At 36.2% G+C, this 72,089-nt stretch overlaps 4 protein-coding genes across 5 annotated transcripts; 2 read left to right on the top strand and 2 right to left on the bottom strand.

Annotated features, from left to right (window-relative positions):
• Positions 1–11,455: 11,455 nt before the first annotated feature.
• Positions 11,456–14,270, top strand: LOC136208822 (uncharacterized). The gene is made up of 4 exons (XM_066000072.1): positions 11,456–11,695; positions 13,623–13,665; positions 13,749–13,840; positions 13,917–14,270. Exons 1-4 carry the CDS (start codon positions 11,621–11,623, stop codon positions 14,013–14,015), a joined length of 309 nt encoding a protein of 102 aa, XP_065856144.1. The 5' UTR covers positions 11,456–11,620; the 3' UTR covers positions 14,016–14,270.
• A 241-nt stretch (positions 14,271–14,511) lies between these two features.
• Positions 14,512–19,263, bottom strand: LOC136208821 (glycerol-3-phosphate dehydrogenase [NAD(+)] GPDHC1, cytosolic). Its single transcript, XM_066000071.1, has 4 exons — positions 17,885–19,263; positions 17,538–17,759; positions 15,073–15,320; positions 14,512–14,984 (listed from the first exon to the last, which is right to left on the bottom strand). Exons 1-4 carry the CDS (start codon positions 18,537–18,539, stop codon positions 14,721–14,723), a joined length of 1,389 nt encoding a protein of 462 aa, XP_065856143.1. The 5' UTR covers positions 18,540–19,263; the 3' UTR covers positions 14,512–14,720.
• A 25,027-nt stretch (positions 19,264–44,290) lies between these two features.
• LOC136209762 (S-formylglutathione hydrolase) lies at positions 44,291–47,970 on the top strand. Its single transcript, XM_066001344.1, has 7 exons — positions 44,291–44,557; positions 44,849–44,966; positions 45,824–45,871; positions 46,725–46,921; positions 47,150–47,248; positions 47,329–47,394; positions 47,648–47,970. The coding sequence occupies exons 1-7, from the start codon at positions 44,411–44,413 to the stop codon at positions 47,825–47,827; spliced, it is 855 nt and encodes a 284-aa protein (XP_065857416.1). The 5' UTR covers positions 44,291–44,410; the 3' UTR covers positions 47,828–47,970.
• A 5,412-nt stretch (positions 47,971–53,382) lies between these two features.
• Positions 53,383–65,023, bottom strand: LOC136208469 (chromatin-remodeling ATPase INO80). Of its 2 annotated transcripts, none has more exons than XM_065999380.1 (23): positions 64,761–65,023; positions 64,474–64,561; positions 63,863–64,250; positions 63,316–63,748; positions 63,006–63,206; positions 62,755–62,865; positions 61,535–61,950; positions 61,349–61,457; positions 61,171–61,251; positions 60,924–61,096; positions 60,182–60,307; positions 59,167–59,328; positions 59,033–59,090; positions 57,355–57,585; positions 57,010–57,156; positions 56,292–56,846; positions 55,926–56,183; positions 55,718–55,825; positions 55,527–55,621; positions 55,270–55,426; positions 54,893–55,090; positions 54,563–54,715; positions 53,383–54,267 (listed from the first exon to the last, which is right to left on the bottom strand). In XM_065999380.1, the coding sequence occupies exons 2-23, from the start codon at positions 64,553–64,555 to the stop codon at positions 54,001–54,003; spliced, it is 4,509 nt and encodes a 1,502-aa protein (XP_065855452.1). In that variant the 5' UTR covers positions 64,556–64,561; positions 64,761–65,023; the 3' UTR covers positions 53,383–54,000. The 2 variants fall into 2 exon arrangements, with proteins under 2 accessions (XP_065855452.1, XP_065855451.1); XM_065999379.1 differs by having other exon boundaries at positions 64,778–65,023.
• Positions 65,024–72,089: the final 7,066 nt, after the last annotated feature.

The raw sequence follows: 72,089 nt of genomic DNA, 5'->3' as shown, positions 1-72,089 counted from the left end.
GTTCTAAGTATGTTGAGTGCTGCTGATGTCAGGATTCCTCGCGCTATTTTGGATGATGGTGTTCCCGTCTTTGATGGCATAAATACAAGCACACGTAAGCTGAAGTTCTTCTCTAAACGCCTAACTAAAGCTGCCATTGAAGACACTTTCATTCCTCCTCCTGCTGATGGTGGTAAAACGGGGGAGAAAATACAAGCTCAAAGATCCCAACATTCAGAAGAAGAAGCTTCAGGTAGTCAGCAAAGATAGAAGGGAAAGGGTAAAGCTAAAGAGCATGAAGCCCAACTCAACTACAAAAAGAAATAGCTTTAACTTTACTAGGATTGACTAGAGTAGACTCTGTTAAAACTTGTAGTCTTTCCCTTGTGTACTTTTGTTGTGCTGACCCTGAATACAAAACTTTGATGCATCTATCTTTTTAAATTAACCAATCTTATGTGATGCTTACTTATGTTTTGTATTGAATAGTTAATCGCATCTTCACTAAATCAACTGTGCTACTTGTCTACATTGCTTTATGATTGCATGCTGTGTTGATCAAAATGTTGACCGCTTTTACATGTCTTCTTAAACACATTGAACAAAGAAATACTCAGCGCTCTCTGATATCTAAATCTTCCGCATAAACTGAGTTAAATAGAATATGTTCCATGAGCTGACCTAACTCTGAAAACTAACCTTAGACTTACTTGATTAAAACTTGAAATGTTTAAAGTAAATCTAAGTCAGCCGCTCAACCCTTACGGGGGAGTATACTGAGTAAGATAAGGTCAACTATCATGGGGGAGCTCAACAACACTGAGTTCTTGACTGAATATTTTTGCCGACATCAAAATGGGGGAGTTTGTTGAAACACCTCTCCATATGATTTTGATTTGACAAAATTATTTAAGTAATCGATAAAAAATATATTCTAACACATTAAATTTAAATGCTTTGATTTATTAAACTAATGTGTTTGTTCAATGTTGAGTTTAATTGTTTATAAGACATTAAGATTAAAAAGCCCAAAGGCCCATAAGTGGAAGTCAAGCTCAAGTCAACACATCAAGACCATTCGGCCCAAGTGTTCAAAACGTAGCCGTTTCAAGCAAAATGACGACTCAGCATAAAGAACGATCGAGAAGCCTTCTCCCAAATGCTTCAAGACGAAGCTGTTGAGTTGGACGACAATACAATCTGGACAGCGGTAGACAAGAACCAACTTCCAGACAAAGTAATTCTACTTTGGGTAAAGTTCAGAAGGCGCAGGAAGCTGTCTCGTGGACTTTGCCTTAAATGTCGAAACATTCTGTTTCAAGGACGAAAAGCTGCTGTGGACAGAAGATGCATGAATCCCATTGGCCAATGACGCTGAGCACGCCCAGAGTGACAACGACAGGAAGCCATTTCCCTCCAATGGTTATTTCAAAATTCGAAATGACCAGATGCCTCAAGTGTCACTATATAAAGGCCATCCATTTGCTTCAATCGATGCAGATCTTTAATTAGTCGAAATGCTGACCAAATTCATACTTGAAGTTTCTGTGAGAAAAGCAAAGCAAATACCTTACACCAATTTCCAATCTTTGTGTAAAAGTCTATAGTGATTTCAATCATCTAAAGTGTCTTAGCAATTGTTGTTTAGGACAAACACTTTATCATTTCTAGAAGAATAGAAAGGAGAGGCTGAGTACTCGGTTACAGTACTTAGCGGTAGATATAGGAGTGAGTAGAGGTATAGAGGAAGGTACTCTTGTTATACTCAGCTTCTATTTGTAAAAGGTTTTGTGCTCTACCTATAAAGAGCTCAGTAGAGAATTCAAAAAGCTCGGAACGAGTTCCGAGGACTGGACGTAGGCGGAGAGGCCGAACCAGGATAAGTCTGCTGAGTAATATCTTTCTAACCCTTAAACTCCTTTAATATATTTTGCTTGCTATAAAACTGACTAAGTAAAAAACTCACGCTGAGTTAAGTTTACTAAGAAGCTGAGTTCAAGAATAGACTCTAAGTGTTATTTCCTGACTCAAGTAAAGAAGCAGACTTAGTCACAAGTTGACTAAGCTTGTGTCTTGAAACTGCTTAGTGACGCTGTGTAAACCTTTTCATAAGAAAAGAAGTCAGCCTTAATGGACAAAATTTTAAATAGTTCCTATCCCCCCCCCTTGGAACTAACTTGTCACGTTATAAGGGACCAACATACCTAGCCTCCCTCAAGAAGGGAAAAGACGGCGCTTCAACATCTGGTATGTTTTATATTGAAATAAATACAATTTCGCAGTCTGAATCTTGGGTACTTGATACCGGATGTGGATCTCATATTTGTACGAATATACAGGAACTAAATCGGACTAAGGAATTGAAGAAAGGAAGCATAAACTTGCGAGTAGGAAATGGAGCAAGAGTTGCCGCCCTCGCTGTTGGAGATTATGCTTTGAGTTTGCCCTCTGGGCTTGTAATAGAATTAGGGAACTGTTTGTATGTTCCAGAAATATCCAGAAACATTATTTCTATTAGCCGTCTTGTTGACGACGGTTTTCATATTTCAATAAAAGACAAACATTGCGAGTTTTATAGAGATGAGATTTTCTATTTTTCAGGAATATCACAAAATGAGATTTATGTGCTAGATGACAAATTTTTTGTATTCGCGATTGATACCAAAAGACATAAGCTAGATAATTCGACTTACTTGTGGCATTGTCGTTTAGGCCATATAAACAAAAGACGCATGCTTAAGCTACATCAAGATGGGCTTATAGATTCAATTGATTCTGAATCATTGGAAACATGCGAAGCATGTTTAAAAGGTAAAATGACAAAGACACCCTTTAGCAATAAAGGTGAGCGTGTATCAGAAACTCTAGGATTAATACATTCAGATGTATGCGGTCCTATATCAGTCCAAGCAAGAGGAGGATTCAGATACTTCATAAGCTTCATAGACGACCATACCAGATATGGTTATATTTACTTGATGAAGCACAAATCCGAAGCTTTTGAGAAATTCAAATGCTTCAAGAATGAAGTAGAAAATCAATTAGGAAAGAAAATAAAGATACTTCGATCCGATCGAGGTGGTGAATATCTTTCAGATGATTTTCTGAATTATCTAACTGAATGTGGGATATGCTCACAATGGACACCTCCCTATACACCACAACACAATGGTGTATCTGAGAGGAGGAACCGTACCTTACTAGATATGGTACGATCTATGATGAGCATAACGTTACTTCCAAAGACATTCTGGGGCTATGCCTTAGAAACTGCCCTCTTCACCCTAAATCGAGTACCAACTAAATCCGCTAGTTCCACACCATATGAATTGTTCGTTGGTAGGAAACCCACGTTTTCATTCATGAGAGTATGGGGTTGTTCAGCATTTGTCAAACGCGTAGCGTCAGACAAACTAGATTCTAAATCTGATAAATGTTTCTTCATTGGATACCCTAAGGAAACTATGGGGTATTACTTCTATCATCCAGATGATAAGAAAGTAATAGTATCCAAGCACGCAACCTTCTTGGAGAAAGAGTTTCTCGAAGAAACAGAAAAAGGAAGCATGATTGAACTTGATGAAGTTCAAGAAGAAGAAACACCGACTGAAACAACAGAGGCGGTTGAGGAACCCGAAGCAGTCCCATTGGATGAGACTCAAGTGCCACCTACTCGTAGATCACAAAGAGTTCGTGAACTCCCAGTTAGATATGGTTTTCTATTGGGAGATGATGATGAGGTTCCCGTGTTAGATGATGAACCCGAAAACTACGAAGAGGCTCTTACCAGTCCAGATTCTAAAGCATGGCTCGAGGCCATGGATTCTGAAATGGATTCCATGTATACCAACCAAGTGTGGACTTTGGTTGATCCACCCGAAGGGATAAAACCCATTGGGTGCAGGTGGATCTTCAAGAAGAAGACTGACATGGATGGAAAGGTTAGCACCTACAAAGCTAGGTTAGTAGCGAAAGGATATCGTCAGAAACAAGGAATTGATTATGATGAAACTTTCTCTCCTGTGGCTATGTCCAAATCAATCAGAATAATGCTCGCTATTGTCGCTCACTACAATTACGAGATTTGGCAAATGGATGTGAAAACAGCTTTCCTAAACGGAAACCTGCTTGAGGATGTATATATGATGCAGCCTGAAGGTTTCATATCAAATGATGCAAACAAGGTTTGCAAACTACAGAGATCCATTTATGGACTCAAGCAAGGATCGAGAAGCTGGAACAAGCGTTTTGACAAAACCATAAAATAATTTGGTTTCGAACAAAATTGCGAAGAAGCTTGCATTTACAAGAAAGCAAGTGGGAGCTCAGTTGCATTTCTAATATTATATGTGGACGATATATTATTGATGGGAAATGATATAGCTCTACTATAGTCGGTGAAAGTATGGTTATCAGGTAACTTCTCCATGAAAGACCTTGGTGAAGCAGCTTATATACTTGGTATAAAGATCTACAGAGATAGATCAAGAAGACTGCTTGGACTTTCACAGGCTACATACATTGAAAAGGTGCTAAAGCGGTTTAGCATGCTTGAATCGAAACGAGGTAACTTACCCATGGTACATGGAGTAAAGTTAAGCAATCATCAATGTCCTAAAACCGAAGATGATAAGAAACGCATGGATGTAATCCCGTACGCCAGCGCAATCGGTTCGATTATGTATGTTATGCTTTGCACTAGACCTGACGTAGCGTTCGCGTTAAGTATAACGAGTCGTTATCAAGGTAATACGGGAGACGAGCATTGGAATGCCATCAAGAACATTCTTAAGTACTTGAGAAGGACTAAAGACATGTTCCTAGTGTACGGAGAAGGGGATCTGAAAATAGAAGGATTTTCAGATGCCAGTCATCTCATAGATGAGAATGATTTTAGATCCCAATCAGGATACCTGTTTATTTTGAATAGGGGCGCGGTCAGTTGGAAGAGTTCCAAGTAGGGAAGCGTAGCTTTCTCTATGACCGAGTCAGAGTACATCGCTGCTGCGGAAGCAGCAAATGAAGTGGTTTGGATTAAGAAGTTCATTACAGAACTTGGTATGGTGCCTGACATTGTAAATCCCATTACTCTGTACTGTGATAACAATGGAGCCATTGCACAAGCAAAGGAACCACGGTCTCATAATGCATCCAAGCATTACTTGAAGTGATACCGCATTGTAAGAGAGATTGTGGCAAGAGGAGATGTGAGAATAGAAAGAGTACCTACTGAGGACAACGTTGCAGATCTGTTGACAAAGCCCTTGGCCCAGAAAGTACATGATCGTCATCTAAGTTCTACTGGGATAAGTTGTAGAAATAATTGGCTTTAGTCCAAATGGGAGTATGTTGGGGTTTAGTGTCCTATAGACAATTGTTCTAGGATATAAACTTAATATAAATGAAGTATTCTTTATATCATTTGTTTTAATAAGATATGGTTTCATAACTATATAAAGGCAACCTCTTTTAAGAACTAAATAAAAGGAAATCCCTAAGTTTGTTTAAAGTGATTATAAAGTGTTCATACAAGCATGAAGTGAGACAAAACTTTATAATAAACTAATAAACTTAAAATCACCCCAAGTCAAGTAATATGTTTAGAAATAGGATTGACATATCACTGCTGAGACTTGCATGTAACAATGTCTTCTGTCGAGACAGAGAGCTGATCTCACAAGCTTCAGATATGCGGATGTCTGGACAGTTACATGGATCCAATGAAAGGGAGTTCATTAGGATTGGAAACCCGACTTGAGATAACAGGATGGGTAGATTTATCCTTGTCACATGTTCATCTCATTGGTGTTAATAGGTATAAATAATCCTCAGACTCAAAGGAATGTTAATTAGTGATTCTGGATTATAGAATGTGATGCTTTGATCCTGTTGTAACACGATCCATAACAGAGATGACTCTGGGGTGTGAACGGCAGACGTTGGGTATCACAGGAAGTAATTGCAGGATAGTTATACATTGGATTGAGCATTTGTCACTCCCGATAAATGGGAGATACGTCCAAGGATCGCTTGTGGAAGACTTGACTCTAAATCATTGCAAGGTGATAGCTTAAGACTTGAAATGCAGATTTCACTTAACCTATCTAATTGGAGTTAACTCGGCCTGTACAAGTAAAATGAACGTCTCACTATATGTGACTTGACATTATCCATAGTCATAAGATTCAGTTCAAGGATGTAGTTGGTGAAGGATCGAATTATACTGTAACTAATATGGAAAGGTCAACGACAGAATCAACCTGTCTTCTTATAGCTCTGGGGGAATGTTTCAGATTTGCTAATCACATTTCGCGTACTTATTCCGTTATGCAAAGATTAAATATAATTCCATGAAAATTAATTTAATAGTTGCATACGGCTAGAAGCAATAAGAACATAATGGGTCACACATAAGACTTGGAGCCCAAAAGAGAAACAGATGTTAATTAATTGATGGAAGCCCAACTGAGTCCACTAAGGCCCAGTATATAGGGGGGCGAAATTTATGTATAAAATACATAAAGAAATTAATTTGATTTTAAGCAATCCTAATTAGATTATGATTGTAAATTAAATTAATTAAAGGATAAATAAGTTAGGAGGTTTAATGAGATTAAATTACTCCTATTATTATCCTACCAATAAGTTATTATTATTATTATATTTAGATATAATTATAAATAATAACTAATAAGAATTTTATTCCGAATTAAATTCTTATTCAGTAAACCTAATTCTATCTAACTAGGGTTTAGATACATGAGAGTATATATACCCCTTATATGTAAATTTCGGCCAAGCCCTAGTCTACCGAAGAGAGAGAATTTCGACCCCCTTGTTGAGGATGAGATCATTCACCGCTTCCTTCCGATTCGATCGATTTTCATCTCTTTCTCTTATTCCTTGATCTTGTGTTGATTAATTAGAGGCAATCTATTCTTGATTGCTTATACACGGTTGAGTTCTAACTTGATTTTGATTTGTGTTTTTGTCTTGTGCTCGGGAACTCGGAGTAAGAGTTGTGGGCACATCGATTGCAACGGTAGATAGAACTTCGAAAGGTATTTCCTTCTATCTCTCTTTATATGAAATAACAATTAACGGATCTTGGGTTAATGGAAAAAGGTTAAAAATTTTATATTTCCGCTGCCAAACGTTAGCCTATTTTCCTTCACAGTTAGTCGGAAGAAACTAAATGATGACGATTGGTTTACGGTGGCTTTTATGTGGAGTTGGATTCGAGAGAAGTATGAGTTTTATCGTCTTATTGGTGTAGTTGTACCTTTTATGGTTATTTTTGCTCTATGTAGTCCTTTTATTTCCTTTATGGATGTTGTATTAAGCATTAGCCTGTACTTGTGTAAAGTTTTATCCCTTGCTATTTTCATGATGTACTTGTATTTTATCATCTAATGAAAGGGTAAATTTCATCAATGGTGTACAACCTTTGCCTCGTTTCACACTTTGGTGTACAACCTTTAATTTGTCTCACTAATATGTATGAACTTATAGGTGACTTCCCACTTTGGTGTACAACAGGTAAAAATAACCGATTAACTCGAAGTCAACGCACCACATCAGCATTTTCATCATATTCATTAATAAAAGTGGGACCCACAAAATGTAAAAAAAAATTAATTTTATTTATTTCTCTTTTTTACCCTTATACATCAATCTCTTCATCTTCTTCCCTCTATTTCATTTTCTCTCTCCAAATTTCTCACTCTAACTCCTCCCCCTCTAATTTCTCTCACTTTAAATCCGTGACTCTAATGCATTTAATATTAACATGAACATAATTTATACAACATTAGTAAATGTTGGAACAAAAAATAGCAGATAGGCATCTAAACGTAATACATTTTAAATAGAATTAAAATTATAAAATGTAATTAGATAAAAAAAAGAAGTTCTTCATCTTCATCCTCAAAATGGCGAATGGTAAAGATGGAGGGATAAAAGGATAAAGAAGCGTGAAAAAATGGCAGCTTTACACACTCTCACTGTTTTTCCTCTTCAATTTTCTCTAAAACCCTTATTCTTCTTCTTCAACTTGCTGTAATTCCTCAATTAAACCCTCAATTTCTCTAACCATTCATCCCCCCCCCCCTCTCTCTCTTAATTGCACCCCACTATTTCATTGCCTGTTGGTGGGTTTTTCTAGGCTCGTCTCAGATAAAATCCTTTTTCTCACTCCATTTCCAATTTCTTGAGGTTTAGTAATGGATCTTTAGGGGTTGTCGTAGCTTTAAAAAATGCTTTATCTAAGGGATTTTTGGAGAAGATAGGAGGAAAATTCTAATTACATCAAGTGCTTTGGCAAATGGATATTATTTGTATAAATTATACAATGCACACAAGGCGTAGGCTTGCTGATTTTGAGAGAGAACTTCATAATGAATTGAAAACATGATGAACTCATCAAGGCTCAAAAGCATGCCCATTTCGAGAATATCCAAAGAATAGCTGAAGGAAGGTTTTTGTAGTACATCGAACGATAGAGAGAGAGAGGGAGAGGGAAGGGAGTTAGAGAGAGAAAGAAAAAGATAATGAGATGAGTGAGGTTGATTTTAGAGAGAGAAATGCAGAGTTGGATTGGAAATAAGAAAATGGGAAAGGAGGAAGAAGGGTATAAAAGTAATTTTATATTAGGTGAGTCAATATTTGATTTTTTAACCGGTCAAACATGTCATTTTTACCTGCCGTATACCAAGGTGGGAGGTCACCTATAAGTTCGTACATATTAGTGAGACAAGTTGAAGGTTGCACACTAAAGTGTGAAATAGGACAAAGGTTGTACACCATTGATGAAATTTACCCTCTAATGAAATGATTAAGCATCTTTATCAAAAAAAAAAGTCACTTAAATATTATATAAATAAATTTTAAACCAACATTTTTATAAAACTTATTTTTATCTGTCAATGGAATAGTTACGCGTAATACTAAACCGATATAGTTAGTTCAGACCGAAGATACCGTTAAACACGTTACATTGTCATAAATTTACTGGTACTAATTTTATATTCCAAACTTTTGTACTGATCTATATTCGAACTTTTATACTAATTTTATAGATTCTAATTGAGAATTGTCGATATTAGTCCTATTTTAACTTACAAATTAAAGTTGCTTAAAATATTTTATTAATAGGATTTAAAATGATCAAATATTTTTATTGGTCTATTTTGGTATCTGAGATAGTAATTTTAAACCGAAGTAGAGCTCGTTTGTTTTATCTACTGAATGTTGTTTTTCCAAAAAGCAAGGATTCCCTACTTTTATAAAAAAAAACCTCTCATTTTCAAAGTGAAAAGACTAACAGGAGGTCAAAAAGCAGTAACCAAACACCTTCGTAGTTATTTTAGACCGATTATACCTTTAAACTCGTTACGCTGCTAAAAGCCCATTAATACCAATTTTATCTTCAAACTCTTAAAGAGAAACTAATATTAAATATTACCTCTTGTAGATTATCGTAAATTTTCATATTGCACCAAGCATTGCACCTTTAACTCGTTTAGAAAAAGTTTTTTTTTTCTCTAATACATGGTCTCCATTATTCTCTCTTGGATCTCCATTTGCTTTCATTTCCCTTTTTTTTTTTAATATGAAATCATCCCCCGAGTAGAACTAAGAGTCTGTTTGCTTCAGTTGTTCATGTTTGCTGGCAGTAGATATTATTTATTTTTTCTACAAAAAGCAGCTTTATTAGTAATATATAATTTTTTTTGGTTTGTAAGGGTATCCACCACGACAGCAATCACGCAAATGGTTTGCACCTCTTTGAGTGGGACAACTGGCCACGAAAATTCTTTCCATTCCCAAAGTGATGTCAAATATGAATTTAAGAGAGGAGGAGCCTTTACCACTCTACCACAACCCGTGGTTTAGCAATATTTAATTATAAGATACTATCAATTGAACAAATTTATTGTTATAAATTTCAAAATCATTTTGGGCTTGATTAGATCAAGGGTAGGGAAGGGTAAATAAAAAAAAGGTAGAGAATGGTAGGGAAAGGTAAAGAAGGGGAATGATGGGTAATTTCTAATCCTTCAAAACCCACCGAATTGGTGGGTTGAAAATTAGATGGAATTTCTTAAAAGAAAACCTTCAAAATCCCTCCACTACCCTTCTAATTTTTTGTGTTCTAAACGTGAGTTTGTAAAAACCAATGTTATCAGAACCGAACCGGACATCAAACCGGATTGGTGACTGGGTCACAGATCACTTGGTCGGATCGGATGGCTCGGATTGGTCGAACCGGATGATGTAATAAATAAATAATATTTATATATATTAAATATATATAATTATTTTAAAATTATTTTTATAAATTATATATATTCCAAACAAATTATAAACAACTTTTGGTTTGTTATTTTTTGTCAACTTGAAACTTAAATATATAACGGATAAATAGAATTTAGAATAACTTGAAATATGTAAACATATTCTATGACATGCGATCTTTTTAACGGTATATTATAAACTCAAAACGGACAAGTGGTGAATGAGAAATTGACGATTAAAGTGAACCACTTGAAATGCTTTAAAAGAAGATAAAAAATAAACTAAACATTCTTATCACACCTAGGAAAGAAATGAGAATGTTAACTAGTTTAAAAGTAAATGGTCTTCACAAGCCTTTAAGTAATTACTAAGGGAAATGATTTCTCACGAGCAGGGGGTGCAGTCGTTCCACCATTGGGTTAGAGGCGCACCCGCACGACGTGGGCGATGCGAATGCCACACCGAAATGAGCTCTCTTAGTCCGGCCTCATTTTGCTAGATTTTATCTCTTTTTCTTTTTCTTAAATTTTTTCCTCTTAATTTTTTTTAAGTAACAACCGGTGTGAACCGGGTTGGCCGGTTCCCGGTTTGACCACCGGTCGAATCGGTCCAGTGCCGGTTCACACCGGTTTTTAGAGCGTTGATCAAACCAGTCAAGCTTGGATCGAACTGCTAATCGGTTCCCGATCGAACCGGTCCGATCGACCGGTCCGGTCCGAACTTGATAACATTGGTAAAAACGCTTACTAACCCTTCCCCTCCCAAACAAAGGTTACTAACTCTTCCCTCATTAATCCCTCTAAAACCTCCATCCAATCAAACCCAAACGGGTCGTTTGGTATTCTATTGGGATATGGATAAATGTTGGGATATGGATAAGGATAAATGATTGGGATAAAGATAAAAATATGATAGTCGAGAATTATTATTCAATGTTTGGTATGTGGGATAAGGATGAGGATAAAATAATACATTTTTACATTTTACTATTTTAACCTTATTTAAACTACGTAACATTAATTTGAGGGATAAGATGGACTTTTCCATCCTATTAAAATCACTGTAGCTTATCCCACCTCCTTATACCACCTCCTCCTCCTCCTGTGTATAGGATTTGAGGGATAAGAAGCTTATCCCTAGTACGTCTCACTCTTCTATCTCCCAAACAAACACGGATAACTTATCCAGAAAAAGATATTGAATATCATTTTGACTTTCCTTTGAAATTCACTGAAATCTGGCATTTGAAGGTGGTTTCAGTTCGTGGACAGAAAGCTTGGGTCTTTCCTGTTTAGGGCACAAATTAAATTTAGATTAGAATTCGTAAGAAAAAGAAAGGCGCAGAATGGCGGTATCAGAGACTCAGAAAGACCTTGGAGAAGTTCTCAAGCCCTTCTACCAAAGAGCTTCTGAAGCTGAGGTTTGATTTTATCTGCCAATTTAATCTCTTTTAAATTGTTGCTAATGTATGCATAGAAAAATGTTATACCGTTGTATTAGTGTGTGTGCATATGCATTGTTTTGGGATTCTTTTGACCAGGGTTTTAAGTAGTTCATGTGCGAATTGCATGTATGTGGCTGTGGGCGTTACCCTTGTTCTCTTTTATGTTGAAATACAGAAAATCAAAGCCTACATGTACTAAAATCCATTCTTGAAAGTGTATTGGACATGGATTTGGGTTCCAAAATACTGAGGTTTAGCTGAATTTGGGTTCCTTTAGGCTTTGTACTGAGGAAGATTGCGTGTTCGACTGCATCATCATCAGTTTAAACTATCTTTTAATTATTGGGATGTAGAAAGGACAGAAATAAAAACCCTTCTAGTGTAATCTCATCCCATTTATTATTCTCCATGGGAGAAAAACTCCATAGTCAATCTACTTGACACAATATCGAATTTGTTTCGGGTATTGTGGTGCACAAGCTTACTATCAATTTCCATGTCCCAAAATTTCATGGTTCACAACTTCACATTATAAATTCCTGAGATGTTTTGAAAATATGGAAATCTTTCTTACAAATGCAAATAAGCGTAACTACATTTTTCATGTTGTCTTTTAGTCTTGCTAAACTTAGTTTCTCATGTTTGTCTTTTAATCTTGCTAAACTTAGTTGAGGCATCTCTGCTACTCTCACCTTTTCCTATCACTTTCATTCTTGCGTAGTTTTTTTTTGTCTTTGCTATCATCATCATATCTTTTGCAGACTGGTTAATCTAATGTTTTTCTCCCAATATATACTGAATCTCATACTTATGTTGGGTTTATAGGACTAAAGATCATTACAAACCTTCTTGTAATTACAAGTTTCCCCTTATTTTTATACATTTCCAATATATATATATGTGTGTGTGTGTGTTTTAGAGGTTGGTGTGTTCTTTTTTTGGAACAGAATAGGTTCTTATCACAACTCTTGATTACCCTTGCTTTTCCTTTGCTTCGAGGTGCCTATCTTTGAAGCTCATGGTGATTCGTGAGAGATTATCAAACTCCCTTAATGCTGCTCCTAAACAATATAACTACTATATAATAAAACTCCTACATAAGATCCAAACCCTAGTATCCACAACATTATTCCCCTCTTCGATTAAGAGCTTGTCTGCAAGCTTGAATTGGCGAAGGGGGTTCATCTTCATCATCCTCCAGGATCCTCGTGTTCCAGTCTATAAGACCAAAATTGCATTCCTTCTCTCATATAGAATGCAGCCAATACTTTGTCGTCTGTCCATTGGTTGATGAAAAATTGTTCAGACATGTGTAACCATTGTAAGGTATCCTTAATTCCAGTATAGGAAGGAAATTCCATCCTGCTGTATTTGGGGATTATTTTGCAACAAAACGATAGGCTGTGGCCGATGTGTTATTGACTGGTTGGTGGCTGTTTTGGTTGCAGACCCTTCATGTATCCTTTGTATATAGAAATCATTACCCCTCTATGTGCTGAATTTCCGTAAGGACAACTCTGAAGGACAAGTTCATTTGTTGGAGAGTAGCTTGCCAGGATCACTATCCTCTATATATATATATATATATATATATGTCATCGACTTTTCTATTGGCTTGTTAGTACTTTTATATTATTATAACCTTTCATTTTAGGATTACCTGTTGGATCTATACCTTTATATTTCTGTCCCGTTTATCTACTTTTACTTTGGAATTATTTGTTTGATGACCATGATGCTCTGGTAATATTTTTCAAATTATTACTGTCAAATATATGGTTTCTCGAGGAATATCTGTTAAGCTATAATTCTGTTTGTTGAAATCCTTAGCATTGATGAGCAGCCATATGTATATTTTGTGTGTGCTTTTCTGCATGTGCTAATTACCATTTTTATATTAAAGGATCGTTTGTCAAGAATTGAAGCTGCACTTGCAAGTGATAAAGGTAGGCACTGCACGAAATATCTATTATTTACTTGGTGGTTCAAGAGAAGGATTCCTGCTTATGCTAATTTGAAACACATTCAGATACTAAAAACGTGGAGCTTTTGGAAACAATAATTGAACTTCAATCACGGCTAGAAGGTGCAAATGTGGAACTAGCTTTACAACAAGAAAAGGTAGGCATCTTTTTGTTTAAACACTGATCCATATCGGTTTGAGCTACATTACCTATATACCTTCAATTCTGATCAGGCAAAGAGGCTTTCTACTGAAAATGCCAAGCTCCAGTATCGTGTTGTGCATCTTGTGCGGGCAGTTCGTGAAGGTGATACCAAACGGGAGAAGCTGTGACAGATAAGGTTCACCTAGAATTATCATCTAAGAACATAGTTCAGTTACATTCTTGCAATTTATGTTGAAGCTTACTTACTGAAAGCAAGTTCAATTACTGAAAGTTGCTGAAATACTCCCTATAGTACAAAATTTATCAGAGAATAATTGTAGTTTACCTAGTAAGTTTGGAATTACTGTATTGCAGTATATGCGTAAAAGGATTTTGTCTGCTTACATCTATGATAATCAACGGTTTTGGGGGTTTTTTGCGTCGAGGGTGGGTAGTTATATAATTTCAAGAGGTGTTTAAGAATCAAGCGCACAAACGAAGTTGCAGTACAACGATAATGAGCAAATAGCATCATATTGTCATTGACCATATTTTTCTACTAACAGATCTGATGTTGCTGTGAACTTATGCTCAATACATGTTTGTCAGAATTCATTGACACTCTTGTGGTGAAAGCATAATGTTTTTAGACGAAACAAATTATTATTAAAGCAAAGATGAAAGGACAAGTGAATATAGGATGATTTCCATTATAATTTGTTGATACAAAAAACAATTTGTTTTATGTATTTGAGCATGAATAGTTCGATTGATAATAAGCAATCTAAAGTGGTGATCTCATGGTCATGGCTGACCAAGAAGAGATGGCCTGTGGAAAGCATGAGTCTATGCAATCTCGATGCGTAGAATAGTTCGATTGTTAAGCATCACGGTCATGGCTGACCAAGAAGAGAAGGCCTGTAGAAAGCATGAGTCTGTGCAATCTCGATGCGTTCACGGGGATCGTTCAGAGTTTCATCCCTCAATGCTTGCAAAATAGCTGCTGTTGAATGTTCCCTTGAAATAAGTATTTTATAGAGTGTTTTCAAGATAGGGCAGAGCTCAACAGGTGCTACTGGTTTCTTCTCATTTGGATGTAATATGCTCAAACTTGCTTGACTTAGGAGCTCATAGAACGCTTTTACTGCTGAAACACCCTGTCATAAAAAAAAAAAAAAAAAACTCATCATGCTTTCTTTGATTACTAATCCATTAATTCATCATTACACAACTCAAAAACAATACCTGAATCATTCCTTTTCCGCTGATGCTATCACCCATATCCCTATTCAATTCCCCTTTCGCTAACATTTGGCCATACCATGAGTTACGACCTTTTAACAAGGTTACGTAAGTGTCAGCCAGCAGAGGCCCTGCAAGCTTCTCAGGTTCTTCTGCCAATAAATGAGTAATGAATATCATCTCCGACGTACAATGTGCGAAATACACCGACTTGCTTGTAGCACTCTCGTTAGTAAGGGCTGCCACCATTCCTGAGAAAACCAGATTCCAAATGAGTATATATGCAGATTCACTCTCAGGGAATATTTTGATTGTAAGAATGCAGCAGCCATTCGGGGTTTTAGTGCTGGCTTTCAATGCTGGGGGTTTTAAATGCAGGGTTTTTAGTTCTGGCTTTCAATGCTGGGGGTTTTAGTGCTGGATTTTAGCTTTGGGTTTCAACTTCGACCTTGAACTCTTCCAAAAGGAGAAGGCGAAACAACCCAAAACAATGTCAATTGAGGCAGCACCAAGGGTGGTAATTTGTATATAATTTGATGTTATAATATTTTCTTGATGAATTATTTCCTTTATTATGGAAGTTTTGTGAATGTTGGTGATCATACTTCATTCGGGTAGTTCCAATGTTAATCGTGCATGGAAATACCAACATTCACAAAAATTTTTCAAAATAATACGGTGTGCTAGTGTTTGTTTTGCAAGATGTTGTCAACAAAGCGATCATGAAGTTGTGTTCATTGACAATTGTTGAGAATGCGATCAAGCGGCTATTGAAAAGTGGGTCGCTCGTGATGTCCGTTGGAGTTTAATTCGATGCTTGGGCATTCAGTTCAATCGTGGCTGATAAATTTTCGTATGAGGATTTGTTGTTGGACCAAGTGGGTATTCAGGTTTGTCATCGGTGTTCCAAACCCCTTTCTCCCCTATCGCTGAGGGCAGCGATACCTCAAGTGGGGGATGGGGAATGGACCCGTAAGGGCCAGGGATATAAGTATAATATAAGTATAATCCCTATGTGGACCGTGAATATAAGTATATAATCGTATAAGATATGGAATACTCGGATAAATGATATTAGAAACACTAGAAGAAATTTTTCACATTTTTCAAACTTTTGATGAATTTTCTTTTTTGTTTCTGTTATTGTGGAAGTGTAATCTTTCAAGTGCAGTGGCTAGAGTTCTTCGTCAGTTGAAGGTTTGGCAAGTCGCGGAATGGTGGTTGTAATTGAGTCAAGTTTTCAAAGGGTAAAGGTCGAAGAACTCGAAGCAAGCGGAGTTTAGTGGGGATAATGAAGCGGGGGTCGATTATTGTTGAACCTTGATTGTTGTTCGGGGTGAAGTGAATTACTCCTTTCGAATCCATCAACGAGGTCGTTGATAATCCAAGTGGGGGAGAGTGTCACGGGCGGAGATTTGGCCGTAGGCAAATCTCAGCCCGTGGCTTGGACCAAGGTGTTAATATGGGCACAACAAAGGCATCGCAGAAGGTTTGCGGCAGAATTGGGGAAAATCTGGCCATCGGCGGGGAATTGCGGCAGCGGCAGGAAGATCGGGCCCGTGGAGAATGTCCATGCCAATTCTCCCAAATGGGGCAACTTTCCCCGCATGATCCAAAGGCTATAGGCTTAATATATTATATAAGGGATCTCCATAAAAGATTAGAACAAACGGAAACCTCTAGACGTACCTTTGGAATATTTGTGGTGTATGGGGCTTATGTATGTCTGGCGGCAGCAGGACCCGAGTTGGTATAAGACACACTATAGGGGGGGGACAGGGTCTCAGGCGTCGGATCTCCGCCAACCCCTGGGCCAGTTGTCGGGACTGGTTTAAGTGATCCACCCTAGTCCACTAGGAACTAGGAGAGTCGGGCATCCGGCCTTCGGGAAGGGAGGCGGATGTCTCCGTTCGGGTGGAATCCCGCCGGACACTTTGGGTGGGCCCATAGTGTGAGTTGTTTCTATGTCGAGGTTTAACCACAATAAACCCCCCGGGACGGATTACGGATATATGAATTGACGGGATGCCTTCGGTTAAAAGGGGATAGACCCCTTTCGGATGGTGTTGGCTGGCCGAGACTCGGGGAAACCTCGGCGCCACACGGGGCATTGGCTAGACCTTCGGACGTGCCCCGTGACAAGTGGTATTACATTTCCAGGACGAGATGCTATCAGGACAAAAATATCATCTACGGCCTCTATAATCTGGTCTGTTTACCTAGTTCAAAACAAACACAAAAAAAACTTCCCTAAGAACTATGCCAATCTGAAACAAACACTAAATGCTGCAACTTGTGTTGTAACATAGTAAATACTAACATAGTTCTGTCTTGACAGTCGTCGATGTAAAACTTTTCAAACGAAACAGACATATTGCAGAAGAACACTGTGCATACAAATATAATCTTCCATCAACCACGAAATTGTATCCATTTTCTTACCCGAACCAGAAAGAAACGACACTTACCAGCTCCGATGGCATAAACATTCTTCAGGCCACCCATGACTTCATGAGTGATAAGATCACTATTATCCCATACAATGAAATGTGGTTGCCTGAGAAATTTTGCAACATGCTTTCTCCACTTTTCGGCTCCGCATATTCGAGCATTAGCATACTCTTTGTTATAAATTTCTGATGCAATATTTGGTCCACCAAGATAAAGTATATTCTCCATGCTTACACCAGCTGATTGACATAAACAGTAAAAAGATTAGAAGCAAGGAACAACTTCTCTGGACTAGGAAAACGATGATTAGAAATAGTACCAAGTGCAAAAACAACATTCAAATTCCATAAATCTAAGTACTTACTTGCTCTAATAATCATCTGTGTTGGAGTAATTATATGGGGAACAGGTTCAAATGCAGCCTCTATACCCTTTGCTAAAGAAATGATGATAGGCATGGTGATCCTCTCCTTCCAATACTTACTAATCTCTTCGAACACCTCTCGAGTTTCTGTCGAAGGCACGCCATTCACCACAATATCTGCATCCCAAACAGCCTCTTGCAGATTAGTCACAACCTTCAAAGGACACAGTGGTGTTTCAATCATGTTTAAGCAAAACCCATCTTTCAAAATCTCGTCTGCAAAAAGAGTCCGGTCACCTAGCCTTGCCTCCACGTACTTCAAATACGCGCATCGACGGATCAACCTCCTTAACACATCCTCCCTTGAATTGATCACTTCAAAGAGATGTTCTGCTGTGGCTCTATCAACAGCTCTTCCAGGCCTCCTCCATATCCGAATTTGGAACTTCTCGCGAAACTGGCCGTAACTATCCTGAAGCAAAGCAGCGAAAACACTTCCCCAAGCACCTGCCCCAACACCAGCAATCCTCAAAGGATCACCATCAGCCTTGCCGAGAAGACGCCGAAGCTCATCAAGCTTCTCTTCCAGACCATTACTATTCTGAATTGACCATCCATTCTGATGAACATTCGTAGCTTCAATACTTCCTACCATATTTCTCCACTAAATGAACTTACCAATAACAAATCAACCCCAAATACTTCAGCCCTATTAATAACTTAGAAATCCCTCAACCCAACTCTGATTTTGATGTGGGTATTGCTGACTTAGTCTAAACTCCTGAAAACCTTCCCTTGAAATGACAAGTTTCTGCCTCTCAAGTTGGCCACTAAATATTAAAAATGCAATCTTTATTGGCAGATCTTCTTACCAACACCAAAACTAATAATCAAAGTGTACCCTAAATTAAGGGTAAGAAGAAAATGTGAAGAAAAGTAAAAAAAAAAATTGAAAGAAGGAAGCCCTGTAGTCTTGTTTAGTCCGCCTGAGTTTGTTCATCTACCCAACTATAAACTTAATAAAAAGGAACAAGTCAAAAGGGAAGGACCGACCTTAATCGTTAACCACAAAGACTCAGTCTTGTATTGGGCATTCAATCAAGCTCTCCTTCAATTCCAGTCAACTTGGAATTCTGAAACTTTTAGAGAGAGAATGCACAGAAAGTGCATGAAAAGGTGAGGTCAGAGAAGGAAGGAAGCAGGAAACAAGTTTAGAGAGAGAGAGAGGGGGGCATTGATTGGTAGAATTAGATAAGTTGGGTGAAATTTGTAAAGAGTTGGAATGCATTAAAGATGCCAACTTCCCCAACGGTCATTAAATATGTTTGTGTTTGACATTACCTTCACTCTGCCTACTACCTTTTATTATGGTTATGGGCATGGGAATGCACTTCTATTCTATGGAATTTTCAGGATCTTTTTACATGATCTTCATTTGAAAATAATAATTGGAGGAGAAATGATTGTAATTGTTTAATTTGCTTACCTGATAAAATCTAGTTAGGTAGGAAATTTTGTTTTTTTATGTTGAAATTATAAAAAAAATTCCTCTTTCTTATGGGTTTTCCAAATTGTGATGGATTGAGAATGTTTTCATAATTTAAGAAGTTTTAAACCCTTAAAACTCTTTTTGGTTCAACTTTGCTATACTAGTATAATTATTCAGAGTCAGTATTAGCAATCAGACTTATAATGGTTAAATCCATAATTTAGTTTTTGAATTTTTAGGGTTTTAAAAATTGAGTTATTGATCATTTATTTTTTTAAATTAAACTCTTGAAATTTTAATAGTTTTAATGATTAAGTTCCTCGTCTTTAATTTTCACAAGCATTGAGTCATTGCTAATGGCTTCCTTAACTAAATTGTTGGTGAATAACTCAATACATGTGAAAATTAAAGATCATGTTTGGTTTATGGAATAGAGTAAGAATAGAATACCTATTCCTAGAGATTTGGTTATATTTTTTTTTTCTTCTTCGGATTTATATTCCATGATTGATGGAATAGGAAACCTTCATTTAAGTTAGGAATAACTATTCCAATAACTAATATTTTCTTTGATTTCAAAATTACCCTTCTCATATCTATTGATCATTTCTTTCACATTTCATGTGAAAACGGTGAAAATGCAAAAACGAAAAAAACACGAAAAATATGGGGAAAATGAAAAAATGCAAAAAACGTGAAAACTGTAAAAACGTGAAAATTGTAAAAATACGAAAAACATAAAAAAAAAACCATGAAAAAAACAAAAAATGGTAAAAACATGAAAAACAGTAAAATTACGAAAATTTGAAAAAATGTGAAAAATTGATAGTAATAGTTAAAATTCACATTTCGCATTTTCACTTTTTTTGTGTGTGTTTTTTTTGTGTTCTATACGGGTTTTTTCATTTTTGCCATTTTTCACATTTATTCGTTTTTGCCATTTTTCACATTTCCCTCAAATAATACATATATTTAATATATGAAGAATTGATAGTAATAATTAAAATTGGATAAATTACACTCATGCCCATTAAACTTTATCTATTTTAACATTGTGGCCACTGAACTTTAATTATTAACGGTATGGTCACTCAACTTTAATTAACTCCTCAAAATGACCGTTATACTAAATGTGCCATATAAGAACATCTTAAATTAGCTAATCTATAATAAATCTCTCTAAATCGTTTTTGTTATTATAAGAAAAAATCATACTTAAACCCCTGGAATTTTAGGGACTAAGCTCATGGTTTTAATTTTCACATGCATTGATCATTCACTAACAGTTTAGTTAACGTGGCTATTAATGATAGGCTCAATGAGTGTGAAAATTAAAAATCGGGAGTTTAATTTTTAAGACTATTAAAGTTAAGGAGCTTAACTTGAAAAAATAAATGATTAAAGGTCCAATCCTTAAAATCGTAAATATTCACAGACTTAATTATGAATTTACAAAAGAAATTAACATGAAGGGTTTTTGCAGTTTTTCTTTTTGAAAAAGAATACGATATATTAAGCATCGGATAATAAGACATTACACATAAAAGGAGGCAGATAATCCATCCACACACCATAATCAGACTGAGAACCCGCAGCCCGAGCTAACACATGGACAGCCAAATTCGCTGATCGACAAACAAAAATAATAGAGCAATTACTAATTTTTCTGATAAGGGCCTGACAATCACCAATTATAAGATCTAGACTCGAATTGCCGCTAGTTTCTCGCCCTAAGGCATATACTAGAACTTGTGAATCTGACTCCATAATGACATCTCTCCATACATTATTTTTTAGCCAACTCAACGCTTCTCTGCAGGACAACGCTTCAATTAACCGTGGATCAAGAGGACACTGAAGGATGCCGTTAGAAGCCAAATTAATTACATTCCCTTACCTTATTTAATTATGTGTAATTCATTATAAAATTTAATAAGGGATAACGTATAAAATAGTCACAATATTTTGAAAAAGAGTCAATTTAATATCATCAACAAAACAATACAATTTTATTCTCTTTTGTTCAATGAAACAACAAAATTCCTTATTAATATAAATTGATACATCAGATGATAAAACGACACAATTGTCTTTCGACAAATGTTAGAATTAAAATTATGTGATTTTATACGTGGATGCTAAATTGACCATTCTCCAAAAACCTTAAGAATATATTTGATACTTCATTCTTTTAATAATATTGTGTAATTATTTTATTAAATCAATTATCTTATTTGATTTAATTTAAAAATAATATAATTATATATATTTAATAATATTTAAACATTATTATTTTTTTAAAAAAAAATTATATACGGGTACAAAGCTAGTTAATTACATTATTCAGGAATAAGCAAGATTTAGAAGAAACCAAATTCCTGAAAAATAAGAGAGATGATCTCTTCCATCACACCCGCAAATGGGAGAAGAATTATGCAAAAAAGCATCCGAGAACTCTGATTTTTTATTTACACATCCGAGAACTCTGATCTTTATTTTCTGTCATATTAAACCATTATTTGTGAATTTGATTAATTGTGAATATCTAATACAGCTAAAAAAGTGTTATAATTTCATCTGTGTTTAACATTTTTCTTATAGTTTGAAATAAAGTTTTTACAGTTTTTCTATAGCCATATTACACATTTTAAAAATGGTTTCGAAATATTAAAAGTAAAAATTTCTAACGCAAGCAAAATGGATAATACTTTGTTAATCGAGTTTTATATTCAAAACTAACTTTTATAGTCATCAGGGGCTTAACGTGATAGAAATTAAAGATCAAGAACTTAATACACCAAAAAAAGACCAGGAGCGTCGCAATGTTTTTGCTTAACATAATATATATGGTATTTTGCCAAAATACCAAAAATCAATAATTTTATTCCAAAAATGTAAAACACACTCATATACAAAATACTATAGAATCAAAACTAACTTTTTAAAATGTGGTACTGAAATATCAAACGTTACATAAGTGCTTAGTAACCAAATCAATCTCATATTGATTCAAAAAATAATCAATCTCATATTCCTTCCATACTAGAATTCTATCTACATACAAACTCTCGATAACAATCACACGATCTTTGTATTCAGACAACAACCACATTTTTCAACGTAATTCGACTTCAAAATACATGGACTGAAGAAAACGGATTCATCAACTTCAACATCATTGGAATTCAAATTCCATAGAAATGCACATTCATAAACTGCTCAAAAGAAAATAAAGATAACCTATAAATTGATCAAACAAAAAAAAATCGAAATCTTATTCCACCTAACAACAACAACAAATGTCAGTTCGATTTTATTTCCAACTAAAGACAAGAAACTTTACGCGCACGTGTTCAGAAAAACATCATACAATAATAAAACATGTAAACAATACAACTGATTTCAAAACAACTCATATAAAAATGAATGTGCATCCTCCAAAGCTCATGAATAAACATTTAAAAAACATTAATAACAAGATTGCTCTAATGCTCAAATGAATACAAACAACTATAACAACGATTTCATCTACTTGGAAATTTAATGGAAGTGTATGAAATCAAGTGAACGTCCATAAAACTGATTACAATTCATTTGAAATGGAGTAAAACAATTACTAAAACATAAAAATCAATGTTTGATAAAGTTTCACATTAATCAACTTAAAGTGGATGAAATTGATTGAAATTAAACAAAACGAATTGAAACTCATACCAAACTGAATCAAAACAATGAACAAAAATTATAAACAATATCCTAACAAGTTTCGTATGAGTTTAAAAATTGTTGGTCCCTTGTGAGGTTAGATTAGTTCCAAAGGGGGATGAATGAAACTATTGGTTAATTTTACCATTTTATAAAATTTCTCATTTGGCGTTTAAATGGCTTAGCATAGAGGCAAACTTCGGAGTCAGAGACAAGTTCAGTTTACTGAATTAATCAGTCTACTAAGTTTGATTCTGCTTCTGATGAATGCGCTCAGAGGACAACTTATTTAGCAGAGCTTCTGACTTCTCAAGATTAATAGTTTAGTAGGCGCTTAGTAGTCAGAGCTTATATGTGAGATAAATAAGTTAGAGCAAGCAATATAATCAGAGGTGATAAAGGAAGAGTTAAGAAATACGTTACTCGGCAGATTTATACTGGTTCGGCCTCTCGCTTATGTTCGGTCCTCAAAATACCTTATTTTGAGCTTTAATCCGCTAAAACACTCTTTAACGGGTAGAGCACAAACCTTTATACAATAGATATAGCTTCTGTAAAGTATCTTCTTTTACACTCACACTCAACTATCTATCTATCTAGTTATTTGCCTATAATAGAAGCAAACAACATAGCTTCTGATTTACAAATAGAAAATGGGTTCTAATATAGAACTTAGTTGAAGAACTATCTCTCTATTGGATTTACACATATATTAAAATAAATATGTATTACAAAGATTGCTTTAGATTTTCACTTGAAGGATTTTCTCTTTTCAGCGTTATGATCGTCAGTTGCGAAATGAGCATAGACTTGGCTTTTATAGTGAAGCTTTTGAGAATGAATCCGTTTGAATTTCAAACGAGCTGTTTGGAGGGAACCGACTTCGGTCACCGTCAGCTTCTGACTTTAATACCAGCAGTCCAAAGGGTCGTATCCTTTCTTCTTAATAAAGGTCACATGATCTTCGGATTGCCGTTGAGACAACGAATGTAGCGCATGGAAGATCCGCGGAGTAAAGGCTACGCCTAATCCATTTGCCAGATAAGTATCTGATAAGTGCATAATTCGACAATAAATAATCCCGCTTTTGTACTTTATAATTGTCATGTATTGTTATTTTTGCAGGTTTTATTGTTTGTTTTTGGTATTTTCATCTCTACAGGCCAATGATGACTAAAGGGATATAAATTGGGCTTAATTTGGGCCAAGCTGATGTCGGGTCGTGATCCGGAGCTGATTGGGCAAATATTAGTCCGAGTCAGAGTTAGTCTTGCACAAGACTAAGGCAGTTACGGGCTGACAGTTTCCTGGTTCGAATAGGATTGCTTTCCTGATCCGGATTGGACAATTTGAGAACAAGATTTTCAGCTAAAGCACGAAATTGTAGGAGACAAATGAGGAGGCAATTAATTTCAAATTTGAAGAAGGATTCTAGAGCTAATTTGAAGGGATTTTAATTCCTTATTTTGAGGAGCCGTAATAGACTTAAAAACATCAGATTTTCCAAGTCGAGGATATCAGTTTTTTTTACATATTATTTTCCAGCAGAAAAACACATACGTTCATGGCTATTGATAGCTAACTTTTTAATTTCGCTTAAGGGATAGTTCAAGGGATTCTTCTCCGTTATCGTGAGATCGTTGTATTTCACTTTTCTCCATTTATTAAGTCGTTTATTTGTTCATTGTGTTCAGGGAATTATCCTCAATTGATTATTTGTTCCATGAATGATTACTGCAGGTTGTTTGTCGAATTGAATAATCATAAAGCTGATTCGGTTTATTAGAGTTTCACCTAAGACAACCGAACTAAGTAGCTATTGACTGTTGAACCAAGCTAGTTTCGTGTTTGGAAGAACAGACCCAAGTTTGACAAACCTGAGTTCGTATTCCGCGTGACATTAACACGAATCAAGCTAGGTTTATCTAAGTCAAATGAACAGATAAGTTAGTTTATAATCGCCGACGCTGAGAGACGATTAACTAAGATCAGGTTCTTCTATTTCTTAAGCTGTCAATAAATTAAATCTTAGGCGCTGAGATAGGATTGTCTATTGATTAGGAACAAGCTATTTGTCATGCTTAGCTAGTTCATTATTAAGGAAGAACATTCAAACTGACCCGGCAGAAACATGAGAATATAACCTTATCTGTCAATGATCGTTAATGTATGAATTATCCTGCGGTTCCCCTTGACCGAATTCATCAAAATATTATTCACAAACCTTCTTTAATTTCTGTTTTGTTCTTTTTATGATTTTTGACTTGTTACATTTAAATTTAATAAACTTCACAATTCCAAACCCCCCATTTAATTATTTCGTTAGGTCGTAAGAGATTTGAGTCAATATTATTCCCTTGGGTTCGACCTCTACTTGCTCTATTACAAATTTATTCGTTTAGGGAAAGTTGGGATTATTTTTGGTGGATTCGGCATCCATCAAATTTTGGCGACGTTGCCGGGGAATAATCTAATTTGATTTAATTTCTTTTATGACCAGGTCCAACAATTCAGAACAACTTCTCTTTGAATCAGAGATAGAATTACTGGCTCGGAGGTTTCGCAAGGAAGTAATGTTACAGAAATTACAAAGTGCCATAACTTCGAGTTCTAGTGACGAAGAAGAAATATCCAGCGAAGAAAGTGAACAATCTGAAGAGGAAACAATGGCAGAAAGAACTCTAAGACAACTTCAGGCGCAAGAGGTCAATAATCAGCCCCTATGCATCACATATCCCAACTTGGATGTGTCGTTTGAGTTGAAATCCGGGTTGATTCATTTGTTGCCCAAGTTTCATGGCATGGAGAGTGAAAGTCCTCATAAACATCTTAAGCAATTCCATGTGGTGTGCTCCAGCATGAGACCGCAAGGAGTAACGGAAGAACAAGTGAAGTTGAGAGCGTTTCCATTCTCACTAGAAGATGCAGCCAAGGATTGGCTTTTAAATTTGCCATCAGGAACAATCACTACATGGAACCAGATGGTACAATCGTTCCTGGACAAATATTTTTCAGCCTCCCGAGCGGCATTAATTCGGAGAGAAATCAGTGGAATCAAGCAAAAAGATGTGGAGTCACTTCATGAGTATTGGGAGAGGTTCAAGAAGTTATGTGAAAATTGTCCTCAACACGGGATAGCTGAAAATTCTCTGATCCAATATTTCTATGAAGGGATTTTTAGCATGGAAAGAAAAATGGTGGACGCAGCAAGCGGAGGATGTTTCCTCGATAAAACACCAACCGCGGCTAAGGAGTTGATCAGGGTAATTGCAGCAACTTCTCAACAGTTTGGGAAAGTTCGGGAAGGTCCCAAGTGTTGAAACACCTTTCCACATAATTTTGATTTGACAAAATTGTTTAAGTATAATTGAAATACATATTCTAAAACACACTAAGTTTAAATGCTTTGATTTATTCTACTAATGTGTTTGTTCAATGTTGAGTTAAAATTGTTTATAAGACACAAGAATTAAAAGGCCCAAGCCCAATACGGAAGTCAAGGCCCAAGTCAAACAACTCAGTACAACTCGGCCCGCGTTTGTCAAGACGTTGCCGTTTTGAACAAAACGCAACTCAGCAAAAGAAGGATCTAGAAGACCTTCGGGAACAACTTCAAGATGAAGCTGCTGAGTAGTCTCGACAAAGCATACAAGACAGCAGCTGGCAAATGAAAACTTCCAGACAAAGTATTTCTACTTTGGGTAAAGTTCAGATGACACAGTGTGCTGTCCAGTTGACTTTACCATAAAAGGAGAGACAGTCTGCTGAGCTGACCGAGGACAGAAGATACACAATTCTGATTGGCCGAGAGCTCTGAGCAAGTCAGGATGATAACGACAGGTAGCCGTTTCCCTCCAACGGTTATTTCGAAATTCGAAATGACCGATGCCCAGACGTCTCTATAAATAGTGCCATCAGAAGCTTCACTCAATACAGAACTTGATCAAGCCATTACGCTGACCAAATTTCTACACAAGTTCTGCAAGCAAAGAAGCAAAGCAAATCTTACACTACAATTCTTATATCTGTGTAAAAGTCTAGAGTGATTGTTTCAATCGTCTAAAGTGTCTTAGCAAATCTTTGTATAGGACAAAACACTTATCATTTCTAGAGATAGAAAGGAGAGACTGAGTACTCGGTTTTAGTACTCAGCGAGAGATTAGGATTGAGTAGAGGTATAAAGGAAGGTACTATTGTCATACTCAGTTGCTAAGATTGTAAAAGGTTTGAGGCTCTACCTTTAAAGAGCTCAGTAGAGGATTCGAAATCTCGGAACGTGTTCCGGGGATAGGACGTAGACTTAGAAGAAGCCGAACCTGGATAAATCTGCTGAGTGAAGTATTTCTTACCTTTAACTCCTTATATATATTGCTTGCTTAAAATAACCAAAAACTGACCAAGTAAAGAGGTCAAGTAGAGTTGTGCGCGCTGAACATCTGAGCTCAGGAATCGACTCTAAGTGCTATCTCCTGACTCAAGCTAAGAAACTGACCTAGTCACCAGTTGACTAAGCTAGTGTCTTGCTGTTTACTCAGCGCCGCTGTCAAAACCTTTTTCCTTAGAAAAAGAAGTCTGCCCTAATTGCGAAAAAGTTTAAATAGTTCCTAACCCCCCCCCCCCCCTTGGAACTATACTTGCAACCTTACAAGGGACCAACACCAAGAAGGCATATGAGGTAAGCAGTTCTAACATTGAAGAGAAATTGAATAAACTGACTAGTCTTGTGCAGAACTTAGCTCTGGGAAAGGCGGCTCAGGTGAAGAAGTGTGGGATTTGTACTGCCACTGAACACGCCACTGATGAATGCCCTGTTCTGTATGAAGAAAATTCAGAACAAGCCAATGCACTTAATGGGTACTAAGGGCAAAATCAAAAAACGTACGATCCGTACTCTAATACGTACAACCCAGGGTGGCGTGATAATCCAAACCTCAGCTACGGACCAAGGCAGCAAAATTATCAATCACGGCCTCACCAATCCACCCAAAACGCAGGTATGCCTTTAACTGATGTTGTCCATAATCTTGCAACTAATGTGCAGGAACTCCAGAAACAGATGACTCAAATAGCTACAACTCTTAGTGAGATTCAATCTCAAGGTAAAATTCCCTCTCAACCGGTGGACAATCCAAAGCAAAACGTGAGCGCAATCACCCTTCGTAACGGAAGAGAAATAGAGCAACCCGTTTTAAACAAGCCGGCCAACAAGAAGAGCGTCGTCTGATAGGGGTCAAAAACCCCTATCTTTGGGTACGGTTTTAGGACGGTTTTTAGAGTTATTTGGCTAATAAGCGAGAAATTCTCGCATTTAAATGCTTTTGTGTGAGTTAGTTAGGAATTAAGAACATTCTATTTACTTTTCGTCGTTTAGGCTCGTTTTGTAATCAATTTAGGCAAATACGGCCGAAATAGCATGCGTATTAGAATTCCGTTATCTTTTGAAGCTAATTGGTCCGTCAAAAGTCACACCAAACGAAGCGTTTGCTCAAAATAAGCGGTTGACGGATCAATTTGGCTTTTGGACTAATGTTTTCCGGAGTTTTTATGCATGTGCAGGTGTGAAGTCGGACGAAAAAGGCCGCGGAACTCATCGAGCTTGGATCGAGCGCGCTTCGGGCGAAAACGCTCGGCGAGCAGGGCCCCACGGGCTATGCCTGCTCGCCGAGCAGTCCGTCCTTAAGATCGAGTCGCCGGCTGCAGAGTAAACAGGTTCCCTGAAAGGGATTTTTGTATCTCCTTTTATCTTTCCATGTTTGTACTCTTTGATACAGTTGCCGAACTTGACTTATTGTATCTTGTGACAATTACCTTCGCCTTTAATAATAATTTAGCTCTTGTTTTGTTCTATGTTTATTGTCTAATTCTTGTCTTACGCTTTATTCAATTGGTTTAACTCATTCAAAAGCCCCAAAATCTAGTAGGCACATATTGCGAGCTGAATCTGACCTAGTCAGAGCCTATGAGATTGACAACCTCTTAGTTGATTAAGCGCCAATTTACTGAGCCTTAGACCTAGTTTCGGCCTTAGGGAATCACGCGCTAGGAACCTCAGGAGGGTAAGTAGGGTTAATCGCCTTGAATACAAGTGACTTAGATTAGGTCTTTATTCAATAGACTTGATAATCTATCTTTATTATTATCGTTCATACTATGTTCCTTCGAATAGTTTCATTAATGAAAGATCAATTAGGGGTAGAGTAACTTAGTTAGGCTTAGAATAACTTAGTTAGAATTAGATAACTTAGTTAGAATTAGATAACTTAGCTAGGATTATCATAATTCAACCTAGGAGGAGATTAATTAAACAAACCAAACTCAAAACCCCCTAAGCCTAGATAACATCCGAGATCGAGTAGCTTGATACTTGCAGAAATAAATCCTGTGGACGATAACCTGGACTTAAACCAGAAATTTATTACTTGATAACGACGGGGTACACTTATCCCTTAGTGAGGATTCTCCGGAATCCGCACCAAGTTTTTGGCGCCGTTGCCGGGGATTTATTTCTTCTGCAATATCGAACCAAAGGTCGACTTGTTAGTTTAGGCATTCTTTGTGAATACTTTCCTTGTTAATATCATTTATATTTGTATACATATATATACTTGTTAATACACTATTACTTAAAATTGGATCGTTCTTCCAGCAATTATGGACAACAGAGCATCAAACCCATCCATGAACGATCTTAACACAAAAATGGACTTCCTGGTGGCTTCATACAACCAAAATAACCAACCAAGGATACCATTCTGCGAGAGATGCAGCCAGAATCACCCCGGTAGGGTATGCCACATCAACTATTACGTACCCAGAGGTGAGAATGTAAGTTATTTGGGTAATCATCAAAGGTATAATTCTGAACCCTCAACTTACAACTACTACGATCAAGAGCATACACGATATCCACCGGCGCCCTACATGGCACCCATGGATACCCTTCCATGTCCTCATTCTAACTCTGATTTTTATGGCAGGCAGACAGGGTACTCAGAAGGAATAATGACTCTCCTAAAAGAGATATCCGTCCGACTGGCAGCCAACGAGGAGGCTTGCAGGACCCTGAGTAACCAGCTCGCCACAATCAGACAAGAAGAAAGGGAATGCCACGAGGCGTTCCTCTTGCAAGAAGAGGCGGTTCAAGCCATCGCCCTAAGGAGCGGCAAGGAAGTGGACACACTCGTGGCCTCTCCATCGTAAATATCTCCGTCACCTCAGGTAAGTAGGGAACCGGAAGTGGTAAGCAACCCCGGTCCCGCATCTGAAACTCCAGCTTCTGAAAAAGCTGTAGAAAAAGCGGTTAGGCCTTATGCACCAAAACTGCCATTCCCTCAGAAGCAGAAAAAGGCCAACCTAGATAAGAAATTTGCCCGGTTCTCGGAAATCCTTAGTAGATTAGAAATAAACATTCCATTAATGGAAGCACTAGAGGAGATGCCGAACTATGCAAAATTTCTTAAAGATATGTTGTCGAAAAAGAAAAAGTTTGGGGAAAATGAGATAGTGGCTTTAACAGAACAATGCTCGGCCATAATCACCCATAAATTACCCCCCAAGCTTAAAGATCAAGGGAGCTTTACCATCCCATGTAGGATAGGCAACATGCACATAGATAGGGCATTATGCGATTTAGGAGCAAGTATTAATCTTATGCCTCTATCAATTTTCAGGAAATTGGGGCTCGGAGAACCTAAACCAACAAACATGACACTGCAGCTAGCGGATAGGTCAATTACACGGCCTAGAGGTATAGTTGAAGATGTGCTGGTGAAGGTGGACAAACTGATCTTCCCGGTCGATTTTGTGGTCCTCGACATGGAAGAAGATGACTCCGTCCCCATTCTCCTTGGGAGACCGTTTCTTGCAACCGGTAGGACACTAATAGATGTCCATGGAGGTAAATTGGTCCTAAGGGTGCAGGACGAAGAGGTAACATTTAACGTTTATGAGTCCATGAAATTTCCTCAAGAACGCTCCAAAAGTTGTAACTTTGTGGATGCACTTATAGATGAATGTGTTGAGGAAGTTGACCTTGATGTAAGAAATGCCTCTTTAGAACTCGGTCTAGGTGGTGAGGAATGTGAAAACTCAAGTGAGCCATTTGAAGATCTCCCACCTGAAAAATGTTATTGGGTTAAGGGTAGAAAAGAGGACCTTGATCGTGAGATCAAACCTAAACCTAAAACCTCGTTAGAGGAACCTCCAAAATTGGAGCTTAAACCCTTACCCAACAACCTGAAATATGTTTTTCTTCAACCTCCCTCAGATTTACCCGTTATTATTTCTTCTTTGTTGACAGTTGAACAGGAAGAAAAATTGGTGGAGGTGCTGATGGAACATAAAGGGGCCTTTGGATGGTCAATCCACGACATCAAAGGTATCGACCCCAAAATCTGCACGCATAGAATTTTTCTTGAGGAGGAGATCAAGCCATCTGCCCAACCTCAACGACGGCTCAACCCTAACATGAAAGAGGTGGTAAAAGTCGAGGTTATAAAACTCCTCGACGCAGGTATCATCTTTCCAATTTCTGATAGCCAATGGGTAAGTCCGGTTCAATGCATGCCCAAAAAAGGGGGAACAACGTTAATGGAAAATGACAAAGGGGAATTAATCCCAACTAGAAAGGTTACGGGTTGGCGTGTATGCATAGATTATAGGAAATTAAACGAGGCCACCCGTAAAGACCACTTTCCCTTACCATTTATTGATCAAATGTTGGAACGTTTGGCAGGGCATGAATTTTTCTGTACTTTAGATGGGCTATCTGGCTATATGCAAATTCCTGTGGACCCTTTGGATCAAGAGAAAACAACATTCACTTGCCCCTATGGGACTTTTGCATATAGACGGATGCCTTTCGGATTATGTAATGCCCCTGCCACGTTCCAACGTTGTATGATGGCTATGTTTTCTGACATGGTCGAGGAGTTCCTAGAAATTTTCATGGATGATTTTAATGTTGTAGGACCTACTTTCGACCAATGTCTTGAAAACTTGGACCGAGTCTTAGAACATTGTGAAGACAAGAACTTGGCACTTAATTGGGAAAAGTGGCAGTTCATGGTCCAAAACTGTATAGTATTGGGACACAAGGTGTCGGGGAAGGGGATCGAGGTCGATCCGGCAAAAATTGAGGTGATTGAAAAACTGCCACCTCCTACTAATGTGAAATTGGTTAGGAGCTTTCTAGAACATGCGGGGTTTTATAGACGGTTTATAAAAGACTTTTCAAAAATCACTAAACCCCTCACTCAATTATTACTGAAAGATGCTGATTTTAATTTAAAAGAAGAATGTATGTTTGCATTTAAATTACTGAAAAAGAAATTAATTGAAGCACCCATTATGGTAAGCCCGGATTGGTCCCTTCCCTTTGAGTTGATGTGTGATGCCAGTGATCTGGCCGTAGGAGCCTGTCTTGGGCAGAGGGTAGATAAACTGTTCCGCCCAATCTTCTATGCTAGCAAAATCTTAAATGATGCACAGCAGAATTATTCAATAACCGAAAAGGAATTGCTAGCCGTAGTGTTTGCCTTTGATAAGTTTAGATCCTATTTGGTGTTATCTAAGGTAATTGTTTTTACTGACCATGCAGCCCTGAGATATCTGATGAGCAAACAGGATGCAAAACCTAGGCTGATCCGTTGGATCTTACTACTCCAAGAATTTGACATCGAGATCAGAGACAAGAAAGGGGTGGAAAACGTAATAGCAGACCACCTATCCAGGTTAGAGTCAGATCAACAAACCTTAGAACATGAGACAATCAAGGAGGTATTTCCAGACGAAACATTGTATTCAGTACGATCTCTCCCCTGGTTTGCAGACATCGCAAATTACAAAGTCGGTAACATTCTTCCCCCTGATTTAGATGCAAGCAAGAAACGTAAGTTCATGTTTGAAAACAAACAATATTTTTGGGAAGAACCATATTTATTTCGATTCTGCACTGATGGCATAATTAGGAGATGTATACCTGAAGAGGAGGTAGATTCAGTGATTAATATGTGTCATTCTAGGGAACCAGGTGGCCACTTCGGGCCAGATAGGACAGTGGCAAAAATCCTCCAAAGTGGGTTTTGGTGGCCACAAATGCATAAAGATGTTAATAGTTATATTAAATATTGTGATGCATGTCAGAGAGTAGGAAATATCTCTAGGAGAAATGAGATGCTTCAACAAGGTATACTCGTGTGTGAGCTATTTGATGTTTGGGGCATAGACTTCATGGGACCTTTTCCCATGTCACACAACAACCAATATATTCTTGTGGCGGTTCATTATGTTTCCAAATGGGTAGAAGCAGAAGCTCTACCCACAAATGATGCTCGAGTAGTGATGAGATTTCTGAGAAAGAATATTTTTACCAGATTCGGGACCCCCCGGACCATAATCAGTGATGGGGGATCCCATTTTTGCAATAAGCAATTTGACATGTTGCTCCAAAAGTATGGCGTAGCTCATAGGGTTGCAACACCTTACCACCCTCAGACGAGTGGCCAGGTAGAAGTGTCAAATAGGGAATGAAAACGTATTCTTGAGAAAACAGTAGGGAATGCTAGAAAAGACTGGAGCCTTAAGCTGGATGATGCTCTTTGGGCATATCGGACAGCTTTCAAGACTCCAATAGGAATGTCCCCCTATCGTTTAGTTTTCGGAAAATCTTGTCATTTACCGGTTGAACTAGAGCATAAGGCTTATTGGGCGCTGAAATATTTGAATTTTGACCCAAAACTTTCAGGTGAACTACGACTAACTCAGCTGCACAAACTGGATGAGCTCCGGTACAACTCTTACGAAAATGCCAAGCTGTACAAAGAACGAACCAAAAGGGTGCATGATAGGAAAGTACAAAAGAAAACCTTTGAAGTAGGTGACCAAGTACTCCTATACAACTCCCGACTGAGATTTTTCCCGGGCAAACTCAAAAGTAGATGGCACAGACCATTCTCGGTCATCAACGCACACCCCTCCGGAATGGTTGAAATCAAAGGGAGGGATGGAGCCACCCAAAAGGTAAATGGGCACCGCCTAAAGCTTTATCTTGGCAAGAACGATTCGGACGTGCAAGTTCTGCGCCTACAGACAAGCACAGAATGGGCGGCCGATCAGCAATATTGGAACTTATTGCATATTTTTAGTGTGAGGAGGAGGGGTAGACAAACTTACAAAAAATTTTAAATTTTTGTTGCGTCGTGTCTAGTTTAGGTTTGCGTTTTGGTGTTTTATTTTTGCTTTATTTATGTTTTTGCATGTTTAGGACCTAAAACCGTGAACCTCCTTCGAATCTAAACTTCGTTATTTGTCTTTGAGGGCTGAGAACCGAATCTAAAATTGCATGACAACTAGTTTAGGCGTAGGACACAATTCTTATATCTATAAAAGCATGAGCTACAGTTTGCATTTAGACCCTACTTTTGATGAAATGCTAAAATCATTACTTAGGTAGATAATTTAAGAATTGAAGGCATGTGATATTAAACTTGAATTTGGGGAAAACTAGTAAACACAAAATTGAAACCCAAAGAATTGTGAGCTGAATTTGAGCCTAAGAGCGAACATCAAAAAGCTCTTTTTCTTGACATTTTTGTGTGAATGCTTTGACTTGTGGAAGATCACAGATTTTGCACCTAATACTGTGTTGAACCTACATGCAATGATTTGAGATGGTAAGCGATGAATCAGCCTCATTAGAATTAACCCTTTTCTTTACCTTGTTTTTCTTTTTCATCCACTCTAGGAAACCCCTTTGAGCCGACATTTTTGTAGTTTGTAGATTTTTCTTTCATTCTAACCCGTTTTTGCGAACCACAATTTGGTTCGCCTCTTAACCTTTGTTTTTGCAAAGCTCGACTTGAGCCTTTGTTTTCTTCTAGCGCTTTGTCTTTGTTTATGGCATTACAGTAGCAAGCCAAAAGACTAAAAAGTGAATAAGCATCACTATCCCAAAAAGAAAAAAAGGGGGGAAAAGAAAGAGAAAAACAGAAAAAGAAAAAGAAAAGAAAAGAAAAGAGACGAACAAAAAGGAAGAACTCCATTCCCCAGTTTTTAGAAAAATCAAAAACGTCTCAAAGAAAACACCCCAAACGAAAATAATAAGGGATGAATAAAAAGCTCAGTCACTTCATATTTGCTAAAGCCATTTAAACTTTGTTTTTGTAGCGCTAGAACATTTAACCTTTGTTGTACCTTTAACCCTCTAACCACATTACAACCCCAATTAGAGGCTGTTTTTGATATCATCGGAGTCATATAGCATAGTAGAGGAACTCGGATGAACGTGCAAAATCAACGTAATCCTAAGCAAGAACATAAGCCGAGAGTAAACACCTTAGCCACCAAAAATTATGTGAATGAGTGAACTACCTATGGTGAGGTGTTTTACTTAGCGATCCCCTCAAGCTCGTTTAATTGAACATGTGTCCTTTTTGCTTAAAACTATGACCTATTGTAATTGAAATGCGGCTTTTGGATATCGTGTCTCTACTTTGTATTTCCGAATGCATGTAATTACAGATGCTCGAAATTGTGTCAAGCACATAGTCAAACTGGGAAGTTTTCTAGCTTGCTTGTGATGGCGGGTTTAGTTTTTTTAGTTTACTTGGGGACAAGTAAAGTTTTAAGTGCGAGGAGGTTTGATAGGGGTCAAAAACCCCTATCTTTAGGTACGGTTTTAGGACGGTTTTTAGAGTTATTTGGCTAATAAGCGAGAAATTCTCGCATTTAAATGCTCTTGTGTGAGTTAGTTAGGAATTGAGAACATTCTATTTACTTTTCGTCGTTTAGGCTCGTTTTGTAATCAATTTAGGCAAATACGGCCGAAATAGCATGCGTATTAGAATTCTGTTATCTTTTGAAGCTAATTGGTCCGTCAAAAGGCGCACCAAACGAAGCGTTTGCTCAAAATAAGCGGTTGACGGATCAATTTGGCTTTTGGACTAATGTTTTCCGGAGTTTTTATGCATGTGCAGGTGTGAAGTCGAATGAAAAAGGCCGCGGAACTCATCGAGCTTGGATCGAGCGCGCTTCGGGCGAAAACGCTCGGCGAGCAGGGCCCCACGAGCCATTTCTGCTCGCCGAGCAGGCCACCAGGCGCCTGCTCGGCGAGCAGGGGGCTGCTCGGCGCGAGCAGCCCTGCTCGCCGAGCAGCCTTTCCTGCTCGGCGAGCAGCCCTGCGGGAATTGGTCAAAAAGACCAATTCCGCCCCCACGAAGCCACGTTCGGCCCCACGTCTTCCTACACCAACTAGGACACGAAAATAGGTCAAAACGAGGCCCGAGACGCGTCTATAAATAGGAATTTTCAATTGTAAATTAAACATCTTTCGTTTTTGTAAATTATTTTAGCTTTCCCCTTGTAATTCCTGTTCATCTTCTCCACCTTCCTCAACCTCCATTGAAGCTCCTTCAAAGCTTTCTACCGAGGAATTATCAAGGTCCGTCCTTAAGATCGAGTCACCGGCTGCAGAGTAAACAGGTTCCCTGAAAGGGATTTTTGTATCTCCTTTTATCTTTCCATGTTTGTACTCTTTGATACAGTTGCCGAACTTGACTTATTGTATCTTGTGACAATTACCTTCGCCTTTAATAATAATTTAGCTCTTGTTTTGTTCTATGTTTATTGTCTAATTCTTGTCTTACGCTTTATTCAATTGGTTTAACTCATTCAAAAGCCCCAAAATCTAGTAGGCACATATTGCGAGCTGAATCTGACCTAGTCAGAGCCTAGGAGATTGACAACCTCTTAGTTGATTAAGCACCAATTTATTGAGCCTTAGACCTAGTTTCGGCCTTAGGGAATCACGCGCTAGGAACCTCAGGAGGGTAAGTAGGGTTAATCGCCTTAAATACAAGTGACTTAGATTAGGTCTTTATTCAATAGACTTGATAATCTATCTTTATTATTATCATTCATACCATGTTCCTTCAAATAGTTTCATTAATGAAAGATCAATTAGGGGTAGAGTAACTTAGTTAGGCTTAGAATAACTTAGTTAGAATTAGATAACTTAGTTAGAATTAGATAACTTAGCTAGGATTAGCATAATTCAACCTAGGAGTAGATTAATTAAACAAACCAAACTCAAAACGCCCTAAGCCTAGATAACATCCGAGATCGAGTAGCTTGATACTTGCAAAAATAAATCCTGTGGACGATAACCTAGACTTAAACCAGAAATTTATTACTTGATAACGACGGGGTACACTTATCCCTTAGTGAGGATTCTCCGGAATCCGCATCATCATCGAGGAAGATAAAATCCTTGAAGAAGAAGTGCAAAAGCGAGATAAACTCCCTCCTTTAGTTACTCCAGCACCTTACCCGAATCGGTTTGACAAATCGAAGAAGGAAAAGGAAGAGAAGGACATCTTTGAGGTATCTCGCAAGGTCGAGGTAAATATTCCATTAATTGATATGGTTAAACAAGTTCCTCGATATGCTAAGTTCCTTAAAGATTTGTGCATTAATAAAACTAAGAGAGTTGGGTATGAAAAGATCACCATGGGTGCCAATGTGTCGGCTGTACTTCAAAGAAAAATGCCCCAAAAAAGTAAGGATAGAGGTATGTTTGCTGTTTCATATCAGATTGGGAATACTAGTATTAAACGGGCGATGTGTGACTTAGGAGCGTCTATAAATGTCATGCCTAAGTCTGTTTATTCCTCTTTAAATGCTGGTCCTCTTGAAGAAACTGGCGTCGTTATTCAACTGGCTAACAAATCTATTGTTTACCCCGAGGGGGTGTTGGAAGATGTTTTGGTGCAGGTTGATGGATTAATTTTTCCAGCTGACTTCTTTGTTATTGACATGGAAGATGATGATCGTTCCTCGGAGGCATCAGAAATCTTGTTAGGAAAACCATTCCTAACGACCGCCAGGACCAAGATAGATGTTCATGAAGGAACGCTGACTATGGAATTCGATGGTAAAACAGTTAAATTTAATGTTTATAATGCCATGGAATTTCCTAACGAAGCGCATTCCGTTTATGGTATAGATGTTATCAGACCAATAACAGAACATGCTTTTAAGTCCTATAGGGAAGATGAATTACATGTGGTTGTTGAAGAAAGCATCGAAATCGAAAGTGTCAGGAAGCTGCAAGTACAGGAGCTTGAAGAGCTACAGAATGAAGCTAATGAGAGCTCAAGGATTTACAAATTGAAGAACAAGAAATTCCATGACGACAAAATGATAGTTCAGATGCAATTTCAAATAGGACAGAAAGTGCTCCTATCCCATTCACGTTTTTCAGGGAAATTAAAATCATGTTGGATCGGACCTTTCTTGGTATCTAATATCTTTCCTTATGGTGCAGTGGAAATTCAGCTTTTGGAGAACGAGAAAGTGTAGAAAGTAAATGGCCATCGTCTCACGCCATTTTATGAGAATATCCCGATTGAAAGTGGTGAAGTTATAGAGCTACAAGTTCCTGGAGACTAGTCTTAGTGCTCGGATGTGTCTAGCCGAAGACGTTAACTAAAGGCGCTACTGGGAGGCAGCCCAGAGTTAGTCTTGCTCAAGACTAACACGTATCCTTTGTTCTTGTTTCTTTTGTTACTTTTATTTTTATTAATTTTGGACTAACTAACTTAAATGTCATCTTCTTCTTCAGTGGGCTGTCTTTCCTGGGATAATTTCTTTTTGCAGGTTAAAAATGGTGATTTGAGATATATGGGCTAAGAGGTGGTTTAAATGTTAATAAGGAAAAGGAGGCCCAACATTGAGTAAACAATGGTCAAAAGGGTCAATGGGTCACTTAACCCTTATGACTTAACCAAACTAAAAGGAGACCCCCCCCCCCACTACCTTCATTCACCGCCACCTTCCTTTTCATCTCCCACCTTCACCAATTTACGCCATTCAACTTCCATCCACCTCACTCCCACTTTCTGATTCCATTTAACATCATCACCTCCACTTTCCATTTCTTTAAATTTTCCAATTTAATATCCTACAAGTCTACCTACACCAACCCTTTGATTTAATTTGATTTCTTTTTGATTCCTCATTCAACATCACAACCACTTTCTTTCTTCCAACTCCCTCACTTCCACTCCCTGATTTAATTTGATCAAAACCACCACTCACACTCCTTTCCTTTTAATTCGACCTCACCATCACCACCTTTCTTTCATTTCCTTCACTCAAAAAAATTTACCGCCGCTCCAACTACCATCGTCGACCTCAAATGGAGGAGCAGCCGCCGCCTCTGTCGATAGTGCCACCGTCCCTTCCACAACCACTCGGGGTCCCTTTGCCCCTAAAAAGGGTAGTAAGCTTCTCGACCACTCGTTTATTTATTTTTTTTATCTTTTCATTGGTTATTGAGGTTGTTGCCCTTGCCCCTAGTTGATTAAATTCCGCACCGAGGATGGTGCGAGGAGAAAAGAGGGGGAGGGATGATATGTTAGAAGTGCTTTCATGTGAATATGGTTGTTGCATTCTATAGATGTTTTGCTGTCCATTTTGTTAGTAGTTTTGTGTATGTTTAACACACATTCTGTAGGCTGGAAATTTGTGCAACTATTGGTATAAGTCTAGAATAGTGTGAGGTAATTGCCTCGGAAAAAAAGAGGAATATGATTGAACTAGTGTGAGGTGGCTGCTCTTTGTTTTGTTTCATTGAGATTTTACTATTGCTAGCTCATTATCTTCCAAATAGTTGATAAAGTTGCTTGTAGTTTTAGTACTGAGTCCCCTAAAGTGTTATCGAGTCTTGCGAGTACCTTTCTGAACAGTTAGAGTCAAGTAACTGCTTTGCCTACACGCTGACAAACTGAATTGTTTCCAACATTGCATGAAAAATCGTTTTAATAAGTTGACTTAGAAGCAGCAACGCCACTTTACACCCCATTTCTGGTAAGCATTTGAGCCTAATGGAAAGAGCAAACACATTACGCATTTGCTCTATTTTCTTTTCTGAGTGCGTCCGCATAGTATGTTAGTTCTAGAACTTGCCATGACATAAGTTTCAAGACCCGATTGATGAATTCGAACTGTTAAAATGATAAGGGCATTAGGTTTCTTTTGTTGTCAACCTTTCCACACTTTTGAACCCTGAAAAAGAAAAATTTACCAAAATTTAACCAGCCTTTAGACTGCCAATTTGAGCATTTTTCCCCATTTTTGATACCTTGTTTATTCCTTTGGCCAAGGATAAGTTTTAAGCCTTCAAAGTCCAGTTGAAGTTTGTACAAAGTGTTGGGTCGTTTGATTTTGTGTTTCGTGTCATATTTTGAACCACAAGCTCTTTAAAGAAGAGACAACAAACTGTTGTGCTCTATAATTACTTATTGTGGTTATGAAAAAAAGAAAAAAAGAAAAAAATAGAAAATAGAGGCAGAAAAAAAAAAGAAACAGAGAAAAAGAAAAAAAAGAGAAGAAAATAAAAGAATAAATAGGTTACAAACATTTGCTTGTCCTAGTTCGTTTACTGTCTTAGTTTCTTTTGTTTATGTTCTCATTAGTTTTCATGAATATCTCAGATTGTTTTCTAGATATTCATATGAGATTATGAGTTTTTCGTCTTATGTGTTAACCTCGTACTTGTAAATATGCAGTTTTACTTTCGTTTTGGCCTAGTTTGGAGTAGTTTGCACTATTTTACTACTCTCGGATCCCCTAAAGTTTTTTTTCCCTCTCACTTTTCCAACCCATGAGCCTAAACTACGTTACACCCTTGTTAAGTCCCTTTGATTTTCTGTTTGAATTCATACTATGTGGTGGAAGTTCGATTGATTGGCAAGCCTATGGTAACTACATTCTATGATTGTGACTTGAGTGAATCCTCTAAAATGAATTATAAGCCTAAACACAAGAGTGCATAGAGTGATCACGTGAGGGTGTTGTTGCTTCTAGTTTCTTGTTTTACACATTACGTGCAGTGTTGTTGAGATGTTTTTGGGAGTTAGAAGTATTCTAAAAATTGAAAGATTCTTGACTTGGATGATTGGTAGTCAATGTCTTTATAACGCTTAGGGGAATTAGGAACGAATGACAAAACAACCTAAGAGTATGCGGAGCTAATGCCATGATCTGGTATGCTTGAGGGCAAGCATTGGGCAAGTGTGAGGTGTTTGATAAGTGCATAATTCGACAATAAATAATCCCGCTTTTGTACTTTATAATTGTCATGTATTGTTATTTTTGCGGGTTTTATTGTTTGTTTTTGGTATTTTCATCTCTACAGGCCAATGATGACTAAAGGGATATAAATTGGGCTTAATTTGGGCCAAGCTAATATCGGGTCGTGATCCGGAGCTGATTGGGCAAATATTGGTCTGAGTCAGAGTTAGTCTTGCACAAGACTAAGGCAGTTACGGGCTGACAGTTTCCTGGTTCGAATAGGATTGCTTTCCTGATCCGGATTGGACAATTTGAGAACAAGATTTTCAGCTAAAGCACGAAATTGTAGGAGACAAATGAGGAGGCAATTAATTTCAAATTTGAAGAAGGATTCTAGAGCTAATTTGAAGGGATTTTAATTCCTTATTTTGAGGAGCCGTAATAGACTTAAAAACATCAAATTTTCCAAGTCGAGGATATCAGTTTTTTTTACATATTATTTTCCAGCAGAAAAACACATACGTTCATGGCTATTGATAGCTAACTTTTTAATTTCGCTTAAGGGATAGTTCAAGGGATTCTTCTCCGTTATCGTGAGATCATTGTATTTCACTTTTCTCCATTTATTAAGTCGTTTATTTGTTCATTGTGTTCAGAGAATTATCCTCAATTGATTATTTGTTCCATGAATGATTACTGTAGGTTGTTTGTCGAATTGAATAATCATAAAGCTGATTCGGTTTATTAGAGTTTCACCTATGACAACCGAACTAAGTAGCTATTGACTGTTGAACCAAGCTAGTTTCGTGTTTGGAAGAATGGATCCAAGTTTGACAAACCTGAGTTCGTATTCCGCGTGACATTAACACGAATCAAGCTAGGTTTATCTAAGTCAAATGAACAGATAAGTTAGTTTATAATCGCCGACGCTGAGAGAAGATTAACTAAGATCAGGTTCTTCTATTTCTTAAGCTGTCAGTAAATTAAATCTTAAGCGCTGAGATAGGATTGTCTATTGATTAGGAACAAACTATTTGTCGTGCTTAGCTAGTTCATTATTAAGGAAGAATATTCAAACTGACCTGGCAGAAACATGAGAATATAACCTTATCTGTCAATGATCGTTAACGTATGAATTATCCTGCGATTCCCCTTGACCGAATTCATAAAAATATTATTCACAAACTTTCTTTAATTTCTGTTTTGTTCTTCTTATGATTTTTGACTTGTTACATTTAAATTTAATAAACTTCACAATTCCAAACCCCCCATTTAATTATTTCGTTAGGTCGTAAGAGATTTGAGTCAATATTATTCCCTTGGATTCGACCTCTACTTGCTCTATTACAAATTTATTCGTTTAGGGAAAGTTGGGATTATTTTTGGTGGATTCGGCACCCATCAGTATCGCAAAGGACGTCCATCCAACCATTGGGGTGAAGTTGACCCATGGGAATGTTAAGTGATCGCAAGATATCCCCAATCACCTTAGGAAGCAGATACTCAAAACCTATGTCTATGTGACTAATGTAAACAGTAAAATAGCCTCGTGGCGGACGTGCATCACGTTGCTCAGGCTCAGGAATTAAACATTCCAAATCTTTCAGCCATAGGTGCAAGTCTTTCAACACACCAATTATGGTATGGGTAAATAGTAGAAGGGGTAGCCTCCATTTTTTAGGCTTTTCCACTTTTTTTCTTCGGTGCTGATGATTGGCCTCTTCTCCCTCACCGAAGACAGGATTGGCACTGAGTTTATTAAGGGTTTGGGGGTCAGATTGAGTGTCCTCAAGTTCTTACCTTGATAACCCGTGAATAACGAGGAAAAACCCAGTAAATAAGGAAACCCAAAACACAATCAAAACAAGTAAGTCGAAATTAAAAAGAAGTAAAAAAAGCAAACGTACATGGAAAAAAAGTGGGATCACAAGTAAAAAATACAAACTTACACATAATTAATACGGATCCACATATATTATAAGAGATTTTATTATTTTAATTATTCACGTATCCAAATGTAAAACGAGGATCTTCCAAAAGAGTTGCTTGTTTTGTAGGGTTGTCAATATGAGTCACAACACGATAACACGATTCGCGTAATACGGAAATTAAACGAAAGGGTTTAGATAAATGGGTTTGGGTCATAAATGGGTCGACACGCCTAACTCGTAAAATAAACGGGTCGAATCGCGGGTTGACTCGCGAATTCGTTGTAACCCGTATAATTTAGACGAGTCTATGGGTCGTGTCAACCCAACCCGTGAATCCATATAACCCCACCCACATAACCCATCTAACCCATGTATCATGTAAATATAAAAGAGTTTTATGGATATTAAAGTAATTTTAATTTTTAACCCTAATATATATATATACAGATTAGTAGATTACAGAACGCGTTAGGTTTTAACTTTCTTTCTCTAATAATTTGTGTTGTCTGCCTCTCTTCATTGACATCTGGTGAACGTTTCAGTCTCTAGCCATAAGTAAGTCTTTTGTTGATTTAATTTTCCACTTAAATTGTCTTTTGCCTCTTGTTCCTGTCCATGAGGTTCAGCTTCAGTCGGTTACACTCATTTATCCGAAACTACGAGCCTAAAAAATTCTAGAAAATTATTGATTTTGAGAGACCATGAGATTCGACGGCTTTTGTACTCTAGTAGACTATTAGTACTTCTTGTTTAAGTTGAATTGAATTTTTAGTTTTAGTTTATTTGTTATTTGGAATAGAATTTTTTTATTTTGTTTGTAAGTTTTGGATTTTAGACTTTTGATGTTATCTTATTGAATTTGTTTGTTAGTTTGTATTGGATTTTATTTTTTCATATGTAATTATGTATTTTTTTATTTTCTTTTTCATTTTGTTTAGTTGAATATTTTTTTAGTATGGAGTTGTAAAATTAAATGGGTTAGCCAGGTTGACACTTCAACCCGTGTCGAGTCAATCCATTTATTAAATGAGTTGGATCAGGATTGGGATAAATGGGTCACCTTAGTAAGTCGACACGACATGTGTAAAACCCACGAACCCATATTGACACTCCTACTGTTTTGATTAGCGTCCATACATGCATCCCATCCAAACAACCCAATATGATGTGGGTACCTTTTATAGTGATGTGGGACCAGCCACAGCATAATCCAAACACTCCACAGTAGAGTACATCCTGCTGCTGCATCCGCATTCTCACCGCTTTGCCATAGATAAAAGAGCAGAGGACTCGAAGAAATCAATCACAGACTCGGAGATTTTGAAGAAAATGGAGACGAAGCCAAGTGAGATCGCCAGCTCAAAGATGTTTGGAGGCTACAACAAGAGATATAAGCATTTCAGCCCTACTCTCGGCTGCTCTATGAATTTCCACATCTTTTTTCCTCCTTCTCCTTCCCCTGCTCATCAATTCCCGGTATTCCTTCTTCCTTTTCACTCTTCTTGCTACTTCCCGCCTTTTTACGCCTAACAGACTCATCCACATAGTGATGTCACAACATTAGATCACATATATATTTGTTGTAACTTCGATCTTTTTCTTATTGAACCGCTGATTATTTGTGGAAGATTATCCAAATTAACGGCGATCCTATTTCCAATTTGTCATCAAATGCTTTTTCACTGTCTAAATCACTAATTCAGATTTTGTTTTTCACACTAAAATGCTTGTGGAACATGTAAATAATATTGTTTCGTTGTCGAATAGGTCCTTTACTGGCTCTCTGGTCTTACCTGCACTGATGAGAACTTCATTGCTAAGTCAGGAGCTCAACGTGCTGCTTCAGCTGAAGGTGTTGCACTGGTTGTCCCTGATACATCTCCAAGTATGATCACAAGTCCTCTTGAGACTAACTATTGCATTGCTTTTTCCTTTGCTTTGTATTTTTTGGACACTCATATTGCCGTTCATACTTTTATTCCCTTTTCATTTTGCTTTTCCACATTTTATTAGACTTGTTTCCTACTTTATTTGAGTGAGTACTTTAACTATGAATTGATTCAAGTATTTTATTATGCAATGTAGCAAGACTCTAGAATTACCTCTTGACTTTGAATAATTAGAACATGATGAAATTGTATTCTTTAAGAAGGAGCTTAACAAGGATCTTATTAGTTTTGTGGGTGTTGTTGGTGTCAGCTGATACTGATAGCTAACAGATAGCCATTCTAGTCCCAACCCAACAACTAAACATTAGCAATTGCTAACTGTTAGGACACTGAATAATCCTTCATTTTCTATGGTCCCTTTGCTATGGCCACCAGTTTTAGCTGATAGATGGTTCCTTGTATTGAATGGACCAGAAAAGATTTTGCTTTCTATGTATTTGCACTCAGTTTAGGTTCCTTCAGTTTTTTTTCTTTGCTAAGATGATCCCTGTGATTCAAATTAGTTTATTATTGTTAAACCCGGATTTATTCGTTGTCAATTGATTGTGGAAAATAGACCAATGAAAGGGTAACCTTTGTCATAGACCATACAACATTAATTGTTCTCTGAGAAAAACCAAGTTAATGTTTTGTTGATTTTGCGCTATGGACTGAGTTTAATGTCTTTTCATGTGATGATCTTGTCATTTTGTATTGTAAGAGACATGTTCTTGTGAATTTAAAATCTGACTACGTTAGAAGCTATATTCCAAATTGTTTGTGCCGATGAAATGTTATTTCTTCTGCTATGCAGGAGGCCTGAATGTGGAAGGAGAAGCAGACAGCTGGGATTTTGGTGTAGGTATGAAGCTAGGACTGTTAATTTTTCTCTTATGAAGTATTTGCAGATTATGTTCGCATATGCTTATAAAATAAGGTTACACATGAACAAGGCATCCAAAATGTTTTATTTTAGACTTTTTTGTTGATTTGAGATTTATACGAGACCATAATGGTCAATGAGTGCTTATCTAAAATAAGGACTCCAAGAATCAGATATATTTTCCTATTTGTAAATGAGCAATAAAATGGAGCCATTTACTACTTGTTTGCAGTATACTGTCTGGTTTAAATACTTAAATGTTATCACTATCATGTGTTTAGGCAGGTGAGTTTCTTCTCTCTTAAATGAGATTCCAATTGTGTTGCAACTTGCAAATGTTTATATGTCAACTATGCTGATGTAATTGGTTAAATATGAGATTTGTGAATTTTTATGTGTATCTTATTTTGCACTTGCAGCCACATGTTGAATAAACAGAGCTCTCTAGATTGAGCTAGAATTTATTCATGCATATCTACAACTTGGTTGCATGGCTGGAAAACATGAAAAAAAAAAATAACAAAAATGAAAACCAAAAAGTCCAAGGCATTGCATTTAACAGGAAAAAAATCTTAAAATATAGAAAGAACAAAAGTTTTGAGGTTTAGAATAGTATGGTTTTGCTTCTTGCAGATTCAAGTTAGATGTGGTTGTGCGAATTAGTAACAAACGTTCACTGAAAATACATGTTGCAATAAAGCCTAATGCAGTTAAATTCATAAAGACACTTGCCGAAAGAAGCTCTAACATCAAAATCATAGTACTAGACCTTCAACTTTCAATATGCATGGTATCACTAGTTACTAATTTTTGTCTTACCGCCCTTAACTAGGTGCTGGATTTTATCTTAATGCTACTCAAGAGAAGTGGAAAAATTGGCGTATGTATGACTACATTGTCAAGGAACTTCCAAAACTTTTAAGTGACAATTTTCCGCAGCTCAATACATCAAAAGCATCAATATCTGGACATTCAATGGGTGGCCATGGTGCTTTAACAATATACCTGAAGAACCTTGATAAGTACAAGGTAGTTAGTTTGTCACAGTATTTATTCTCACAAGTACTTAGCTTTATGGATTGGCGCTATGATCTTTTTCTTTCGTATGTTGATATTATTGTACCCTTGACCCCCAAAACATCCAGGTAATGGATTTACCTTCAAGTTAAGCTATAGGTACTTGTAGTATGAGCCAATTTCGATGACTTGGGTTCCTGATTTCTTTTCATTTGTTTCCTTTACCCCTCTAATTTCCAGTCAGTTTCTGCCTTCGCACCAATTACAAATCCTATAAATTGTCCCTGGGGCCAGAAAGCTTTAACAAATTATCTCGGCGGCAATAAAGCTGATTGGGAGGTAAATGACCTGAAAGACATATATCTCGATTTATACTCTTGAAGCGCCCTTAGTTTGAGTGTAAAAGTTCAAAATTGCAGGAATATGATGCTACTTGTCTGGTTTCCAAGTTCCATGATGTAGCTGCTACCATTTTGATTGATCAGGTAAAAGTTTTCTTATTTTGATTATATCCAGCAGCATTATTTATAAAAGTCTGGAAACTTGCAATAGATTTAGACACATCTCTTAACATTTCTTTCTAAAGCAATACTGAACATCTAGACTGCCAGTTTCTAAACACGTAATTTCATTCTGCATTTTCGCTTTTATCGTAGATTTGATCACTTGAGCTATACATCTTTTGTTTTTTGTTGGCTTCTCTTAAGGTGTTGTATTTAATGATTGATGTTTGGTCAGGGGGAGGATGACAAATTCTTGCATGATCAGTTACTGCCTGGGAAGTTTGAGGAGGCATGCAGAAGTGCTAGTGTTCCGCTTTTGTTGCGAATGCAACCGGGTTATGATCACTCCTACTTTTTCATTTCCACTTTCATCGACGATCATATCAGCCACCATGCCCAAGCTCTTAACCTCTAAAAGGGTGAGAAATCTATGTATGTTTCAGGTTCTTTGGACTTTTGGTGTAATGAAGTTCATGTTTAAATACTAAGTCTGCAAAGTTGCAAACTGTTTTGGCTTGTTGATGGTTTGTTTATAATGAAAAAGCTTTAACTTCTTGATGTTTCGCCTTTGGCAAAATGCAGTTCGGCCCCTGAAAATAATCTTTTTATTTTTATCTAGTGAGCTCTTATTTTTTGTTTTGTTTTGTTTGGTATATTTGAGACTCGAAAATATGTTATTTTGAAAACTAAAGAACTTCATTAAACACTCAGGTGCCGTTTGGTTCATGGAATGGAATGAAATGGCTATCCCAAAGGAATATAAATTACTCAGCAAAGAATGCAATAGAAATTTTACAGTCCCGGCCAATCAAAATGGTTTTGAATACCACTATATAGGCATGATTGGTGGAAAGAAAATAAAATATATACACATGTTATGAATTTATTGGTCGGGAGTATTACTCCAAGAGTACCCTGAAATTACTCAACAAAGAATGGAATAGAAATTCACTAAGAATATATTCTTATTTTTTATTGGTGGAATAAAGATAGAATGAAATAGATACTTTTTTTTTTATTATTATTCAAAAGATAACATTATCCTAAAATGTAATTTCTTTTTCTTTTAAAATTTTAATTATTACTATAAATTGTTTAAATACTTAATATATATTATTTTAAAGAATATATATAAAAAAATGGGAAATATGAAAGACGGAAAAACATGAAAAATAGAAAAAACATTAAAAACACAAAAACAAAAGAAAAAAAGAAAAAAAACGAAATAAAAGTGAAAAATGGTGAAAATGCAAAAAACATATAAATAGGTTAACCAAAAAAAAACGCAAAACATTAAAACACAAAAAAAAATGTGCAAACGGTAAAACGCAAAAAAAAATGTAGAGACATGGAAAGCTGTGGAAAAAAAATAGACAAAAAATGTAAAAAAAAAAACCCATTAAAACAAAAAAATGCAAAAAAAAAACACAAAAAACAAAAACATGAAAAGATGTGAAAAACACGAAAATATAAAAAAAGTTAAAAACACGAAAATCTGAAAAAATATAAAAAATAGAAAAACGTGAAAAAACGCAAAAAAACGCAAAAAAAATGGAAAAAAGTGAAAATCATGAAAAGTAAAAAAAAATGTTTAAAACAAGAAAACATAAAAAGGTGGAAAAACACGAAAACGTGAAAAAAAACGTTAAAAACACAAAAATGTGAAAAATGCGTTCATAATATCCGGACTTTATTTTTGCACAAGAAAGTATGGTCATGGTGTCATATTTAAGTCAAAGACTTGGTCAAACTACGTCTCTTATGCAAAAATGAAGTTTAGGTGTCGAAGTATGAAAGATAATTTATTCATATTTTTAAGGTTTAACTAGTTGTAGTAGGTACTATAATACTTAGGTGTTGTTTGATAAAACTGAAAATTAAGTGCTGAAAAAATAAGTACTAAATTTTAAGTGCTGAATATTATAAGTGCCGAAAATATTAAGTGATATAATTATTATAAAAATATTAGTTGATAATGTTTAATTTAAAATATTAAGTTAAATATTTTGACTTACCAAAATAAGTGTTTTTTTAACTTAATTTACTAATTTAAGTGGTAGAGAAATAATTGTTATCAAACGCACTTAAATTAAATAAGTGTTTAATATTTTAATTTAAACCAATAATAAATGGGTTATCAAATAAGGCCTTAGTCATCTTAAATCTGTATTTTTTTTTTTTTGTGACAAAATAAGTGTAAAAATTGATAATGGTAAGATATTATACCCATCAAACCTGTATAAATTAATATTATTAAGATCGTGATATTTTATTATTTTATAGTATCTGGAATTTACATATTCCCCCAAAGATACGCAATTTCATTTGGAGAGCAGCAACTGGTTGCTTACCCACAAGGCAGGTTCTGTTTAATAGGAGGGTGCAAATTCCTCAAGCATGCCCACGGTGCGATGCAAGTTCAGAATCGATTGTGCATGCTTTGGTGGAATGTCCGCCTGCGCGTAATGTATGCGGCAGATCAGAGTTGGGCGACTTAAATGGTCGGTACCGTTCCTTTGCTGAGATTTGGAACCATTTTAGACAACAGAATATCGCCAGGAAGATATCCACCGCTCCTGTCCTATGTTGGGAGATTTGGAATGACCGAAATCGATGGGTTTGGGAGCAGAAAACGTCTAGTCTGGATTCTAGCATCAGTAGGACTACATCATTGCTTAGCAGTTGGCAGTAGGCCCGCCCCCTCTCTCGAGTGTCCCAAACGAATCAATTCCCAGTCACTTGGCAGCCTCCCCCGGTCGATTTGCTCAAATTAAACACTGATGCAGCAGTGTTCAGTTCGCTGGGCAGCTCAAGCTACGGCTTCATACTCCGCGCGATGAGAGAGCAGAATTTCTCGCGGCCGGCAGTGGGACGATCAGCAACACAACAGATCCATTGATTGCTGAAACCATCAGTTGTCGAGAAGCCCTCAGCTGGCTGAAGACAACAAACTTCAACAATGTTGAATTGGAAATGGATTCACAACTCTTAGTATTAGCGTTAAATAGTCCTATTGAGTTAGTTTCCCCCTTTGGCATTCTAGTTAGCGGTCGTTTAGTTCACAAGGGGTAAGGGAAAATGAATCAAGAAAGGAAACTAAAGGAAAGGAAAAGAATAAGCATTTATACCCTTGTGTATTTGGATATGTTTAGGAATGCAATTCCATCTCATTCCCTTTGTGGATGTTTGGTTCAAATAGGGAATCAAAACTATTTTTTTTAATTTCATATATAATAAAAAAAAATTCAACTCCTTTACTATAGTTTCCATAAAACGTGAAATAACTTCATATATAATCCCAAACAATCCAAAACGTCACTCACTTGCTACCCTTATTGATAATAATATAAAGTTCATGAAAGTTATTTTTCAAAATTATTTTTCAGGGTAAAAGGGTAAAAATAAATAAATATAAGGATCAAAAGTGAAATTAATCTAATGATAAAAATATAAATAAATAAATATAAGGATTAAACAAAAATAAAAAAAAAGTAAAATTTAGTCAAAAATATTTTTTCAGTAAAAAAATTAAAAATATATAATAAAAATGAAATTAATCAAAATATAAAGAAATGTAAAAATAAAAAATATAGAGATCAAAATAAAAATAAATAAAATAAAATAGAGAGTAAAGTAGAATTTTATAAGGAATGTAGAAGTTTAAGTTAGAAAGAGAGAGGAAAGGGAATAGAAAACCTTAGGGGGAGTGGGGAATGGGTTAGAGGAGTTAGAGGTAAACCCAAAACTAAAAAAAGGCAAAGGGAATCATTGAATTAGCAAAACAAATACCAACAAAGGGAATGAAGCCTTCCATTTTCCTTACCCTTTCCTGAAACCCCCAAACCAAACGTCCCCTTAATGATTGTAAAGCTTTAATAGCTGAATTAGCTATTGAGTCCATTGTTTTTTCCAAACGATCTGCGAATCAGGCGGCTCACTTGCTAGCAAGGTTGGCTGATTCCGAGTCTGATCGCCCCTCCCTTTCTTATCACAGTGCTTGCCTCTGATCAGTTATAAAATTCTTTCATTCTTTTCAAAAAAAAAAAAAGAGAGAGATTAAGTAACCAATAAATTAATATTTATTAATTTAACAAGATTTTTGTAATTTATTGAAATTAATTTTTGATTACATAAAAAAACATTCTTTAGAAAAATTCATGTATCACACTAACTAATTGAATTAATCTAAAACATAAATTCATTGTACATGATATTAATAAGAACTAATAAATAATAATGAAGTATTACTCATTAATATAAACAAGGGCCATGTTTGGGAATTAGCTGTTAGCTGATTACATTAGCTGTTAGCTATTACATTAGCTGATTTGATTAGCTGATTTGACTAGCTGTTTGTGTAGACCTGTTTGATAAAAATTAGTTGATTGATAATAGCAGTTTGTGCAAAAAGACGAATAAGAGTATTTCTTTTTTTAATACATAAAAATATACATAAAATAATTAGGGTTAAAGAAGTCCATTAATTTTAATATTGCAAAACGCTAATTGAAAAAACTCCTAAAATGAGCTTTTTCTAAATTAGCGTTTTCATCTCAAAACTCTCTCCCAAACCTCTCTCCACCAAACACTCCAATTAGCGGTTTCAGTGGTCAAACCGCTAAAGTTGGTCAAAACCGCTCTTTTTATCCCAAAACGCTCTTTACCAAACAGGACCAAAATAAAAAATTTCCTGAAACTACACCCAAAAATAGCTCATCCTCTAAAAGGTATCCTGAAATCAGATCACAAAATCAACCGTTATTAATTAATATCAATTTATGATATTAATGAAACTCAATATTTACATAAAGGTTTTTTAAAAATATATTATCTTATCAAAGTTAATTTTTCAACTGGCCTCTAAGTCAAGACCAGAGAAAAATATTATCTTAAATAGTTTATTAATGGCTTAATACATCATTTGCCCCTGAACTTGTCCAAAATGGTTGATTGGTCCCCTAAACTTTTAAAGTGTCTCGATAGCCCCTTGAACTTGCATAAAATATTCAATTAGCCCCATGAACTTGCATAAAATATAATCAATTAATCATTTGGTAGTAAGAAATTCTTTTTTAACATTACATTCTAAGGCACATGTAACATATCTTCCGCATTTGACTTACTTTTTTACAACTGAATGATTAATTAATTACATTTTACGCAAGTTCAGGAGACTAATTGAACATTTTATGTAAGTTCAGTGGACTATCGAGACACTTTGAAAGTTCAGAGGACAACAAACCATTTTGGACAAGTTCAGAGAGCAAATGATGTATTAAGCCTTTATTAATTTACGGATGTTCTAATGTATTTACTATTTAAATGGACTTCGTTATTTACCACCCCTAAATTACTTATTACGGTCCCCTCTTGGACATTTCTTTCCTTTTCATTTTTTCTATCCAAAAACTCAATATCCTCTCTCTTGAAGAAAAATTTGGGATTTTACGAAAATGGATCCGAGCATTCCGGAAGTGGACGATTTCGAACACGAGGTAATGTTACGATCCTACAACTAACAAAATTACCGAAATCTAAAAAAAATTAATTTTTTTTTCGTTGGTTTTAGCCTGAACGGGCAGCATGCGCCGTCCATTCCACCAGTGGGACAGGCGGCACGCGCTGCCCATTCCGTCCATGGGACGGGCGGTGCACGCTGCTCGTTCCCGCCTAATGTGAAACGGGTGGCATGCCCGTTTACCTATATTCTGCTGAGTTCCGTCTCCGATTTCAGAGACGGAACTCGTGTTTTCAAACAAATTTCAAGAATTAAAAAGCCTTTTCCCATCCCGTGTTTTGGTGCCATGACGTTTTAGGTCGGGTTTTTAAAAATCCAAAAAAGCTTGAGAAGATTTGAGAGGTTGGGTTTTTTGGGTTGAAAGGTAGAAACTGGACCCATTCTCGGGTCCGTTGACTGTATCGTGATTGAAGAATTAAAAAGAAAAGAAAAAACGTTAAAACGAAACGGAATGAAAGCATAAAACTAAAATTATTTTATAGAACATGAGCAAATTACGAAATTATATTATAACAAGCTATCAGCTACCTGTCAATTCAGCCTGTGCTCTAAAGAGTAAAGTTTGGCATAAATCATAATGCTATAGCTCAAATTTTGCACATTACTTCCAAAATCAAGAGTATTTACGTTTACCCTATATATGCAATGTTGTTGAGTTGATTTAACTCCCAGCCAAACCCCATCTGTGATTATTTCGCATCACGACTCGACACAACCTACAAAATATCACCTGTGTCTCGAATCTACGACGTTTTCTGATTATGGAACAAAGCTCTAAACCACCTGTAATATATATATATATACTAGCATAATAGGAACAGAGCAATTCCACCTGTACAATACCCGACCGATCTATCACCTGACTTAAGCTGTAACCAGAAAAATTATATATACATTTTACAACAGAGGAAAGCTTAGCTTTCTCTGATGCTGCTTCAACTAAATCAAGTGCTAAAAGTGACATGATCCCTATTCTGAGAGAGAGATATGCTGACCAATCAATCCACCAAGTAACACTTGCAGTTGCAGCTTCGTCAATAAATATTTACCTTTGTTACTCTGTTGTGCCATTACGTTAATGTATTTGTATGTGCAGGACCAAACTCATTAGTAAATGGATGTTGAGCGGAATCAACTATGGGTGTAGCTGTAAATGCTGGTTCAAGATTTTCATTTACACTCTTCTTTGGCCTCTTTGGCCTCTTGGGTCTGGCTGATTGAGGCTCGGGACCTGGAAAAGTATCACCCAACTCATAATCCAAAGTTGTATGTGATTCGTTCATCTTTGACGAATTTCTAGGCTTTGGTTGAGTCTGCTTCTCAAGTGTGCCTTTCCTCTGTTAACAAAGATCATAGACATTTAGTTTTTCAAGACACGAATTAGCTGCATTTAGATCGACCAGACAATGTTACAACACTGGCTAATGCTACCAAAAATAACTATCCAAACTTATGTACTTATGCACCATAAACAGCTTTTGTCAAGATCTAAGATCTTATATATTTGGCCATCGATCCTTCATTTTATTCATTTGTCTTATCTTGCTAAGGATAAATTGGTATACTTACTACTTAATAAGCTTATATCTTGAAAGAGAGAAGAGAGGGAAAAAACAGAAATAGCTACAGTACCTTCTTGTTATTGGGTTTTGCTTTCTCTGCTTCTTGTGACTGCTCATGCGCAGTAGCTTGAGCCTCACTTTCTATCAAATCTTCAAGGGTCGCATCACCTTCAGCATCAAGACGTATGGCTTTGGTTGCTTTTTTCTTTTGTCTATCTTTGGCCTGAGAATAGTGAATGATTTAAAGATATAAATAGAAATTTTAGAATCTATTTTGTAGCGCTCTTAAATTTCCTGCTGTTTTAAATGTTTGGTTGGTGCCAGAAGTTTCAGTAAGGGAAAACGGCAAGCAATTAATGGAAAAGGGCAATTAAAATATATCCAGGTTTAAACTGCCTACCTGCACAGGAACTTCTCTTAGTTTCTGCTCCAACTGAGCATCATCCAACAGTAGCGAAACAACATCCTCAGGGGCCAACAGATCACCCTGAACATGTCCACCTGTCATGACAAGCTGCTGGACTGTATTCTTCTGACTTGCTCTTTGCAGAATCTTCTCCTCAACAGTTTCTTTACAAATGAGCCGATAGACAGTAACCTGCAATATCAGAATGTACTTCAGCAGCCACATCTCGTAATATATATGATCCTAACTATTCATTGCACACATTTACGCATATGGATGCCATGTGAACAATTGATATCATGCAAGGGTGTAAGAAAATATATGGCTTTGCCAATGTGAAATGAAGATAAAATAATCAAGAGGGAACTAACATCCTTTGTCTGACCCAGCCGATGAGCTCTATCCATTGCCTGCAAGTCTAAGGTTGGATTCCAATCACTTTCATAGAAAATCACAGTATCAGCTGCAGTTAAATTTATACCCAGTCCACCAGCTCTGGTGCTTAGCAAGAACACAAATATATCACTCCTGAAACCAATGTTAAAATTTCAAAAAATGAGCTGAAATCATTTCAAATCACAAATGACCTTGAACAAACACTATATGCCAAAGAAATCACTACTAGTACCTTTGCTGGAAGTCTCTGACCATATCCCTTCGATCTATAATGGTGGAGGACCCATCAAGTCTAAGATATCTATATTTCCTGTAGTTCATAAAGTCCTGCAAAGTGTAGATGTTTAGAATTTTAATCTTCTTTTGTTAGTCCAACTCATGTTTGCAATTTCAAGATATTACAAGAATAATTAGGAAAAGCACCTCAAGAATATTCAGCATTCTCGTCATTTGAGCAAATACTAAAACCCGGTGGTTATTAACACGTAAGCGTTTCAACAATATATCTAGTGTCTGAAGCTTCCCAGAGTCCTATAAGAAAATAGATGGAATCCCAAGGTAAGTGTTTATGTCAAATAAACATAATAGACGTGGTTTGATCATTTAAGACATGAAACAATGGCATTCGTACTGTGAGCAACTTTGCTGGGTCAAAGCTTTGCATGGGAGGGCAAGACCCAAATATGTTGTATGTCAATTGAAGAGCAGGTTGTAAAACAGGTACTTCAGGATCAATTTCTTGAATCAAAGGATGAGGACAATCTGGCATTCTGGGCCCATTATATTCTGATGTACGTGCAAATCCCAGTAATAATCTCTTAAGCCAAGGTTGATGCAGCTCTTCAATCATTTTATAAGAAAAGCTCCTATTCGAGCAGTGGACACCAATCTATCAGGGAAGGAAACAAAAACACAGTACATCAGTAACTCGTGATGCATTAGCCAACTATTCCTCAATGACAAATTCAAAAAATGACTTTCGAAATCCAAATATTACCGGTGGAGCTCTAGCACGTGGGATGAATGTATATGTTGAATGGAGAAGCTTGACGTTTGACAGAAGCCGGGAGTAGTGGGAGGTGACTAAAGCCTCAAATGGAGCATCAGCAGGTCCTGTTGCAAATCCCCCCCTTAACATATTTCTCTCAGATCTTGAGGGCATCAATAACATCCGAGAAATGGCTCTTACTTTTCCCCTCTCAAGGTCATTATAACCAGGGTCATCATCAATGTCTTCAGTGAGTAAGTCCAAGATTCCATCCAAAAATTGCCGATCCCATCTTAAAATAGAAAACAAAAGCCTCTCCATCCATGAACCAGTTGCCAAAAATGCAACCTCTCCAGGTGATAAATCCATCACACGTGTAAAACCAAAGGTCCCACTCTTAACAAGAGAACTGTCTGAGTTGCCCTCTTCTGTGAATACAGACTGATAGACATTTCCAGGGGCATATATATTAAAATATTTGCGAAATGATTCACTGCAGATACCATGCCTAACAGGCAAACAAAGGGCTCCAAATGTCATCTCATTGTGCACTAGTTTTGGCATCTGAGATGGGGGGGAAAGAATCTTTAGCAAATAAACAAATATGTAAAATTTCAAAATTGAATAAGTATAAGCCAAAGCACAGAGGCTTAACATTTTATAAGTTAGGCCTGGCATATATATACATGTTTTTGCTGCAACTCAGGTGAGAAACTCATGAAAGTACCTGGTACATAATAGGATTCTGACCTCCTGAATAGTGTACATCCTCCAACTCCCCGAACGGAGGGGGAAGAAGAGAATTTGGAATCTCTCCAAAATGGAGATATGTGCTTCCCTCATTCCTTTCAAACAACTCTGGATGGTTACATACCTACAATTACAGAAGCCAAAAATAATAATTTTGCTACTTTTTTGGGATGAAGGCACTGAAAATAATATGACAGACACACAAAACACAAGATTTTATATCACACTTATAAATATTATCTATATAAATATGTGTGTGTGTGTGTGTGTGTGTGAGAAAAAGTAAACCCAAAACAAACAAATAAATAAAATAATGGCCCACCTTTCTCAACTGAATGACTATATTCATTAGATTCATAATTTTCTTCTCATTAAGATGCCCACGGTTACCATCAAACAACTCAGCAAGAGATATCTTATTCTTAATAGCTTGATAAAATGCTTGCTGCCGAGAACTCAGCTTGCAGTGTACTGTAACCTCTGTTTTCTTCGTCAACTCAGAAACCACGTCTTTCTTTACTCGCCGTAGCATGAAAGGCTTTAAAATTGCATGCTGTAAAAGAAAAATGACAAATTGAAGCGAATTCAAAAAAATAAAATAAAATAAAACAGGCTCCAGTATAGTTTCAGAAAGAGCAAGGACTGGGAAGGAATAAACAATCTTTACATGCAAAGGATGCTGATCTTAGCAAATATATTTGACAAATATATGTAAGTAACACATTAACATCAATCAAATGATTGTTAACAAGTTAAATATCTTTAAGCCCTCCAGTCTCAATGCTGTGCAAACTGCCAATTTATTTCCAGTTTCTGCAGCAAAAATAAATGTGGCAAATTGACCTGTAACTAACTTCCCCCGTACGACTACAGAAAATAGTATTATGCAATGCATCTCTTCTTTAAATAAACCACCGATGTTTAGGCTGGGAAATTTGACAATTGGCTTCAAGAACTTTCTTTTGACTTGATAAATACTCTGAATTGAGCATTCAGTTAATGTAATATCAAAGAGTTAAAATCTCAATATCTCTTTATCAAATTTTGCAGTGCTATCTTCTAATGCTATAATGTATAAAAATATGAAATACCAATTTTTCTCATTCATAGTCCGGATGAACCACAGAAATCACAGTTACAACAAACCGCCATCTCACCAGATCAGCAGAAACATTGATCTCATTCTCATCTCACTCAGTCCAAGCATAGAGCCACAAGTTATTTAATTAGAGAAACATTTGCTCATTGCAATAGTATTCTTGGATTTTCTTCTTTTATTCACATGTTTCTAAATCTCACAAGGGTATCTAAAAGTGATAAAAGTTACAACTTAGCTTGTACATTTTTTTCAAATTAACTACTATTGTTTAGCAATATTTACAGAAATAATCTTCTCTCCTTTACATTTGATAAATCCTCAAATTATTCACTCAAAACATCCAAATTCATATGCATTTAAAACTTTTTTCTCTTTTACCGCATTCTCGAGGCTAATCAATGGACCGAAAGGTGAGAGAAAAAGGCTTAATGCAACTAATCCCAGGCCTTCTAGCCCCGATTCATATCCTCTTTGGCATAAGGCAGACACCAGCCTTGCTCCATTAACTAGAGTTGGGTTCACTTTTTTTTCTTAAAACTCATCATATAAAGTCAGTGGGTCAATATACCTCAGAAACAATTTTTAGACGATAACTGATGACGCTCATGAATTTGCCTTGAGTATGATCCACATTCCACAAGGACCACAAACCACTAACCATTAAGTCCAGTGAACACTATTTGTCAAACTATCTAGGCATCGACTCTATGAAAGATCTTGTCTGTTTGCTTACTCTCTTAAAATTGCAAGAGACTCACTGAATCTATTTTGCAAAATGAAATATTCTTTCTCATTGCCACACATCAGTTTTAGATTTACTAATATACTACACAAAATTGAAGATGACAACCAACTAATAATCAAAAGCATGTTGGCAATATAATTCTAAATATAAACTCACCAATCGGTTAAGCTGGTGTTCGTTCAAAGTTCCCCCATGCTCTGCGTGATTCTCAATTCTGATAACAAACAGTGAAAGTCAAATATTAGATGCAGCAACTTTCAGAATTAAACATGGACCTAAGGAATACATACCCTTTAGAAAACCACTCATTGAACTGTTCATGGCTATCAAATAAGGTTGGCATAATGAAATGTAAAAGGGCCCATAGCTCAGCCATATTATTCTGGATTGGTGTACCAGTCAGAAGCAAGCGATTTCGACAGTTGAAACTGAGCAGCGTCTTCCATCTTATGCTGCCAAACCCATTTTGATCATATGAGAATATATAGGATTTTAAAATAGAAAATGTATTGGCAAACCTATAGATATCCCACTGTGTCACTTCATCATGTCAACATATATGCATAAGTTTCCAAGGTTATCCATAAGGCAGTTCTTTAGCATATTCATGGTTATAAAATGTGCCAACAAAAGACATAACAGAGACATCATTACTCATATATTGATAAAAGAGAGAGAAGTGTCTGGAAAAAATACACATGCATACAAGTAGCCACACGCTATGACTGTTTAATGAGACAATGTCACAATAGTAAGGTATATTAAATATAGAAAACAAAGACATAAAATGACAGGGAGAGAAAACAAAGTTACATGCAAAAGTATCATACTTCACATGACATTGACAAAGTAGATACTTGAAACCAGGTCATCAGACAGTACTAAGGAAAGAGAAACTATATCGCTAAGAAATTCTTAATCAAAGTTATTCAAAAGTATATTTTCTTTAGTATCTGCTGCAAAGAACCATGCAAAAAATAGGCAATTCTTTTGTCTCAGACCACAATGGTAGAAAGGCAAATAGAGCGACACCCTCTTACACCAAGACAGTAGTTCTAGCTGGGCCTTTTGTCATGGTTCATGTTGACGATCTTTCACGGTGGTATGTTACTAGTTAAGGAACATGGCAGCTATCCAACTGCCCATAACTAAATCATCCTAGTTAGGATAGTAAATTATTAATGATTGAGACAAAGTAGTTTCTGAAAGACACAATTCGTTCGCAAGATTTCTTCACTTTGAAGTGACAATCACTAGAAACAAGTTTCATAAATAACTCAGCAATGTCGAAGATAGAGCAAAAACCTGGTGGAACTTTTGATGGCTTGAGCTTCATCTAACACCATGTATTGCCATTTCACACGACGGAAATACTTCTCATCAGTCACTAAAAGTTGGTAACTGGTAATGAGTATGTGAAATCCTGCCTCCCTAACAACAAAGAGAATGGTTTCTCATTATAATAAAGCAAGCAAATTTATAATAACTGAGGAGCAAAATCTCAAGACCTATCTTTACATTTTTCATGATGCAAAACAAAGGGAACATGGATATTCAGGATCATTTTAAAGGATATTAGCCGAATCACCCGAGCATTTAAAGCTTTTAGATTGCCTTCAAAGATCGAGCTGCCATGTGTATATGTTTCTGTTTATTTGATTCTAGAAAATTAGTCCTCAAAGTTGGCTATCATGTGGAAAAATAAAAGTATCACTCCTTAAAATTGAAGTCGATACCCCAATATTTTAATAAGTTTGAAACAGTATAAGGATCTTGCTCTAACAATCTTTTGCATTTCTGAAACTACCAAACACAAGATTCTTGACAAAGATAGTCAAGCAGAAACATATTATGTCTACTCTAGTCAATGATTTTCTCCCTTTCACCCAATAAATATACTTATATAATATGTAATTTCACCTTTAATCATACATACTTTTAGTATCATCAGGCCAAAGGAAAAAAAAAAGCTATTTTCCACCATAAGTAGCAATTATCACCAATTCTACTTAAAGAAACCAATGGAACAAAGTTATGGGGAAAGTACCTCCGATAAAGACGCTTAGGATTGATGTTTTTCCTTAGTATCATGCGCTCATTAATGCCACCCCAATATGGAAGAGTTTTCAAGTCAGGACAGAAGCGACTAATTTCATCAGCCCAGTTATTCAAAACAGAAGCAGGTGCAACAACCAGAAAAGGCCCCCATATATTTTTCTCCTGAGAGAGAAAATCATTAAGCTACAAGGAATGTCAGAATAAAACAAATATAAAATACTATTTAGAATAATTACCTCAGCCAAATGCGCCAAGAATGCCATGGCTTGAATAGTCTTTCCAAGGCCCATCTCATCAGCAAGTATGCCATTTAAACCCTGAAATGTGATAAAAGAAAATTATATATACATATATATCATACAAAGGGAGTTCAGCGAGATATTTATACAAGTATACATGTCTTGAGTGTAGAACCTGTTCATAACAATTAACCAGCCACTGGAGACCCTTCAGTTGATATTCTTTAAGTTTTCCTTTAAACAACTCTGGTGTCTGAACAGTTGACGTAACAGGCATGGTGGAACTACAAAAATTGGAAAATAAGAACATAAAGTTTTCTTATGAGAGCTCAAATTTATTGAAAAGGGAAGAAAAGTTTACGGGTTATGGAGATCTATGTCACTGGATCCTGCAACAGAAGCATCAAGATCAGCAGCTTGTCGGAGCTTTGTGCATTCAGAATCAAAGTCACTTGTTAACTTTTTCTGCTTACAGACAGCATCTTGAGCAGCTTTCATAGCGTCTTCTCTCAACTTAGCATCCTCAGGATCTTCTACATCAGTGGGCCCAGTTGCCAAACTGCTAAAAGGCATTTCCTGGCTATCTAATATTTCATCTTCTACAGGCATAGCTGGAGAGGCCTGTGAATTTGGCTTATTTTGCATGAAATGACTATAAAGTTCAGTTTGTTGTATGAGAAAATTGAGCCTATGCTGCTGCCTCTTTGCTTCTCTAAGTTCTTGTTCACGCTTTAATGCCTCGGCAGCTTCTCTCTCCTCTCTTTTCCGAACTTCTGCCTGCAGTGAAAGATATCCAGTATTTCAGATTTCCTAGGTTCAAGTTCCTTCATTTAAAATGAAAAGAATAATAATAAACAAAACAGTTACCAATGGCATCAAACAACATAGTTCATTCTCCACATAATTATCTCTTACAGCTAGAATCAGACTTGACGTGGACTATGATAGAAATTTATACACAGGGAAATTTAAACTATGGTCAAGTTCAAATGTTAATTATTACATAAATTGTTATAGTTAGACAACAAAACCAGTAAATCGATGTTTTCTTTCTTCTCTAAATGCAAGTTGTGCATGTTTAACTAGATAAAGAATCCATATACATGTAAAGTTGAGCATACATAACAGCAAATTTATTAACATAAATATTGTTTAGCTTTCTACATAGGACATAATTCAGGCAGAAGATGGATTTTCTTGTTCTAATTCCCATAATAGAATAGGTTTTGTTGTTTAGTATTTGATAATTACAATACCCTTTATTTTATATTTGCTAAATTGATTGATATTCGTTTAACAAACATAAAAATTGACAAAGGGATATTCGTGATTCAGAAAGGATCATGCACAACACATGAAACTGGCACACAGTGTTAGTTTGTGCATTGACTTCTAAGTCAAGGCAAACAAAATCTCTAACTAATAATTAGGTTAATATCGACATTGCCTATGACAATATATTTTAATAAACAAAAACTCTAGGTCATAGATACGCATTAAAGGGCAGAAGAAAGAAACATGATGGTTGCTCTATGTCAATTATAAGTCTTTTAAAATCTCAGCAAGAAAACAGAACGTTACCATCTCCTTATCCAGTCGTTTCCAAAAGAGAAGCATGTCTCTAGACAACTTCCTAGTGCGTATTTGAGCAGACCTCAACAGCTTATGTGATCTACTAATCTTCATTTTTACCTGAAAAAATAATAATAATAATAACAACCAGAATCAAACATTTAGCACATAATACCACTATTGCTGATTGAGAGAATTCACATCGCTAAATGCTTTGCTCTGCAGGTAAAATTATGAAGGTCAAAAACTACAAAGCACACCTCTCTTTGACAGTTCTCTGAGAACCTCTTTGCGTCAACCAATTGCTTCCTATGTAAGGTAGTGAAAACTCTATGATGCTTAGGGAGGTCTCTTCTTACAATGTTCACCCAAATCTTACCAATCTTCTCCATTTCCTCTCTTTCAATGACAGCAGGATCTTTCTTTACCTTTGGTTTCTTGGGTAAACTTCGTTCTATGATCTGCACCTCAGGAACAAAACGAGTGAAAGAAATTCCATGACCTGCTCCACATTGAGTTTGAAAGAAAAAAAAAAAAAAATAAATGCTGTAGTTCAAAGTGGATAAAAACCTCATATGTGTCCCCTTTCTCCAAAACCTTCACGTAGTAAACCTGCAATACACCACCCTCCGACAAAATTGACCGCTGTATATTTCCAGCTGCCCCCTCTGGGATGGAGGAACTCAAAGCAGAATCAGATATCTTAAGACTAAACTTCTGCGCTGAGCTAGAACCTTCCAAGGCCTTCAATCTTGCCTGAAGCGATTCATACTGGGGACGAGGCTCTCCCATCCCTGCTCGTATTCTTGGTCCAAACCTTCTATCATTGGCCATCATTTCTGCCAATGACCCTAAATCCAGGGTGCCCTTCAAGTAAAATTCTTCCACCCTAATATCTGAGAAGCTTGGCAAGTTCAATGATGCTGCCAGCTTATCATAAGAGGGAGGTATCCTATAAGCGAAACCCTCTCCAATATCCAAATAAGCAGGTTCATAGGATATTCTGCCAAATATTAAATATAACATGCAATGAGTGAATTTTTAATACCGAGAAATAGAGGAACTCATTTTCAAATAATAATAATAAATATGTTTTATTCTTACTGCTACAACATACTTGGGTGTATAATCTGGTTCAACATAGTCTCCACGCTTTGGGGGAGTAACATCATTAAGCCATTCAGATGTGTTTTCCATATCATACAAACCCCCTCGTTGCTCATTACCCAACTTCCTGGTCTTTGAACTTCCCAAACCGCTCTTTGAAGTAGGAATCCCGACTCTCGAAGGAGGCGGTGCAGGACCTGCAGAGGAATCCTTATACCTCCTCTTGTATTTCTGAATGTGCTCCCCCAGCATTGATCGATACCGTTCCTCTGTGATGCGAGTTGAGTAGTACCTGTCTCCTTCCTCTCCTTCACTGTTCTTTGACTGCTTCTTTCTCTTACCCAAACTCAAATCCCTATCTGAAATGCTCCCATTGCCATAATTTTCCATTGCACCACCTGTATATAACCAACCAAAGTGCAAAAACTATTTATTCATACATAATTGTACTCCTACAGTACAATTTCCCTTCGAAAAATCTACAATGCACATTTACCAGGAAATGAAAATGCTAAGAGAGAGTATGAATTAAGCAACTATCTATAACGAAGGAGTACAAAATCCCCAATAAGTCCATGTAAACTCAAGTAAAAGAGAGGGGACAAAAAATTCAAAGAGTACCTTGGCTACCTCTGCTCTCATCCTGACTACTATTCCCATAATAGTCAAAATCATCATCCGGTTGTGGAACTTTGAAGTTCATCAAAGACTAAGAAGCCAAAAAACAAAATAAAAACTCATAATAGAATCCACATTATCAAAAATACATAACGAGAAAACAGAAAAGGCAAAAATTATACCACAATCCACTGAATTAACCAAACCCAAACACTAAAACCCCCAATTTTTGAACAAATTTACAAGAAAACCAGACAGTAATTCATGGAAGAAAAAAAAATAAGTTGAACCTGAACTCCAGACGCACCTCAAGATTGAAGAGATTTGAAAAGGAGAACGAATCCTTCGTCTGTTTCCTGTGTTCCATGAAGCAGAAAACACGAAGATAGTCGCACGAAGCAAGAACCTTCGGTGTTGAAAAGCATAGAGAAAGCTGACGCAAGAACAATAAGAAAACCTAGCAAGGCTTAATGAAAATTCCGAGAGAAAAAGGAAAGGAAGGTTACGGTGCGTAGGATAAGGCAAGGGGAGAGAGACAGATGGACCGAAGGTTAACACAGACAGTGTCGAAAGCATCACTGGATACTAAAGTACGCCGAGTGCGCGCCATTTTGTTAACGTGCACTATCATCCTTTTGTTCGTTTTTTCACAATTTACATGTTTAAAAGTTTTAACGATACGGGGTATGTTTTTATTCATAAAATAAATTATTATAATTATAAGGTTAAGTTCTAATTACAACTGAATACATTTTTATATGATAGTATTTTTAAGTTTGGTTTTTTTAAATTTTTTTCTTTTTTATTATTAATAAATTAGGTTCAAGGCTCGTGCTTCTTACGGGGTGCCAGCATAGCTGGGATGTTTGTCTTTTGCACGGTCTCGCTAACCGATCTTTAATGGCTTATTTTACTCTTTGTAGTTTATTTCTTGCTCTCGTGGATCATGTATTAAGCATAGCCTATACTTATGTAAGGTTTTATTCCTTATCGTTTTCATGCTATTATTGTACTCTTCTTGTTATCTAATGAAATGTTTGCATTCTCAAAAAAAAAAAAAAAACAACTCCTAAATAACAAAACTCCCTAAATCAAAACAATAAATTATATAGTGGACATTTTATGTTTTATATTAATTTGACAATTTATAAACTAAATTGATATTTAAATTCATTTTATAACGTTGCAATTTGATTTTGGACTTTGTGTTATTGTCAATATATAAATGTAATTAAAAAATAAATATACAATTAATTGTCATCATAACTTAACCGTATAATTTCAAATACTTTGTTTTGTAAATAAAGTGTTGGAAAATTTTGAATAAAATTATTATATTAATTTATATATCAGCAAATACCTCATTTCATGAATAGTCGTGTCCGTTGTGTACAGTCGTGTTTGTACGTGAACAGTCGTGTCTGTCCATGTACAGTCGTGTTCGTTCGTGAAAAGACATATCCTTTCAAGTTCTATTTATATAGAATGGATTGTCAAATTCAAAAACGGTTAGAGAAAATATTCTCTGGAATTTTTCATGCTCTTTGTTTGTTCATAATGTCTTGTTTTCCTACTCCGGTGATAATTAGGCTACGCACGATTTGAGTTCGCTTGCGTAATCTGTTGTATCCTGGAAGACGATCGTCAATAGTGACGACATCTGTCTTAAGGAAACTGCTAATACAGGCCTCAGATTTGTCTAATTCTTTCCTTTTAATTTCTAGTTTTATCGTTCGTATGTTTTTCTGTGTTCGTTTTGTTTTTTGGTTAATCACATCTAATATTTTTAAGACAGACGTAATTGTTTATCTAATATAAAGCATACCACATACCCCTCTTCGTAAACTTTTAAATTAGAATCGAACATTTTTTTATACTTTGCCCAAATTTTTATATACGGAGTTTAAAAAAAATCTAATGATACAAATGTGCTATTTTAATTAAGTTTTATTATTCTACTTTTGCATTTTATTTAAATACAATAATTTATTTAGTTTGTCTTGGTTAAGTAGGTACTCTGCTCGCGGGTATCCAATACTACCCGATCCTAATGACATTATCTGTACTCTATATAAAAAGGTATAAACTAAAAAACAATTATATGTGACGAGTATGAAACAGTATAGGAATACCCCCATAGTACCCGTTACTCGGTAGCCGCAATATATTTGACTTTCATTCATTGACTTTTACAACTAAGCCAATTTATTTTTATTGATTAAGGTTTGATCTAGAATTTTTGAATTTGGAATATTTGTTAAATTTGTAGATGAACTATTTATGGATGGTTTATTAAATTATCTTTTGTTAAATATGTAATATTTTGTTTTATGTATAAATTTTTAACGGTAAGGGTACCCGCGGTTTAAATGGGACGGGTATGAGATTCATGTAGTATACCCGTTAGGGTAATGAGACGGGTACGGGTAATGAACAAATAAATGGTTAAGGGTTTGGGATTAGTACTACCCGTGGGTATCTTACCTATTGACATCCCTAGTTAATACATATGGTTCAATTATTGATTATGAGGGTGTTAAAGCTTTTGGTGGAATTTTTAGACAGCTAGAGATTTTCTAGGAGGTTGCTTTGTATTCTCGATAGGAACCTTATTTTGTGGAGTTAAAAGCAAATATTTATGCATCACTTGGCAGCGAGATTGGTTAAATCTTTAGTTGGATTGTGATTCCACACATGTTGTGATTTTGTTTAACCAATAACCTAAAAAGGTTTCATGGAAGCTTATAAAGGATCAGTTATCTTGTTTGTGTTATATTTGTAACCCCCGTCCCGGGTCATATTGAAAACAAACAGGAAACCAATCATTTATCATAATTAAGTACGAACACCAACATAATCATACAAAGGCTCCTCATTTATTTCCGACTATCAAAATCTCATAAACAAATGGCTAAATAACAAATCAAATATTTTAATCCGACAATAATATTTACTTAAATTTAGGCAATTAATTCACTTAATCTAAACAAAGTAATCCAATTCAACAATACATTAAATCCTAATAAATATCCATACAATTTCTAATGAAAATGAGACGCTTGTCTGACCAGTCTGAATGCAGGGTAAACCTAAAAATCTAGCAAATAGGAGAACATCTGAACCTAGCTTGAAAATTTCAACGTGGCAAGGGGTGAGCTGCCTATTCAATAAACATAATTACCTATATTTATATATATATATATATATATATATATATATAATTTCATGCATCTTAACATCTAATAAATCAAACAACCAATCATCAATCAATCAAGAATAAGATATAAACATATAATCTCGTATGTGACTCGATTTACTTCAAACAATAAAATTATAATTTATTATCTTCATTTTCAAGGGCCCAGCTAGACCTAAGTGAAATATACTCAATGATCTCATAGTTAACAATATTTCAACGTATGTGTACGCTATCGCCCCCAGTTTCAGGACCGTACCATTTTAACCTCATAATGATTTCTTTTTCCTTTTTTTTCTAATAATACGGCACCGCTATCGCCCCCAGTTTCAGGACACAGTACATACTCAATTAGAGTAAAATAACACCCTACCCAGGTGTCTGTGATCACAGTATCAACAAACCTCCAGACCATTGAATATACTCACCCAAGCTAGCTATTTATGTTTTGTTATAACTCAAACATAATCTAATATATGCATTCTCATTCTATCATGGTATAATTTCACAGCCAATATCTCAATGGGTAATAAATTCAATTATACAGAGAACATTTAAAACTCTACATCTCAAATCACCATATATATAAATCAAGTACTAATTAAATCATAACCAACTACTCAACATTCATTCAACATACATTTAATTATGCTATGACAAAATATCAATAGACACTCACATAAATATATAAATATAAACATATATATAAACATAAGCAATTAAGTTTACCTCACATCCCAAAAAGCTAATCAAATTATTCGGGTTCTCATTGACCCATTATTGGCTCCTTGGAGTTTCGTTGGAGCGAGGTGGTCGGCCACCAGAAGATCGCTGGAGATGCCAGAATCGCGAACCGAGACTATTATGAGATAGCCAATGATCAGGGGAGTCTAAAAGTACACCCCTTTCACAACTAAGATCGCCTAAAAGGTTGAGATCTAACACTTTACCGATGAGAAATACCCGCTCCGATTGTGATATTTTTCAATCAGAAAAATATCAATAGTGGTCTTCAAATCTTCCTCATGAAACAAGAAATTTAATGTTATAATTTTCGTTTCAAAATGTTACCGGAATAAGTGTTGGTCCCGTGTAACGTAGTAGAGTTAGTTCCAAGGGGGGGTTAGGAACTATTATAACTTTTTGATAATTAATGCTGACTTAATTTAAGATTTGATGCTTTAACTCAGTTTTAGGTCAGCACGGCTGAGTATGGTGTGAGACAGCTTTAGACAAACACTAACTAGAGTTGTTTCAATCGTGAGTTGGGAAGTAACACTTAAGTTAGTTTCCAACTCAGCACTCAGATTACTCATCTTCAAAGTGTACAGATTATTTTACTGAGTAATGTTAAGCAAGCAACATATACGTATATATCAAGAGAAAGGGTTAGAAGTTACTCAGCAGACTTATCCTGGTTCGGCCTCTCCGCCTACGTCCAGTCCCCGGAATCCTTCTGAGCTTTTTCAATCCTCTACTGAGCTCTTTAAAGGTAGAGCACAAACCTTTTATAATAGCAACTGGGTATGCAAGAGTACCGTCCTCTATTCCTCTACTCAATCCTATCTACCAGTGAATACTATAACCGAGTACTCAGCTTCTCTCTACCACTGAGTACTATAACCGAGTACTCAGCTTTTCTAACCTTTTACAAATGATACAAAACTTGTTCTCACTGAGTGAAGAACACTTTAGATGAATAAAATCACTCTAGACTTTTACACAATGATTGGAGTTTGGTGTAAGAACTTGCTTTTTCTTTTTGATAGAGCTTCTAATTTGTACTCACTCAATAGTTTGACTTGATGAAGATCTACTTGTCTGTCTTTTTTTGCTTGTTTTGATTCAAGTGATGGATTGGTCTTTTATAGTGATCTTTGGGGCGCCAATGATTTGAATTCCGACATAGCCGTTGTGGGGAAATGGTCTTCATTCGTCATCACTTGGTCAGCACTCAGTGCTGCAGGCCAATCCTGTCTTCTGTATTCATCAGGAGCTAGGTTTGTCTTCTTACGCCAGGTTTGTCTTCTAGCAAATGTCAGATGGTCCATGCTCTTTCTCAAAAAAGTCTTCCAGACAGATTTTCTGAGACTTCTGATTATTTCAGAAAATTGTCAGACCTTGTCTTCCAAGTTGACGGATCATTGACGCTGACCTGACGACTACTCAGCTTGACTCAGCGTCTTCGCCTTCAAGCTTTTCTGAAGAAGACATTCCTTTCGCTAACCTGAGTTGTATTTTACTCAGCTTCTGCTGTGTGACTTGCATCTGCTGACTTTGTCTTGACTTTCTCTTATAAACTTTTAGTTCTTGTTCTTGTTAATTAACTTACTCAACATTGAACAACCACATTAGTACAATTAAATCAAATCACTTAAATTTAATTATTTAATTATGGGATTAACTTAAATAATTTTGTCAAATCAAAATCATGTTGAAATATGTTTCAACAATAAGAAGTTATGTAGAAAAGTATAGGGAAAAGAAAAGAAATTTCATATTGCAGAACACAGTAAAAACGTTAGCCGTAAGAACTTCCCCACCCCCAAAACCAAATTCGTTTTCTACTGTACTTATCCCCAAACCAACAATAATAATAATAATAATAATAATATAAAATAGTGGGGTCCACCTAATAAAAATAAATTTAAATTTTTTAATTTGTTTTGATATTATAATTAAAATTCTATTTTACAAAATACACTCCGTGAAATTACGGATGTTACAATATTCGAGGTATGTTCTTTGTGGGTTTCATATATGTTTACGTAAAAGGTATAGAGATGCAAATATTTTTGCCAAGTTTGGTTTAAGAGTGGAGGGTTTGAATTGGTGGAATTCAGCTCGAGAGTTCTCTAATTGCTTATTTGCGATGATTTTGGTCATGTAGAGTGTTGGAAATATTTGATATGGATTAAATATAATCTGCATGTAGCGAAAATGGGTCGAATATATGTTAAATGGGTAATTACGGTTAAGGCCTAGTTGGTGGCTATAAATAGATAGTCACACTCCATAACTTAACTATAATGAAGAATGTAAGAGAGAGAGATAGAGAGCTCACTAGCCTCCTTCTTCTTCCTCCCATGTGTTGTTTTCCCTCCAAGTCACAACGACTGCTCTTAGTTCGTGGATTTATCATGTCTTCTCCCAATTTACCTCAGCGTAGTTGATTCATAGTCAATAATACGAAGATCGTGGTTTTCGTTTTTCTATTGTTCTTTTGATGTAACCAACTTAACGAGTTTCTGCGTTACAAGAGGTAATCTAATAACTCGTATCAGTATTCGCTTATATATATGATATAAACCAACATTGGTATCAGAGCCATGGATCTCGTAATTTGCTAGTTTGATCCACAGATATGAAGAAATACATCGGTTTTGCATGTTATAGTTTATATATATATGTTAAATCTATAATATATGTCTTAGGTCTATTGGTAAATTTGTAATATATGTATTATATTTATGATTATTGGGCATGCAAACGTAATTTTTTTTTGTTGTTTTTTTTTCGAAAAAAGGTAGAATCGTATAGAATAATGTGTTTTTGCGATTTAGGATTTCTGATTCAGAATAATGTGAATTTTAGTCTCAATATAAAGTGTGTGACTCTCAAACTCTAGTTTATCTCTGTCGTATGGATAAATGGACTTCACCAACATGATCGGAGATTCCACAAACCCTAAAAAAAATAGAGACCAACCAATGGCGGGAAGGTGGTACATGTATCACACAAGCTAGAGAGAAGTCCATCGCCACGTGTCATGTGTGCGGTGCATGCACCAATCATGCAGCGACACATGGCAAAATTTGGCTAATGAGAGCGCATTGCGTCGCGTGGCGGTGGATTGGTGGGTGGGTGGTCCGACATCGGTGTTTGACTTTCATATTTTGGCAGTTCATGTTTTTATAATTTTGTTGATTTTCTGGTGTGTTTTATTTAACTTTTTGGCAGATAAAATATTTATTTTTTATTTGTTGAATATTCTAAAATCGTTTTAAATTAAAATAAAATGTTTTTAATTGTCCGAAAAGTATGAAGTATTTGATAAAAAAATCCAACAAATTTTTGGAGTAATTTTGATGAAACTTGATTTGATCAAAATGTACTTTGATCAATAAAAAATATCCTTATATGTACATTAACATTTTGATCATCTATAAAAGATATTTGTATAAGTATGTTAACCTTTTAATTATTTGTAATATGTTACAATAATTAAAAAAGTTATTTGAGTTTCTTAAATTGCCTGTTTTCCTTAATTGTTAGCAAAAGTGCGAAGCTTGAAAAAGGAAATTGAAAATTGTAAAAATGGAACAAACTATAAGTTGAGATAATTTTGAAGCAATAAGTATTTAAAAAATAATTCAAAATGCAAAAGTTGATTTCATAGTTCATTTAGGCCGTGTTAATTTCA

The sequence above is a fragment of the Euphorbia lathyris genome, chromosome 10, assembly GCF_963576675.1.
Source record: "Euphorbia lathyris chromosome 10, ddEupLath1.1, whole genome shotgun sequence".
Taxonomy (NCBI): domain Eukaryota; kingdom Viridiplantae; phylum Streptophyta; class Magnoliopsida; order Malpighiales; family Euphorbiaceae; genus Euphorbia; species Euphorbia lathyris.
The sequence above is the reverse complement of the archived record's forward strand: the minus strand, read 5'-3'. Positions and strand labels throughout refer to the sequence as shown.

Excerpts from the sequence above, each read along its gene's own strand:
- LOC136209762 (XM_066001344.1), top strand. The coding sequence starts at position 44,411 with ATGGAGACGAAGCCAAGTGAGATCGCCAGCTCAAAGATGTTTGGAGGC. Across the intron at positions 46,922-47,149 it reads AGAACCTTGATAAGTACAAG|TCAGTTTCTGCCTTCGCACC; the intron begins GTAGTTAGTTTG and ends TCTAATTTCCAG. Across the intron at positions 47,395-47,647 it reads CTACCATTTTGATTGATCAG|GGGGAGGATGACAAATTCTT; the intron begins GTAAAAGTTTTC and ends ATGTTTGGTCAG.
- LOC136208821 (XM_066000071.1), bottom strand. The coding sequence starts at position 18,539 with ATGGTAGGAAGTATTGAAGCTACGAATGTTCATCAGAATGGATGGTCA. Across the intron at positions 17,760-17,884 it reads ACAGATGATTATTAGAGCAA|CTGGTGTAAGCATGGAGAAT; the intron begins GTAAGTACTTAG and ends TATGTCAATCAG. Across the intron at positions 14,985-15,072 it reads GCGGAAAAGGAATGATTCAG|GGTGTTTCAGCAGTAAAAGC; the intron begins GTATTGTTTTTG and ends TTTTTATGACAG.
- LOC136208822 (XM_066000072.1), top strand. The coding sequence starts at position 11,621 with ATGGCGGTATCAGAGACTCAGAAAGACCTTGGAGAAGTTCTCAAGCCC. Across the intron at positions 11,696-13,622 it reads AAAGAGCTTCTGAAGCTGAG|GATCGTTTGTCAAGAATTGA; the intron begins GTTTGATTTTAT and ends TTTATATTAAAG. Across the intron at positions 13,841-13,916 it reads TAGCTTTACAACAAGAAAAG|GCAAAGAGGCTTTCTACTGA; the intron begins GTAGGCATCTTT and ends AATTCTGATCAG.
- LOC136208469 (XM_065999379.1), bottom strand. The coding sequence starts at position 64,837 with ATGGAACACAGGAAACAGACGAAGGATTCGTTCTCCTTTTCAAATCTC. Across the intron at positions 61,951-62,754 it reads AACGACTGGATAAGGAGATG|GCAGAAGTTCGGAAAAGAGA; the intron begins GTAACGTTCTGT and ends CTTTCACTGCAG. Across the intron at positions 60,308-60,923 it reads CCTAAGCGTCTTTATCGGAG|GGAGGCAGGATTTCACATAC; the intron begins GTACTTTCCCCA and ends CTTTGTTGTTAG.